The sequence below is a fragment of the Ptychodera flava genome, chromosome 6 (genome assembly GCF_041260155.1).
Source record: "Ptychodera flava strain L36383 chromosome 6, AS_Pfla_20210202, whole genome shotgun sequence".
NCBI classification, from domain to species: Eukaryota; Metazoa; Hemichordata; class Enteropneusta; family Ptychoderidae; genus Ptychodera; species Ptychodera flava.
In genome coordinates, this window is record NC_091933.1 from 6944582 (window position 1) to 7016670 (window position 72089).

A 72089-nucleotide genomic window follows, 5' to 3' on the forward strand; every position below is an offset into this window, starting at 1 on the left:
TCATAGACACTAAAAACATAGGGTCTATGTATTAGCACATTGTATATCTCGAGATGCCGGTCGTCGGATTTAATCCCCAATAAGGTTATAACATCGGCAATTAGGGTAGTATTAGGTCAAATGATAAGAGGTTTCCATTAGCATAGAGAGAGGAGACAATTGACAGAAATACATGGAGGGACTGTGATAGAAAATACATGGCTATATTAGAAATATCGAAGATAATAATCAACATTTCATCAAAAAGATGTGCGGATTTCGTGCTTCTCCCTGTGGCCTTCGTGGGCGATGGGTGATACCGCTCCCACCGCCACGGTCCGTCTCAAGTTATAAGCACCTGTTAATTGACTAATCCGAGAAAATAATAACAGTCATCAGCGGATTAAGCCGATAACAACAAGCATACTAGTGAGAGATACGGATCTCGGTAGCATATCATTATACAGTAGATTAGCAAATGATTGTTGGCAAGGTGTGGAGGTTGACGCAGAATAAATGCTACATCACGGTCCCTCCACGGACTGTGGCTACAGATACAGAAGCAGGGAACATTATTTCTTTTACAGCAATCTATAGTGATGTGTGAGCATTACCCCATGGTCATTCAAGTGGTTGACGATAACCATAGACCCTCGAGAAAAACGGTGGTCTATGCTATTAAACAATGGCGAACGCTTCTCTCAAGACGCTGACAGCGGGCTGTTGAGTATTTTGTATGATTCTTGCGACTTGATAAGTTGAACAAAAACAAAAGCTTTCTCTAGCCGTGCAGACTTGTTTCAAACATGCTATATCTACAGACAGTGAAACAAGGTCAACATTTACATTCATTTTGATTTGAGCAAAACAAATAAAAAAAGGATCTAGTCGCTTGATAAAAGGTATAGATAAATATACAGATAAATGAATTTAAATCACAATTTTTTTGTTTTATTCTGTTGGATTACTGCAGAAAATATCATAGAACTATTGATAACATTTATTCGACTGAAAATTGAAGTCCTAAAGGTCGAAGTTTGGTTCCGGATTCAAGGTTGGAAATGATCGTTTTTCTGATTTCAAATTACGCAGTGCCTTGTGTATAAAAATGTTTCAGTTTTTATTTTATGAAACCAATTCTTGTACATCATAGTTTGAGAGTTCCGAGATTTTAATTTTTTAATGTGAGGTATGTTGAGCTTCTGATCTTCTGGGATCTTAGGTTTGCATCTGAGTCTGAGGATCTGAGTTCAAGAATCTGAAAAGTAAACGCTTTGATCTGCCCGTCCACTCGAGGACACCGCGACATGTCAAACTTCGATACTAGATTGTAAATATCCGATAATTAAAAATTGTGCAAAGTCGCGCCTTCATGGTCCACTCCATCTTTCTAATGAGCAAATTTTACACCATGCCATGCGTTACGGTTCATCGTACCGTCGTACTAAACCTAAACAAACACACGCTCCGCTTCTCCCGCAATGGTACTGCTGATCATTTATCAACACATTTCTGTGTCGTCACGCGTTCCCGACTTTAAACGTTTGCTCTGCCATGTCAGAAATGGGTGAATAAATCTGTACATGATAATCATTTCAAAATCAGGAGAAAGACCGTGATTAAACAGGGCCGAGATGAAATGTTATCTAAATATCTGGATCGATCGTCACTGTCATTAACCGCTCGTGACCACTGCCTGTCATCGATTTTGGTTAGTACAGACTTCAGAGACTTGCATGCTCCAAGTCTGTCTATGGCTTTAGTCAGGTGCAGCCAACAGAGCTATTCATTGAAAAAGCTATTCCAGGAGAAATATTCGAGGGCAGGGGAAATTTTAATTTTGCTTGGGCAGGGGACATATTTTTAGGTGGTAGGGGAGCAAATTTTAGTTTTTTGTCGGGCAGGGCACATATCGGTTGATTGTCCCAGGGACAGGGCTTTGCGAAAAACGAGGAGAGAAGGGAAGCTACAGGGGAAGTTGAGCCATGGTGTTTCCGGTAGAAGGCCCCTGGCAGTATGTGTCTGCATCTCAGGTTAGGGTAGCTCCATGTCTGCAGGGGAAATGGAATGACAAATATTGAGGGGAATTTTTTCGAGGGCAGGGGAAATCGGCAAGTTTTTTTTCGCCACAGGGCAAGGGGAGCTTCAAAAATTGACAGTGGGGAGAAGAAACAGGCAAAAATAAGTGGGGAGTGGGTAAAAATGAAGTTTGGGTGCGGGAGGGTAAGTCGAAAACTTTTCAGTGGGAGGGCAAATTATGAACAGCTAATTGATTACCCTCATTACTTAAAATTAGTCAGTTCACATACTTGTCATGCACAATATATCTTGTCGTAGTAAAGACCCTTTAAAAGTGCATTGTTCATTGGCTGCACCTGTTTAGTGGTAGACTGTTGTGTAGACCATGAACGTGTCGGCCACCCAGTATGCCTAAACTGACGCCGAGACTGAGAAAAGTCAAGTGATGGGGCCAATCTACTTTCATGGCTGAACTGAATGAAAACATGCAATAACTGTCTATGCATTGATCTGAAAAATCAAAACAAAACAAACAAACACAACCAAAAAACTCTCCCAGGGTATGATTTGCAGGATAATCTCCACAAGGTTTAAAAAAAAAACTATCTTATTTTTCGTCGCACAGTGTTTTTCAATGCCATGAACCTTGTGACATGCGCAGTGAAAAGTTTAGTGCAGTACTTTTGCAGTTTTGAATACAGAAATCACACGGCATGACACTAAGTTCTTGTTTTTTCCTGTTGACGCATGGAGCCAGAAGCGAGTTGACGTAACCAAATGTCACCATTGTTTTATTTTACTTCGTATGTCGATCGTCTCTCTTCACTTCCCATCCGTTTAATTTTAGCTCCCCTTCTTTTCCTTCATGTTAACATTTCAAGTTTAATAACAAATGATTTTGTTGTCGCTTCTTCAACCTCTACACCGCGGTACTACCAGGTATGACCGTGGTACTACCATAGCACATGGGACTGTGTCGTTCTCTTTGTTCGTCAAATCCACTGTCATGCTCTCGTCATCGATGTGTCAGAAGTCATGGATAAAATAAAACTCCCACGCATGACAAATGCAAGCCAATACTCCGGAGGAGAGGCACGTGGATGTGTGGATTTTGCAATACCTTTTGCAAATAATACCACAAGTAATGTTTGTTTCTATTTATTTATTTGTTTGTTTGTTGCGTCAGGCTCTAGCCTACTAGAAATATGCAAAATGCAGTACCCAGTAGGCCTAGTGTAGCGAGCGTCCAAAAGTAGGCCTAGGGCCTATATCCGAATACGGGTGCACAGTCGCATGGTGGGCTATTCAGCTCTGGGACTATTCCACCCATAGACGAGTGTACAGAAGTTCTCGCTTAGGGATGGACCATTAGACCTTGGCAGGGGGGGGGCTGGTCACAATGAAATTGTGAAAATTTTTTTTTATTATTGTAAATTTCTGAAATTTTTTTTTCCAATTGAGATTAGCTGTGCAAATTTTTTTTTTTCAGTAAGATTAGCTGTGCAAATTTTTTTTTCAGAGTAAATTTTCAGATTTATAATTTTTTTTTCGTTCGTCGCTGTCTGAAGATAAAGAGGGCAAACATGTGGTGCCAAGCACCACAAGTGGCCACGCAAGCGGTCACGGGAGGGGGAGGTCAGGAGAGGGGTGTCCCCCTGCTGCTGTTGGAGCTTTTGAAAAATAGAGATTAAAATGGTGTTATTTGGTGGCACTTGGGGAGTATTTTTGCAGGGGAGGTCAGGAGGGGGGTGTCCCCCCTCCTGCTGTTAGAGCTTTTGAAAAATAGAGATAAAAATGGTGTTATTTGGTGGCACTTTGGGAGCATTTTTTTCGGATTACACATCTTCCTCTGAAACGTGGTCTTCTTGCTCCTCAGTAGCTTCCTATAGTTTTGAAAATTGACTATTTTGGTTTCCTGGCTTCCCTTTCTACTGCGTGGTGAAATGCCTACATTCACCCCACCAAACATCATGCATATCTCATGATTTACAATTGATTTTGACAAGCTGAGAAGCTAAAATAAGCTAAATAATATAGTGAAATTTGCATATTTGTGTTTTTAGAGCAATTGTTGCCCTTTTTTGATCAAAACATCTATTTCTCTGTAGCAGCATGTCCAAATTGATTGGATGTGTATAGATGTGTTGAAATTTCAATATTTGTCTTTTTGGGCAATTTATGCCATTCATGGTTAAAAAATCTGTATTCTCTGAAAGGGCTTGTCCAATTTCTTTGAAATTTGCTACACAAAAACGATTAACCATGCAGATTTATTCAGTATTTGCTATCGAGAAACTTTCAAAGTTCAACCCTTTTATGTGTTTTTTGTGTGGGATTTGTTGGATAGATGGCATTCTACGTAGTGTATTGTTGAATGTTAAAACATGTGTTGCTGTTGTTATTTGAGGCTGTTTTTTGAGAAAAAAGAATTGAAAATGCCTTTTTAAAAGCAAAATAATACATAATGACTTGATATGTTGTTTTATCATTATTGACGTGTTTCTACTTGTTCACCCATTCTTGCATTCATCATTGTAATAAAATGCTGTGAAAAAAATGAAACTGATGTGGCCTGCATCTGTTTACCTTGATCTTAAAAGGCAAATACAACTTTCTGTCTTGACAACCATACCATAGTTTCAATGTTTTACCTAGTGTGCCTGCTTGGTTTGTACGCAGGAAACAAGTAGAAAACAGGCTCTATAATTTCATAATTTTCAAGTGATCAGAATACAAAAGTCCTGAAAAGATAAGATAATCACAACTTCCAGTATAAGGGATACAGTCACTCTAAATGTATAAATTAAAATTAAAAATGTGCCAGGAGGATGTATTAAAAATACAGAAAGTTGCTTACTGTCGGTAAAATCTAAAAAAAATTCAAAATTTTAAAGACTTTTGCAGATTTTTTTTTACGCCTTTGTCTTCTTATTTATTTTTTTTTTATTTTGCAAACTAGTTTGAAGATTTTTTTTTTCCTAACTTTCTGCTCTGAAATTTTTTTTTTTCTGTTTTTGACCACCCCCTCCCAAGATCTAATGGTCCGTCCCTTATGTACGCTCGTCTATGGGGCGAATAGTCCCAGAGCTGAATAGCCCACCAAACGACTGTGACGGGTGATATTAATCAATCACTCTTCACCTTGTGTTTTGAAATATTCTTCGTTCAATATATAAATATCACGTCTGTCTTCAGTTTTGTTTCGGCATAGACGGTAGAAGATTTGGAAGAGTGTTCTCCCCGGGCCGGGGGGGGGGGGGGGGGGTCAAGACTATGCTTTGCGTCACATTTCAAACATTTGCGCGCGTATGTCTCGATAATATCCATATTGTCCTTTGCGCTGATGGGGGCGCAATTTATCCGACCTTTCTTGCTACGTAATTTTATGTCGAGATCTCTTCGGGGATGAAAACATAAACCACCGTCGGAGGGACGGTGCATAAACCCTACAATTGAAGTCATCAACGATCTTACACACAGTCAGCGACATGGACATAATTTGATATTTCTGCATGTTCTTTGTGCGGTGTTCACGAACTTTCGACCATCTTCGGCGCCGTACCATACCCGGGCCACTCATGATGACACTATTTGCGTGTACCGTAACCCAAGATTTGGTCCTCACGTGATGTATAGTAACGAAGTACTACCACCACGGCGAACTAATGCTTGCGGCAGTTTGTCACCTCGGTTGGGCTTCGTTGTGACAATGATATTCAGTTAGTTATGGGACTGGCACTACCGACTGTCAAATCCTGTAAGGTAATGGCTGATAGCTGACAGAGCTGTCATACATCTAGCACTTACATTAAACTGGTATGGTAGGCGTTTCTGATTCCCCATAAAACAGTTATATAGAACAGTAATGGCGTTACTACATGTTCAGTGACAGTGTACCTGCTCCTACCTCCATGTTCATGCGGACCAGTATTCGTTTTCCAAAAACAGATTATGTCTGCTTCAGTATACATATATTCCTGAACCATTCGCACGTGTGCAGACGACAATAGTTGACATTGCACAAGACAAAAGTCAACAGCGCCTTTGTCTTTTGTTTGTGTGTACGGTAAAGGTCACATTTGCATTTTTCGTCCGGTTTATCGTAAAACCATCTATATTCATTCCGTTCCCACTGTTCCATAGACTCAACTGTCGCTCCAACTACCTACGATCCCTCAAAAAATACCGAAAAACGAGTGCTAATTGCGGAAAAAATCACAGTTTTTTGTGTGCTTTCATGCCTCAGACAGGAGTCAAGAAATACTCCTGTTGAAGAATACGATGTTATCAGAGTGATAGCCCAGTCACAACCCGGCCAGTATCCCGCAGCGTGCATGTGCAGAGCAGTAGTTGACACCAATATTCAGAAATTAAATTCGAAGTACCTGAGGTATGTATTCGCAACGGTGCAACATGGAGGTTAGACGGAAGACTCTTCAATACCTTTCTGCCGCTAAGAGTCAAAGACTCACTGAATAAGTGAATTACAAATTTGTTTTGCGACTATACATGTAAAACTACATGTAAAACTGCACTCCTTCCATACAAAGCAGCGAACGTCATATTAACTTTAATAGCATTGAAGACTCCAAAAAAAAAAAGAAATTTTAATAAGTTTCTTGCCTTCCTTTGACCATGGAGGTAAAAAAAATGAGGCCTTCACTTCATTAGAATATGTTTCAACCCCAATGCACTTAATTTCACATTCATTTTTTTTACAAAATTTATTACTTTTATGGTGTGATGTATTACAGCCTTTTAGATGAGATCCCATTTATTTGCTTGTGTTGAATCACTATACATCAATCTTTTGTTGTCACATACTTATATAACTGATACTCTGGTACTACAACAATACTTGCACAACCGGTCCTACCTCTCTTTTTCAAGTCTGAAAACAGTAATAATGATTTTTATCTTATGTATTTGCAGTTGTCATGGATATGAAGCTCAGTTTAATCTCAAAAACACTGTTTATAATGTTGGTGCTATTGTGCTGAAAGTAATTCATTTGCAGCATCTTCAGTCTTGCTATCACAAACAAAGCAATATTTATTACAGCTGGACTCAATGGAGCAGGCAAGATATAATTAATCATAGACCCCTCTAGTGAAGCGTTTTTTCTTTAGGGTCCATGAATAAATCACAGTCTCTCGATACCCATGTGTGGAGGGACTGTGAATAAATTAACATTTTTGCTGATTATCAGTCATGGGGGGGGGGTGTTTATACATTAAAAAGCTGACTGTTGTTATGTTAATTAGTTACTATTTTTGTTAATGGTAATGTGGCTTTTCTGTCAGTATACTTGGTGTAAGCTGTGAAGGACAGCTCGCTATAAATATCAACTCACACAGGAAATTTATCAGAGCCCCAGATCTTGAGCTGAGTCTCTGGTCTCCAGCACTGACACATTGCAGATCCCACTCCAGTAGAGGTTGCTTCCAACGAGCTCACATCATTGAAGAAACAGGCCATTATAAAAGGTTGGTGTTATCTTCTCAAGTTTTAGAAAAAGAATTTTACCTCCATAGTTCTGTTGAAGTTAATGATTGTCTCTATGTAACTACAGATTTTACCCTTGCCATGTATTGTTTGCAAGTTGATATTTACCTTAGGATATCCCCTGACTCTATATTACAGAATTGCACAATATTTTTTTCGTTTATTACTATTTTCGTATCTCTAAAAATTGTGAAGTTGGTTTTCTTACCTCTGCCAAATCACAGTACATGTCTTGTCCAGGAGATTGGTCAAGAAATTGATGAGTATAATACCAGAATTTTCTACCTTAAATGTACTGAGTAATGTGGTGTCCAAACTTTAGAAGAGTCAGTATTACCACAGGCCGCCCAATCACTATTAATAAGCTTATTATTGAGTTTTTCTCAGTTTTCTCTATCAGTTCTTCTCCTTTTCTTCATGCTCTGCCTGATCGTAGTTTAAATAAAAATAAATGACTTTATAGCCTAACCTAGCCTCTTGACTCTTTATTTATTCTACACCCCATTACAAGGACGTTTATCTTTCATATACATTCTTGTAATTAATAGTCAACATGACTAATTATGCTAATCCGTGGACTTATCAGGGATTTTATAGGTTAGTCAACATCGCGAAAGATAGCAAAGGTTAATGAAAACTTTCATTTACAGCTCTATCTTTGCAATGTTGACCAACCCTTGATAAGTCCACGGATTAGCATAATTAGTTGTGTTGACTAATTAATTACTAGATGTGTATATGAGAGATAAGCGTCCTTGTAATGGGGTGTAAAATAAAGAGTCAAGAGGCTATAGGTTAGGCTATATAGTCATTTATTTTATTTACTACGATCAGTCAGAGGATGAAAAAAAGGAGAGGGACTGACAGTGACACAGGAAACTGACAAAAGCTCAATAATAAGCTTATTAATAGTGATTGGGCCGCCTGTGGTATTACCTTTGAGGGGAATCTTGTAGTACAATATATGGACTGTATGTCAACACGATGAAATATGAGCATGATATTATCCAATATTATCAGCCTCAAAACGCACCGCATATCCTGGAGCGTCTGTTATCTTATCTAGCAAAAGATGGGAGTTTTCTAACTGATAATAATGGTTTCACCATCTAAATTTCTTTCTACCTCGAATCCATGAAATTACAATCCTTGAACAATTATATTAACCTAGGGCATAATGTGAGTAATTTGGGTAATAGCAATCATGCACAATCAGATCTGTCAAAAGTTACGGCGGTAGAAAGAAAGAATCTTTCTTTCTGCTTGTTAGTCAAAAGTAAGCTGTGCAACCTGTACTGGTCAGTTATGATGAAAGTGTGAACAAAGTTCACAGACGATGGTTTACATATGCTGGTACAAAAGCTGGTTGTGGCTTATACTCCATTCAAAATGAAACTAAGTTTTCAAGAAAATAGTGCTGAAATTTGCTGACAATAATTGCCTGCGATATCCCTGTTGTTCTAAGTTGTTTGAGTTCACAGCTTTGTTTGGTTACAGACTGGAGCTTTAATGCTTCTATTGTCTGTGGTTTGGTACAATTCTGAAAACTGTGAATGTGGTCTTCCTTATCTCTGCCATTATCTCCTGTCACTCATCAATAACATGTCTTTCCAGGAAATTCCCAAAGAAGAGATTAGTTTCCTGTCTTGTTACCTTTCTAAATAAACCAAGTGATACCTGGCTTTCTGTGCTGAAGTGACCAGTTAATATAGGTTCTATATTTGTAAAGCTTTAAAATTGACCAGGTCTTGTTCACTTTACTGGAAAATACTGGGGCAAATTAGTGGTAGAATATGGTAACATGTACTAGACTTGTGTATATTATCTCAATGTATGCCTATCTAAAGGTCATTGTGGTACATGCCATGCCTAATTGTGGAATTGAAGCCATCAGCGTTGGAGTAATCCTCTTTGCTCACTTGGCAAGTGAGAAGTATACCCTTCTGAAACTAAAGGCCTTGCCTGCTACCAGAAAGGGTCCCCAGAGGCTGCAATGAGAAACACAAAGACAGCAATTGTTGAAATGCAAAATTTATCCTGCCATGTGGTCAAAGCATATGATACTGTATATCAGTGAACACTGCAAATTATTACTAACAAAGCAAGCAAGCATTGCGTGCCAATGTTACAATTTGTCATTTCAGCATATCACAATGTTGTGCCTCTTCATAGTTTGTGCTTGTATACAAGGATATGGGTGTTAGTTCCTTGAAAGTTGAAAGGAGAAACCAGGATAGCCATGTGCATTTGTTTTGATTTTTAAAAATCGTGAATTACATGGAAACCATTCCTTATCTTGAACTGGCGACACATCTCAATTCTGGGTCTTACTTCAAGGCGTATTCTCAGAGAATTTTGAAAATTTGACAGAAAAATGAACGATTTGGTATTTATCTACCTTAATCCAACCTCAATGATATAATGTTCAACATAGACTTTAGTTTTTTTCTCTAGGGTCTAAGTGCTCAGTCAAATAATTAAAATAAAATGATAATTAAAATTATTGTAATTCCCAGCAAAATAGACTAGTAGTATATGTTCCCAGTGTTCCTGTTGATGTCGAGATATGTGTAGCACAAGAAATTTAGAAATTTATTTATTATAACTACTTTGATATCTGTAAACCATTTGAATAGAATGAAACTCATCGTCTCAGGTTAAATTTGTATAAACTCAGTTGTCAATCAGAACAAGGGTATAACCATTTGTAAATTGAATCACTCCTACTACCGCCATGATTGAATCCTACGTGTTACCACAGTCCCTTTACAAGTGGAGGGACTGTGATGGGACAGCGTGTCCTCCGATGGTACCATTGCAAGAGATTGTGGGTATTGATGACCCACAGTGACAGGAAAATAGAAAATATACTAGTATACCAGCAATTTGGTGTCCACTAACAATAGAACTTCCATTGTACATGTACATGTATGTCAATACTATCGTACCAGTGTGACAGACTTGTGTACTGAATGGAATCACCGGCCTCAGTGTATGATTGTTGCATAAATTGGTAAACTTTATCTGTGAAGTCACTTTGTTTTGAATTGGGACCAGTTTCTGTTATTTAAAACTTTGCTCTTTTTTTTTGTACTTCAACTTCTTGTTCAACTTCCCAAAAGCGTGTTAATTATACAGTATTTTGCTTGTAACCTCAGCCTGTACAATCATGTATAGACTGCATCATTATTTTTAACAAGTCAAGTTTTGACCATTCAAATGTCGACAAGGACAGTGCTTGTACATGGATATATGCTGTATAGCAGGTGTTTAAGCATTATGACTTTAGGTTGTAGAACAAGAATTTGCTGTTTACAGGTAAAACGAAAATAGTGAAAAAAATGAATCATTGAAAGTTGCATTGACTGGCCAGTAGTTTGAGCATTGTAAGTAATAGATAGGTTACTTCCACTTAACAATGTGAAACTTGACTTTGGAATCCAAATTTCATGTTGGTTGAATTACTGTAAAACAGTTTGAATCAGCTGCATGCCTTTCAAATTTCCATTGCAATCAGGAGGTTTTCAAATAAAACTGAGAAGACATCCAAACAATGGTAAAATGTAGGGAAAAGTTTAAATGAGACATCTTAAATTAGCAAATTGACAGACTTAGCTTAATTAGCTAAAAAAGCACGCTAGCTAAAGGGACATGTTTTACAGTAGATTATAGCCATGGTGAACACTGTAATCATGAAAAAAGTTTCTGCCTGATCTAACATATTTCTTTAGGATGTGTTTCAGGAAGACATGCCTTGTCTACCGGTAATTCAAGTTATAATTCCTCTTTGCAGAACAGAGAGATAGAAAGATATGGAGAGCAAAAGTGGCTATTTGGATTCTGGGGATGAAGTCCGCCAGCGACTCAACTACCATGTGTCCAGACCTGTGTACACAGAAATGGAATTCCAAGAAGGCTATTACACACCTCCCGTGGACCAACCCACACCACTGCAGCGGGCACAGAAATATTTCAGAAAGCAGTGCTCGTGTTCAGCGCAGTGTCTGAAGAATTTTGTGTTTTCCAAAATACCGATTCTTGATTGGCTGCCCAAGTATCAAATCCGAGATGATTTACTTGGAGATGTCCTGGGAGGTTTCACAGTAGCTGTTATGAACATACCACAGAGTAAGTGTTAACTGCCGGTATATTTATTTATTGCTTGTTTATAGTCATTAGTTTATTTTTAGTGTTCATTTTATGCCGGTACAAATAAAGTGATGACCTTGCAGTAGGCTCACAAGAGAAAGCATTGACCATCTGTGAAGCAATAGGAAGTTTATAGCAGGTCACACAATGGACATGATAGGAAGCTCAAATTGAAAACGTTGCATTGATGGGTGTACATGCATTGCCTTTTGTCCTTCAGTGAGAATTATATATTTATCGCATTAAATATGAACATTTCTGTGTCACACAGAGCCCTTTTATCCATGTTCAAATAAAGTTTTCACATAATTCCCCCTTGACAGGCTACTTATATTATGGTATTAAACTTTCTGTTGAATTACTGTACATCTGATGATGGCATTTACGCATTTACTACAATCACACAGGTATGGCATTTGCCCTGTTGGCCAACATGCCTCCAGTCTACGGCCTCTATGGGTCCTTCTTCCCAATCCTGGTGTATTCATTCTTTGGCACATCAAAGCACATGGCCTTTGGTAAGTAATGTCACTCCATTTATGACTTAGTGAATATAATAATGGCAAATGCAATTTGTTTTATCAGTGATTGCTAATTGTGGTCCCTATGATGAGATGGCAACACAGAAAATCACCTTGTGTCTACATGAGAAGTGTTATTTAACAAGGGAAATTACAGATAAATAAGGAGTTAATGCAAGTCTGCAATGAAAATTCCTATTAATCATAAAAACTGATGTGTAAATAATCATTTTCAGCTTGTGTATTCAGACCTATCCTTCCTTGTCTAAACAAAGTTATTGGTAGTGTAATTTATGAAATTCATACATTATATTGCTCTATATTTATTCTAATTTTAATTTCTCATCTTTTAACCCTTTCACCCCCAGTTCCCTGTATACAGGTCCAACTTTACCATAGAAAACAATGGATTTGGGACAAACCATGGTGGTGAAAGGGTTAAGTCATGACAATGATTACTTGTCTGTACAGTTTTTTCCCTGAAGACCCAATACAAGTCAATGACATAACGTTCTAGTTGTTGGCAGAATTTGTCACAATTCATATCATTGCTGTCACCAATGTTTGCAGGTACTTTTGGTGTGGTCAGCTTGATGGCTGGTACTGCTGTTGCCAAGGTAATCGGACCGCCACCAGAGACAGCAGTGATAGGTGGAAATGATTCCGCCATATTTTACAACCACAGTAATACCACAGATGATCCTGAATATGACTACGAACAAGAAAAGTTGTTAGCCATAACGTCCCTGACATTGTTAGTGGGACTTATACAGGTTGGTCTTCTCTAACTGATTGAAATTGTTGTAAATTCAACGTTAATGTAATAATGCCATAAAACACTGATTAGGAATTTTAGTGTTCCCTTTCAGAAGAAGCCAGCAGCTGAAGATGCATTGTATTTGTCTATGAAAAAAAATTGGGATTTTGTTGTCAAAACTGGGTACATGTACTTACCGTTGCAAAAAACATTTAGGGCTAATTATGAATTAGTATTTGCTTCTTTTGCAGCAATCAGCCAAATTCACCCAATATCAGTCAGTCATTGAATATGAGTGAAGAAATATGCAGGATTTTGAATCAGCATAATGATTTCCATTAATGAAAAAAATTGCATGAGCCAGCATGTAGTCTACATTAATTGACTATACTTGCTATTGCTATTGAAATGTGGATTCTGCACAGAACTTTATTGGAATAATGTCTTATTTTTTTTCCAGATTATTCTTTGTATAATCCACTTTGGTTTTGTAACAGTCTACCTGTCAACCCCCGTGGTCAGAGGTTTTACCACTGGTGCAGCATGTCACATCTTTACCAGTCAAATCAAGTTCCTGTTTGGACTTTCAGACTACATTCCACTCTATTCAGGACCCCTGGCATTGGTTTATGTAAGTAGATAAAAAACAACAACAACACCAAAAATAGCACAATAACAATTGAAGACAAATTTTCTTCTGTGAAAGAACTGGTTCAGCTCTGCAGCCTGACTGACTGACAACTACATGTACCGTATACTTGGTGCTCAACACACCCTTGATAATGATGATTGATCAGAACCTGTTCCAGGTCAAGAACGCATACCTTGCATGGCAACCAAATGAACCACGGTCTATTTTTGCTGGTCTGCTTGACAAAGTGAAAATTTCTCAGCCTTTTAGATTCTATTGCAGATTTCGAAATCAATGTTTTCCTGTGCTGTGCATAGAGAGTAAGGCTCAGAGCATACTTACAAACTTTGATTTTTGAGAGGCAGTTTAGAAATTATTGCTTTAGAATATATTTTCATGGCTCTTATGTTTTTTACTGAGAATCTGTAAAAAAGAAGAGGAAAAGGACTTAACATGACTTAAAGTCTGACAAGCCCAGTGAAACTCACACAATACAGTAAGCTGACAAGTATGTTACTTAGTTTACCCTGATAATAGATTTTTTAAGTTGCACAAAAATGAAGAAAAAAGTTCTTACTCATCTCATATTCAAAGAAAGCAACTGTAGCAGTTTTCACTATTACAATAAAATTTATTTTTTCCTCAAACAAGCAAAGACTTGGTTGACAAATTTACTTTTGTTTAATTTTCAGACTTACATAGACATTTTGAAGAATCTGCCAAATGCCAACTATGTTGAAGTGATCCTGTCAGCATGTTTTATCATAGCGATTGCCGTCAGTAAATACTTTGCAGACAAATACCGACCCAAGCTCAGATTTACAATACCAGTTGAGCTCTTAGCGGTCATTTTGGGAACTCTCATCTCATACTACATGAAACTTGAAGAGAAACATGACGTAGATGTAGCTGGATATATTCCAACTGGGTAAGTACATGTATAGTCACTAATGACAAGTAACGTTTGTAGAATGGCTTTTCTGGTTCAGGGGAGATTTTGCATATCAATTTATCAATCAGTGTAGGTTATGCTGTTCTATTTCCTGAGGTAATTTTAATAATTCATGAAGGGGTTTGACTGAGAGAAAAAGAGTGACATGCCCTGAAGGCAACAATTTGACCTTCCGTACAAGATGTGGCATCCACATTACAAGCAATAGGTCTATTATGTTTGTCTGTAGATTATTGAAGTTTATGCCAAAATCAAGCATGGTGGTCAAGCTGTGATTATATTTAATTTGTAATTTCCTTGAGCCATAATGTTTTCATAAGTTGGGGAATAAAGAAAATTGACATCTACCCGAGCATTTCTCCTTGCATTCGTATGACACAGTCAGATTTAGTTAGCTATTAATGTATGTATTAACAAGACAAACCTATGTCATGTTCTTTCTTTATATATTCTTTATACCTCAGTGTCTTAGGCAATTCAACAACAACGTAACCTATTGTCTTCTCTCTTCTGCAGAATTCCTGCTCCATTTGTTCCTCCAGGTAGATACATGACGTCTTTCATAGGGGATGCCTTTGCCATTGCCATGGTGGGATTTTGTGTCTCCGTATCCATGGCGACCATCTTTGCCAAGAATCACAGCTATGAAATTGATGCAAATCAGGTGAGTGGATCATTGGCTTGAGCACATGACTTCCATCCTTTAAAATCTGATTTGTCAAGTTGCTGTAGGCCAGGATTGTTTGTAGGGAAAACAGGGAAGGTCCTCCCAGAAGTGAAAGCTAACCTGGGATGTACATTGTTGCCATCGTCTATCGACCTTTTTGCTAACCCTTTCCCTGCGAAGTTTATATTTCACCATAATGTCAAGTTCATTAAAACAAGTGAAGCACAATATGTCCCATTTGGTGCATTTTAATAAAAAATTGAACATTTGAAGGCCCCTGAAATCAAGATGCCGTAAACATGATTTTTTAGAATAAATCTGTTGGAACAGACCAAGCCAAATGGTTGGAAATACATATGGTATTGGCTCAATACCACTTTTTACTGAGTTGGGTGATAGAGAAGTGATACTGCCTTGCAGGGAAAGGGTTAAAGAAAGGCGTTGGAGTAACATGTTGCAAAATACAAAATATCGGAAGAGATAGTGTTTTTTTCCCAAGTATTAATGACAATCTATGAGTCCATATGAAATAATCATATGCTGTGAAAGTAATCACCACACCGCTTCAAACTGACAAATATCTTCTTTATTGTTTTGCTTTCAGGAGCTGCTTGCTTATGGCCTGTCCAACGTAGTTGGTTCCTTTTTCTCGTGCTTTGTGTCTGCCTGTTCGTTGGCTCGTATGCTTATCCAAGCAAACAGTGGTGGAAAAACTCAGGTGAGAAACAGCTGCTGCCTGCATTATCATCCATCCGTCTAGTTCCGCACAGGATGAACATTATTGGCAAACATTATGTCTGCATCCATGATGGTCTGCCAATATATCAGTCGTACCATTATTTAGGAAATCTGGAGTATAAAAAATGAAACAAGTCATAGGTGATAATTTGTCTAATTGCCAGTTCTCCTCTTTATTGTAGCATCAACATTTTTACAGTTATATAAATACTGGATAGCGATTATAGATTTTGACAAATCACCTTCCTTGGCAAACACAAATTTGTTATTGATGTGTTGTGGTATTTACTTAATATCATGAACACATGGCTTGTCATGTCTATTCCTAGGTGTTTAACCCCCTTTCCTACAGACAAACATCTTAATTATCTTTGTTTATTTTTACAACTAGACAGTATGACATAAATGCCCCTCTCAGTATTTGTTCAGGTGTATACCCATCAATTTTATGCTGAAACTCTGACACAACAATGGGTAATAACTTCAAAATGAAATGCATTCGGCGTGCAAACACGCTGCACTTTTTGTTTGTTCAGCGCAGTATGTTAAAGTTCAGAGCTGTAAAATTATCATGGTATCTGCATCCAGTCAACAGCTGGTCCTCAAAGATGTTTCTTCCAGACTATAGCCATCAAAATTTTTGTGGCGTCTCAAAGTTGTGGATGCCACTGTTAAGTGTTATTTGAATGTGCTACTGTGAATATCCTTTGGATTCATCGTGAAGTAAAGCATTAGAAAAAGTTTTTAATAAAAATGATAAGATACATGATAATTTATGATAAAATGATAAAAAATGATAATAATGATTAGTTATTTTAGATGTCATTTATGATATAAAATATTATCTTTTCTTTTGCAACAGATAGTATCACTTATATGGTTCACAGTTATATAAAAGATAACATACCACCATATTACTAATTTCTCTCTCTCTCTCTCTCTCTCTCTCTCTCTCTCTCTCTCTGACAGTTGGCAGAAATAGTGAATTGTATTGTCATATTGATTGTCTTGCTAGCATTGGCACCATTGTTTGAAGCTCTACCAAAGGCAAGTTCAAGTACTTTTTTGTCTTTTTAATATTTTTCAGTTTCTCAATGTTTCTGTGTGATATGGTAATGAACATTCAGGAAATACATCAGTGTTCTCCACTAAGGCTGTTTGACGGATGGGGCGCCCGGCTTCTTTTTGTCGCCGCCCACCTTTAATCTCGCCCGCCCATCATTGTTTTCTGTCGCCTAAACTGTTTTCACAGTCAGTTGTCCGAACAATATCTTAAAGCCGATTGAATAAAAATGACAGCAACTGACAACGTCGTGTTAAGGTAGCTTTCTGCCTTTGTTTTGGTATTTTGAGTCAAAAACACGATTTTTCTTTTATCCCTGAAAAGTATTCCTATAATATTGATCTTCCTTGTGTGTAGAATATCTTGGTCGTGAAGTTCCTGTTTTGGGGTGAAATTTTGGAATAAAAATGTACGAGAGGCACAGGTGTACATTTTGGCGTTTGAGACTACCGTTAAGTCTTGATTGACAAGGGATTACGCTAAGCAAGCAGCGTCACAGTATTCACATGCACTTAGACAACATACGCTGTGAAAATCCCATTAGCACCTACCGTTCACTGCGTGGGTCAAGACCATAGTGTGTACCTGGCAATTAGGCGTCGAAAGGTGGGTCTTACCGTTTTTCTCATAGGGGTGGCCGCTCCCAAAAGATCACAATTTATCGACACAATCGGACAAGGTCACACTTATGACATTGTGACGGTACAATTTCAGATTACACAAATGGCCCACGCACTAAATGTTTTATCTGGGACATTTTTGTGCTTTTGTAAAAGCACAAGGAGTGGTGGATAAGTTTCGTAATGTTAAACATCTTTGAAGAGGCTGTCCCGTATACATAAAAACTGTAAATGGTACGTTCCACTGGCGGCCTCAGTGACAGCGGGAACACTTGAATACCGCAACAGACACCCTTCACATCTTCAACATTCAAGCAACATTCGGCCTCTTTCGGCCGAAGTTTCGGCTTCTTTTGCCCCCAAGACATTTCGACACCCCCGTTACGATTTATTTTTTTCCCTTCAAACTTATTAGTAACTGACAGACCAGTCATATCATAAGCGTGACCTTTGCGTTTTGACCAGTATGACTTTTACAGTGCCGTTTAGGCGCCGCTTTTCAAACTTTGACAGTGTCGGCGGCTATTGCTATTGAAAATGATATGAAACTCTTTTCGACGGTTTTCACCATGTTCTCACAAACTTTAAAGCATGTGAATGCTGACACTATACTTCTCAGTGTTTTGATTTGTAACATTTGGCACGGGTCCCCCAACCAGATAGTGCCGAAACGTCTTTGGTCGCGTTGCCTGAACGTCTTGGGGTCGGAAATTGTGCGGCCGAAACGACTTTGCGCCAAAAGGTCTAGAAACCCGACATTGTCCGTTCGATGAGAATACTAAGTGAGTTGAACAATTTATGAATAAAAATGAAATATCAGAAGCCGCGGCACTGGAACTACTTGGGATTAGAAAATACAAGGTGGAAACAAATTGCATGGGCTGCAAGAGAGCGACAGCAAATTTTCCCAAGGCAAAATACGTAGCGATGCAGAAATCCCACGCCACAAACAATAGCTGCTTTGGTTTGCAGACGTTTTGGCACAATGGCAGTGAACTGATAATGTCGAAGTCGTTTCAATCCCGCGGTCCCGTTTTTTCTTGTCCCATTTCGTTTCCGGACCGCGCTATTACCCAATAATCGTACAATGCAACCACCCTACCACTAAATGAGAAACCGACCTTGACAAGGTAAAAACATACGTCGACTAACAAATGTTCATCGTACACCGGACGAATGTGAATCAAATGATTTTATGGGAATGGACACGACAACATTGTTATCAGTTATCATGGCAGTAGCCAAAATGCTGCAGGACCGAAGACAAATTTCAATATGAATTTGACCGTCACAACGTAATAACGTAATCGCCCTGAGTTTTCATCAACATGTCATCATTGGTCGGTAAACCATTGAATGAGACGCTTACGGGCTAACTACTTGAATACAGTGCAAAACACCATCCCAATCCTGAGATTTACATGTAATGAAGACGGGTCTGATATCATATTCGCCTGGAATCGATGGTACTCATGTTGGATACGAACAACAGCAGAGAGTTATCTATCTGTGACCATGGAGGTAGGAAGACTACTACCTCCACACGGCGAGTCACAAAACCCGGACCGAGACGAGTCGAGACGAGACCAAAATACCTCCTATCTTACTGATAGAAAAGTTACGTTTTTTTGCACATAGGCAGCATCTGTACCAATGCCACGGGGAAAATAGGACGTTGTTCCACTTCTGTCTCAGTCAAAGAAGTGATATCCCACTCCTACCATTGACTTATGCTTGTTCATTTTCGTACATTCTAGTCAGTGGTTACATAGCTCTCCGAATCTGATTCTTAATCTGAGGCCGCCTCAGATTCCACACACATAACATACATGTACTATAGTATCGGTAATGTAGAAAAATGGTGCAGAGCCACTGTAATAACGTGGCTATTGACAGGCGCCTGTAATTAGACCGTCACAGAATCCGGCTATTGACAGGCGCCTGTCAATAGACAAAAAATGGCTATTGACACGCGGGAAGTTTTTCGCCAAAATTCACCACATTTTAACGAAAGAAACTGCCCCATGCTTGTTAGAATGCTTTACAAAGCCTTTTCGCTGAAATATGGACAAAGTCGCCGCATTTTTTGAGTATTGCACAAGTTAACCTTGCACGATGTTGCCTCAACACCGTGCCTGTCAATATGCAAGAGTTGGCTATTGACACGCGGGACTCGTTCGTCAAATTTTAATGGTTTTTAAAGTAATAAACTGGCCCATGCTTCTCAGAATGTTTTACATAGCCTTTTTTATGCATGAAAATATGGACAAGGCGCCGTAGACTTCAACTTTAGGCCGCAATTTAGCGTACACACGTAAACCGGCGTGTACGATGTTGCGGCACCACCGCGCCTATCAATAGCCAAGAGTTGGCTATTGACACGCGGGACTCGTTAGTCAAATTTTACCCGATTTTAGCGAAACTAAGTGCCCCATGCTTCTCAAAATGTTTCATATAGCCTTCTTACGCATGAAATTATGGACAAGGCACCGTAGACTTTACCGTATACGATGTTGCACCAACGCCTGTCAGTAGACAGAATCCGGCTATTGACTTGACAGGCGTAAGACAAAAGTTGGCTATTGACACGCGGGACTTTTTTAGCCAAATTTTACCGGATTTTAGCGAAATAAACTTCCTCATGCTTCTCAGAATGTTTTCCTCTGCCATTTTGTTCGTAAGAATGAACAAAGTCGTCATCTACCTTACCATCCACGGTTCTTTTAATTGCAAAGGAAAAGCCGAAATATGAGGATAAGAGGTAATGCTATTGCAATTGGAGAGTCAGGAATTTCTCCTGAATGGCATTATCTTTTAAGAATAGTTCTGAGAATAATGTTATAAAGTAAACAAAACGTTTATTAGGTAAAAAAATCAATTTTGTGGGGGCAAGGCGACTTTGCTTCCCCAGCAAACCTATTTGTCAAGTACAGATCCATATTGAAGAACTTTTTTGCACATTGAGAAGGAAAGACATGATATTAAAAGTGATAGCAATGTTTACTACGATGTTTGAAGCGAGAAAAATTTTTTACCAAAATGTTTTAATTTCCGGGTACAGTTTTGTAGTATCCAAGGTCATTGGCCTTGCTATACCATGGAGGCAGCACAGAAGTGCTGACCCAAACTGGGGGTCAAGGTTAAAATGTCGGCTCACCGTGTTGAGACTCCTTGTATCTTTCTCTCTGGCTCTTGCCTCGCGCCGTTCTAGGCCGTGAAGTTACGCTTCGGGTGTATTTTGCTTGCTATTTTGGATTAGCTGACGAAGCTTCAGAATGTTGTCACCATTGTAATAGTCGTTTCTCAATGCAGGCTTGCGGAGCTATGTTGAAAGCACAGAGGAACATAAACAGAGTGTATTATTGTTTAAGGCGTGAAGCGGTTACGTAACCCATCCATGTTCGCCTCGCCTCAGGTTGCTCTCGCCTCTCTTTTCCGAAGAGTGCCGACCATGCATCCTTCGGTAATTTTCGGATTTTCACTAATTGTTAAGCGTAAGTATGTTCAGTTTGTGTTGTTGTTGTCGTGTGGTGCTGAGCGGAATTGACGTGCTGGCGAAAACGGGAGTGTTTGAGCTTCAGGAAAATGAGTTTTATCCTTTTAAAAATTCCTCTTATATTTTATGAATATATAATGAGTGTGTTTTAACCAAATTTGAAAGTCTTTTATCGATACTGTCTGGTTTTACTCAATGTTTACGGTCAGTCATACCGTCATTTACACGTGCGTCAAGGAAGGACATGTTTATGAAACTGCTGGCGTGTTATGTTTTGATTGGCGTGAAGCAGTGTTTCTGGCCTGAGAGCTCACAAAGTAACTATGGTTGCTACGCGACTGGCAGTACGATGCCATCTCGTCGTATTTTTCGCATAATCTCGTGTAATTATCAACCACAAACAAAGCCTCTGAAAAGTTTAACACCTTTGAAGCTCATTTTAATATGAAAAGCCAATAGTCTACCGAGACGACCATGGAACAAAAGGCATGCAAGCGTTGCCACTCTGTCATGTTTCTCTGTGGTTGAAAGTGATCAAGCTGTCAATGTCGCGGCCATCGGAAATCACGATGCCTGTCATGACAGCTCTCTGACGTGAACTACTAAGATTTTCCGACTTTTACAATGCAAAACGGACTTCATCATCACTAAAGGGTGGCATTGTACCAAATAAGTATCACCAATCGGCAAAAATACGCGTATGCAGGACTCGACCGTGGTTATGCTAGAGTGACACGGTGAACGCGTACGACGTACCGTGCGTGACGGCTTTCGCTAGCATTGCAAAATATTGATTTTCCGACGTATTAGAACTTATTTTGTAATTACTACATGGCAGAACAATGTGTTCTTCATTTACGTGGAAGAAGAGCAGTTTATTTCACTAAAATGTGGTGAATTATGGCGAAAAACGTCCCGCGTGTCAATAGCCAACTTTTGTCTATTGACAGGCGCCTGTCAATAGCCGGATTCTGTCTATTGACAGGCGCCTGTCAATAGACACTCCGTAAATGGCCTAAAATTAAACATATGAGCTCTCAGTTTACTTTCCTATAAATGTGTTTATAAATGGTGAATCTAATTTCTAAAAAATGATCACTTAAATCTCCTGTATGTATGTTTCTAATACAAGGTTACCTATTTTGAATTCACAGTAGATATCATAGTAGAATCTGAATCTGGCGCTTATCGCTTAGGCCAAAATGCCGACGTCGCATCGCAGTTCGCATGTTTCGAGCTCGCCTTGAACTCAAGTTGAAAAACCTCAACAAATCTTTTTTCAGTTGTTCCAATCGTTGGTTGTGCTATCTCTTGCTTTGTGCATCGATCTTTGACACTCTCAACAAACTGCAAGCTTTCTGTAATGTTGTATATATGATGTATTTACAACGCCTGGCCTGAGGGGTCATTATGGTCTCGTCTCGACTCGTCTCGGTCCGGGTTTGAGACTCGCCACCTCCATGCTGTGACGTATGACGCTTGACGAGAAGTCTATCGCATGCAACTTGCGCTTGATGAAATGACGTACTTTTCTCTATGTTCATGTTTTCTCAACTTCTCTCCTTTGACTTTTATGCCACCGACAGGCGATTGGTTCATGACTCCAGAAACGGTCTTCACCCACAGAAATGCTGTACAGAGTGAGGACGAACTATTGTCTCAGAAATGCTAGTAGTTTGATTAGTGTTAATCGGTTTTCAAGGCGGGTGAAGATCTAAAAAATGGCTGCTCACTGAATCCTCGGTTACTCTAACCGTAACGAATCACAGCATGGAGCTGTTCTTTTTTATCTCCATGATCACAGACACCGCAAATGTACATCCACATACAAACGCAGATATTTTTGTTGTCAGCCAATATTGTTTTCCCTACATCACTCATCGGGCTCGCTTTCATTCCGCAGCAGTGAGTCGTTTCCGAGGTCGAATCGAATGCTGCCATAAACTTACACTGTAGTGTACGCTTGTCATGGAGGTAATTAGTCCAAGCGCTCGTGTTGACGGCATCGAGATGCCGTAGCAGTTCCGACAGTTAGGTCGAACAGTTAATACTCTATTTAAACCTTACAACTAATCAGTCAACAGATTTTGCATAATCCCTTCCCTGGCACTCCCCAAGTTTATTTACTCATCAGCTACTGTGTAGGTTGCGCTCTAAAAGAGTACAACGTTCCCAAAATTCACCCTTTTTAGCCTCATTTCGACCGTTGACACTGATTTCAATGAGTGAATATACTGTTGAAGTTGAACACTTTGATTTCACTATCTGGTTTTAGTGTTTTGTCGGTTGAGTACATTGTTTATTGCCATTCAAAAGGAAAAAACCGAACCAATTTACTAAATCGCCTTTTTCTCAGTTGGCATTTTGTCACATTGCAGCACGTTCAAAGAGTTTAACTCGAGAACGCGTGAACGGAAGTTCACCAGATTTTCACAGACGTTTGTCAAGTAGGTTGTCTCCAAAACCGTGTCTCAGTTTCTTTATGAAGATTTTTAAAGTCGAGTTATTGCTGCTTAATTAGGCGGCGTTGTAAGACTAATCGGTGGATAAACTTTGACTCAACGATGTGAAAAAACTAAGGCCTTTTTCAAAAATCTGAGACACGGTTTTGTAGCCAGTATTCTGAAGACCAATTGCCCGTTATCAACTAAACAATAGCCCCTCTCCGCTCAGACTTAAACTTTTTTACGTGAGACCACCCATTTTCTTTACACTTTCACTAAGATCTTCAAAAAAAATCATCGCACACTAATTTTCTTGATAAAACAAAAAAATTCATAGCAATAGCTTTCAGGTGATATATAATACTTGGGTAAAAGTACACATCTTGATGGCAAAATTCACGTTTGAAAATAGGTCGACGCAAAGGTGGAAAGAGGGGCCGTTCACACATCTGTCGGTTTGTTTTGCGACTGCATGCAATCGTCAGTGTTCTCCCCAGGTTGTTTAACAGGATTGGCCCTGATCCTTTATTTTTTTCGCCCGATCCTTGAAAATAGCCCTGGTGATATGTAAATTATATGCAAATATTATGCTAATTAGCCGCCCACCTTTAATTTTCATTTGTGGAGAACACTGTAACATGTCAGAAACATCACACAAGTAGGACCTAGCAAACTCCTCCTGGGGATTACCATGCAGATTATGGGTTCATAGTGCTTTTTTTACAGTGTACAGTATTAGCATGTATGTACATATGTATGTTTCTGCCTGTCTGTCTGTCTATCTGTCTGTCTGTCCATCAATCACAAGTTGTTAGAACTGCCGGTGTTACATTTACATATGATGTTCATTATGAGTCTTGGTCATGTGACTTTCATTCAAAAGGGAATTAGAGACAAAATATAGGAAAATATGCTAAATGACTTGAGAATGACCATAAAGCAAATATTTTGAAAGTATTGGTCAGATGGCCTTGTATATTTGGGAGGAATATATTTCAAAAAAGTCGTTGAATGTTTGTTCATTTCTGAGAAATATTCAAAACTTTTTATGAAAGCACAGTTTATTCTTTTCCAGAAACCTTGCTTCCATCTTGAAAGTTTGTTCTCAAGGTCTTAGGGGTAATTTCATTCAGATTTTATAGATTCAATTTTGAGAACGTTCTTTTGAGTCTTCCCAGAGATCACTTTGCAATTTTTTCTCATGACATTTTGTATGTAGGTTAGTACAGGGAATACCTCATTCAGATTTGTTGAAATTGTTACTGAATTATCAATATTGCACTATTAGGATATTTTTTCCTATCTTGGTTTGCAAAATGTTCTCAGAAATGGCTTGTGTGATTGCATGAAGCGTTTATATAGGCTCCCCAAGCAGTTTCCTTATAGACATGTTGAATTTCATAATGATGGACCATGGCAATGCGATACTTATATGAGGCCAAGAAAAATAAAATTTTGTTTCTCATCCTCACGCGCATCAATTCAGACCCTCCATGTCAACCTTTTTTTCTGCTCATGAAGAAATAAATAAAAAACCCACAAAAATATGTGACGATAGTGCATAACACAGTGCTTTATAAAACAGAACTGTAAACAAAATAACTGACACAAAACATTCCTTTCAGAACTGTACACATATGTCACTGTTATATTAAGCTGTCAAAATTGTGCATTGCTGCACTAAAAGTCAAACGACAGGACTGTTGCTATACAAAAGTATAACAGCAACACTGCTGTGCATTTATCTCTGCGTGCATTCCTATGTTGTTTTCATGTTTTTTTAGCATGTTCTTGTTGGTTGAAGAAAAAAAAACATTGAGAAGGAAAAACCCTGCGTCACCGCATCATTTTTGCAATATGTCTATGAGAAAGAAACTTTTTATTTTTCTTGGCCTAAGGATGTTTTCATCATTTTTCCATAAAAAAAGATTGTGTTCACTCATTGTAGCATGGTCAGGTTTCAAGCTTTAATGTCTGCAGGCTCCATAATAGGCTGTTTAATTTTAATTTGCTCAAATTACACTGATACTTCGATTTCACCCCACTATACCAGTAAATATTTTTGTATCTAATTCTAGTCTCTGTGATAAAGTTCACAGTTGTATGAAATTTAGAATTTAGAACAAGGTCACACAAGCAAGCATCCACTCTCATCAACCGCACGCAGTGTTAGTGTTGCTGTATTTTCAGTTTGTTTGTAGTTTTAGCAGATGAAATTGCACACTTTACTTGGCTTTCCATTCTGTCTGTGTCATGGTTCAAATTAGGCAATTTTAAGCAAGCATGACAACAGCCATGCACTGTACAAACGTGACCATACGCAACTGTGACCTGTATAAAACAATGTGCTGTCACTCATTTATCTGTTTAGAACAAGATACAACATTGCATGACATGACACAACATTGATATATGTTTGAAATGTGGTTTCTTTCTGTGTGAAAACAAACAAAGTAAAGCATATGTGGTTGGTTTTCATTATCATTGAAGCAAGTTTTCATCAAAAGTACTAAAAAAGGAGAATTTGAAACATAATGTGAATGTGACATTTCCTAGTAAATTTCAACTTTGAATATATCCCAATGAATTGATGTGAAAATATTTGCTCTCCCAAAATTTGTAGGAGACCCCTGTTTCTGATAAATACGTGTTGGGTTGAAGCTGTGCCATAACAACCATACAAGCCATTATACATAGGTAACAATTCTGTAATCATGGTAGACAGCTAGTGTGCCATTATTCTCTTGACCTGTGAATGACCAGGCGATGATGATGATCATATTTCTGTAATTTATAACTTTCTTGTTTTATTTAGGCTGTTCTTGGTTCAATTGTAGTGGTGGCTTTAAAAGGAATGTTTAAACAGTGTGCTGATCTGCCTGAGCTGTGGAGAACTTCCAAAGTGGACTTTGTAAGTCAATTGAAATTCATCTTTCCTCTGCCCTGTTTTCATTTCTGCATATTGCTCATAATCTATTTAAAATTCCTGTGTATGATCATATTTGCATATCAAAGAACAGCCTTATTGTGTGCTGGAAGCTTGCTATGTTTGGACATGAACATTTGAGTGAGGGTATCAGAAATTATGCAGTCCTAAATTTCATTGTTGTGTACAAATGTAAAGCAGGTCCTGTCTGTCTGTGCATTGTTCTGATACTCAAATTATTTTTGTAAGGTTATCAACACATTTTGCAATCCTTTTGTAAAACCAAAATGGCAAAAAATGCTCATGAACTATGACCCCTCACGTTCATGACTGCATTACACTGTCATTTGTTTGGAAAAAATACTGGTAGATTTTTTTATGTGGAATATAAGAGAGCTTAGAGGAGATAAAAAGAAATTTCAAAGGTACTGTGATTTTCCATACAATTTCACATGATATTGGCAATGGCAAGTAGTCAAAATATTATGCAAAAATTTAGTATTTGTAGAATTTGGAAACATGGCATCTTACCCTTACATAGCTTTTATATAATATACACAATTTCATGACAAATTACGGCCTGCAAATAAAAATAAGCAAAAAGTTGACCAAGAGTCAAACAATGTAATTTTCTGGTAAAGCTACTTCAAACTTTCAAGTACTTGTGACCTTCAAAGATATGAAGACAAAAATAGGTCACCTGTGTCTTATCAAGTACTGGAGATAAATAATTGTATCTTTTCACGAAATTTGAAGTTTGCAGTCATCAATCTTTCAAAGGTTTTCAAGAAAGGCTTATTTCATCTTCAAATCAAGCTTTGTGACACAATAATTAAATGGTCCCTCCTTCTCAGTCCTTGGTGAATGCTTTCAAGAAAAGTTCAATGTTGTATGTATTTCTACATGCAGTACTCTGCTCTGTGTATATTGCAGGTAATGTAAGAGTAAGTTACAGCAGTTGCAGTCTGTGTTGTAAATACATTGCATTTTCAGAAAACAACTTCAACGCAATCGTAGAAAAGCCAGGAATTTCTCAGTGAAAATATTGCTGAGCCCCTTGAAAATAACATTTAATTTGATAGTGCTATAGACTACATGATATGTTTCATTTCATTTCAGTTGGTATGGATTGTAACTATCTCTGGAACTGTTCTGCTGGGTGTTGACATTGGTCTTGGAGTTGGTGTGTTCTTTGCCATTTTCATGGTTATCCTGCGAACCCAAAGACCCAACATTGCCGTGGCCGGGAACATTCCAAACACCGACATCTACAGAGATGTGAATGGCTACAAGGTACGGTAGACTTTGTGGGACAAGGTGACCTTTGGTGACCTGCTGGAAATATCTATGATTTTCATAAACATGTATCTCAGTCAATAGATTAATTGAACACCTGAGGGGGTTCCAAGGTTATTGTGTTATCAGGGATAGAGGGAACTGGAGCAGAACAGTGAAGCCGACATGGTTTCTGTACAAAGTTTGATTGGTGATACATGTGTGTTCAACCATTGTCGTCGTACTTGTGAATCAAAGAAAGACTTTAGTGGCAGCCAGGTATAAGCTTACTTTCTGTGATGAGTACACTCTGATATGCACAGAATTTGAGAAAGAAACTGTCTCTGAATTTTATAGGTGTACATGAGAAGACGACAAGTTTTTTGAGATGTATTCGTATTTCATATTTTCTGAATCATTACAGGAAAGACTTCTTCTTTTAGATTAAAAAGAAATATAAAAACGGAGTACAATCTGAATTTTTAATTTTCATGTAAAGAAAAACGAAAGAGTGCATGTTATGCTTGTCTTGTTATTTTGTGAGAAAAAATGTACTCAAGACTAGAAAGTGAAAAAAGTATGTGTGGTGCTCAACTCTGAATCAAAATTGTAATATATTGTTGAATGTTGGATCTTGCAGAAAACATTCAACTTCCTGTACTAAAGGCATTACGTACAGTTGTCTGTAGTTTATGTAACAAATTAACCTTGATAAAGATAGGTATAGGTCACCAAAACTTTGCATAGTTAATGATCACATATATCATCAATGGCTTCATGGTCATAGAATAACTGTACTCAGTCATTTCTGAGTATCTATGAATTAAGAACTACAGTAATCTGTGTGTGAAACTTTATAATTTACACCAAGTACTCTCAAAATTAACCATTGCACAAATTTCCAACACAAATGTGCGCATAGACTTACAGACACTGAAAATATAATTCATTGATAACCTAGTACCCAGGGTCTAAGAATGTCACGTTTACAAGATGATTGACCCCATAACTTAACTCAATCTGTTGAAACTGGATAAAATACACAAAACTCTTTTAACCAAGTCAGGTTCTTGCTGCAAAAGTGGAAGCTTTCTGAAATTCATGAAAGACATATTTTGTTACAAATCCAACTCAAGCGACAGCAAGAAAAGATTTTAGGTAGCCAGCTAATTACACAACACCTGACATTGTCCATGATTTGCCTTGATAGCTGAATGTAAAATATCTCATGTTGTCTGTGAGTGGATTACTTTGATCACCTGATGCCTAACACTGTCCTTGATTGGCCATCATCTGATCATATGATATTGTCCTCTCCACAGAGCAAGGAAATCAGCGGTATCAAAATCATATCCAGCGATTCTACTCTCTACTACGTCAACTCAGAGTTCTTCAAGTACAGGGTCAACAAACTTACAGGAATCAATCCAGTCACTATATATGCAAACCAACAAAAACTTCAAGATGGTATAAGGAGAAGGGAAGACAAGAGAAAGAAGGAGGAAGAGAAAGCCAGAAAACAACAACCCAACCTGAATGGAGTAAGCTCTATAAAATCATCAGCTAGATCTCTTTGTTTTGTCTGAATCACTAGGATATTTCGTAATTGTGATTGCTACAGTAGGGTGTACATGCATGAATACTGCTATCGTTGATTAATCTTTAACATCAGCGAACCTCTCTACTGTTAACCCTTCCACCTCTTCTTACCCATTAATGGGTCCAGCTAAAAATATGAAAACAATTGATCTGTATGGGAGTTCAGTGGTGGAAGAGTTATGATTTCAAACTTTTGACCCTTGCACCTCCAACCTGTTTATGATACCAACAACAAAAATTGCAAACAGTGGGATAATTATAACATATGCATGGTAGACGCAACTAAGTGCACTAGGCCTCAACCCAACCCCCAACCCCCCCTCCTCTAAACGAAAGTTTGGAAGTGCGAAAATCCAACCACGCCTCATTCTGATCAGCGTACCTACAATTGTAATTATGTTGCTATGAAATTACACATATGCTACCCCCCCCCCCCCCCCCCCCCCCCCCCCCCCCCCCCCCCCCCCCCCCCCCCCCTGATGCCCTCCTCTAAAATCAATCTTTGTTCAGCGCCAGCTCGACAGTGACACAACCAACAGAATGAAATAAATTGAAACTGTGTATCCAAAATTATTGTTACGTTATTTTACTCGTACGCTGAACCATATGTATGTCAAAGGAATGCTGGTGCAGTGCCGATGCTGCATAGGCCTTGTACACGCCAAACAAGATATAGCGATATTTTACAATAGCGATATTTTATGATACATAAAAACGTGTAGCAGAATGTTGCAATATAAAAACATATACTGTTGCAATTTTTGTGCATGGTAATCAAACTACAGCCAAAACCTCTCCCCCTAAACACAGAAATGCGTTAAAGGTATGGAAATCGATCCCAGGGCCTAGGAGTGGTACATGTAAAACAGTTTGTATCTTTGCGTCAGAGGCGGAATAAATGATGAGTGTATCTATTTATCCAGGAAATTTTAATCCCGACTGCTATGTTTGTACGCACATAGAGCAAGTCGACGTTAGGGACACAAAAAACAACACGAGGAACAAACAGACAGGGGTTTTGAACAAAATGTAGCCGGTACTTCACCGATGTCTGTAACTCCATACATGAAAATATTCGTAGCTTGACGCACTTTGAACATAGCTGGTAACAAGGGACAGTGGAAAGCCCATGGAACTACGTGTACAACTATAACAGCCACTCATGTAGTTTGTGAACAGTGAAGATTTTTCCGATCAACAACTTTGACAGATGGTGGACTGACCTTTCCTACCGCAATTGTTATCTCCCTCGATTCAGCACAAAATTTTCGTATGGACTGTTGATGCGGTGTTTACAGTTGTTATGTGGTGGTAAATCCTAGTCGTATTTACGACTGCTGCGTAAACAGTCACTGAATAAATTTTGCACGCATTTACGAGCACTGGATATTTTTACCGTTTTTAATCGAAAACCGTCCGTATACACGTATGACAGTGACAAAAACAACACAAGGAATCTGGCGTATATTGTTACTGAATTACTTTGACCAAAAAAATCACCCAAATGCCGAACGATGATCATACAGAACTCTGCAGGTTTCTGGACTAAACGACCCCAAACCGACCGGATCTCAGTCAACTGTGCCGGGCTCGACGTCTACTCTATCAGCGTCAACTCAAACTTTCACTCCAGACAACTTTACCCCACAAACTGGGAATATACTAAATTTACCTTGAAAAAAATTCAAACTGTGTATCGTATTGAAAAAATCTTACCGGGGCCACGGAACAAATTAAAAAACCAACAAATCCCAACAGAAACAGTGGAATGATCATTAGTGTGCAAGGTCACTGTATTATATGTCAGGGTAAAAAAATTTTAGCTTTTTCAGGATGGTACAAAAGGCGGGGCAGAATTAGACAAGATTACGACCAATGTGTTACCGCCGATGGTACATAACGTATTGTTGATAGCAGGTAGTTCGGTGTCTAGTGAGAACACTATTCGCAATATACAATAGCTGTTGATTTGAGCTGCCTCCGATCGAAAATTTGTTTTACAAAGACATGATATCGCCAAATAGCTGTGATCAAGATCATTATGATAGAAGCAATTGGACCGCCGAACACCTGCTTGCTCATGCCAGAAAATGCCAAGACATTTGACCGGTTGACCTCGCTGTTAATTTTATGCAGGAAATTACAATAACAATGCTTGGTCGAATGACGCAGTGCCTTGAGGGTGGGATGGCCAGTGGTATATGGGGAGGAGTACCTTCCCGATTAAGTGGTGCAGATTACCATCGCCTAGGTGACTGGCGTATACGCGTGCCAAAAGACACCTATGGTTGATTTCCTGTTGACCAGTCGGATGGCAGAGTTGCAAATACCTGGACTGAACCATTTGGTTTTTTGTGGGTGTCGGTGGTACTTTGACAATATAAGTAAAGATGCACATATATTGAGTTTATTGTCTTGTTTATGAGTGGCCAGTATTTCCAACAGCATAAATTATGTGCATTTGCCCCTGAAGAAATAAATAATTTTCGAATAAAACATCCCGAATGTAACTACATTCCTTAAGCTCGACGTACACTTAAAGGGATATCGTCGTCGGAACTGCGCCTGTGCGAGTTTCTTGTTTACAAACAATGTATTTCGTGCAAGATATCAAGATGCACCTCATCATCATAGCTGCAACATTTAAATTATACGATGTACATTATGACAGACATGTTTTAACTTTCATCAATCACCATTGTACCTTGGATACACTGTTGCCATGGGTCGTATGGGTCCCATACGACCTTTGAGCGCAGTTCCGATGACTATATCCCTTTAAGTGCCCCAAAGAACCATCAAATCGCCAGACTTTCGATTGAAGAGATGAGTTTTGCCAAACCGCGTATACAGAAAAAGTGGCAGATGACTTTATTTTTAGAATCATAGACAGTATAGCGAGATGTAAAAAATGTGAAACAGGCTCCCCACCTAACTATCCTAAATGTTTTTGTGTCGAGTTTGTGTTTGATTCGTTTCAAAAATGTGTTCCTACATTCTTATCCGATTGTTTGTGTTAATGAAATGTTTGTTTCGCTTTGGATATTTGTAGAGAAGTTTGGATTAGTGTGTACGGTAATGTTTTGTTTGTGTGGGGAAAGCTTATGGCGAGACGCAGCCGGACCTATGTTGTTACAAAAGTTGATTGAGTCGCCCTTTGACGCTTGCGTTTCGAAACCCGAGTGTGGTTTCTCATCAGTCGCAGTGTAGATTCTTTCCTTAGTTTGTGTTTGTGAAAATTTATTTTAATGCATTTTAGTGGTCTTGCTTTCCGATTAGCGAGGCAAGTATATTAATTTTGGTCACGTTGTGAGTCCGTTTGGTGGTTCGGTTTGTTTGTTCTATATTTCTTTACTTCGGTAAATTTTGTTTTGACTGATGTGTCTTTTAATTTTTGCGGAGGTTTGTGAATTTTTAGGCAATAAGTACCACTGCGGGGTACGGATTTTATGTTTATTGGATCAAGATACTTACAAGTATCCTGGTTGATGTGCTTGTTCTCGTACATTTTAATTAATAGTTCATTTACTTTGTTTACTGTTTGTTCTGGCTTGTTGTGTATAATACTGAGTGTTACGTAATTGCCTTTCGCATTCGAGTACGTAATCGTTTGTGTTGACAATAACGAAAAACCGACCCTTGTCGAAGGGTTATTTTCCCAAAATTTGTCCATTGTTTGCAAGCTGGTTTATCGCGATTCTTTTGGCACGCGACATGTTTTGTTTCCTTGTTTGAAAGGGTATCTCTAGAAGTGCGAGTTTAGAAGCTTCAGATAGCTTTCAAGTTTTTGTTTTTTTGTTGTTCGTGGAGTCCAATTTGACTTTTCTTTGAATTGGTGTTGCGATTGTTTGTGTCTCACGATGTAGCGTAGTCACATTATACGACTTTATTTGTTGAAATCCTGAGGTGGTTTTATTCTTTTTGGTTTTGTTGGTGTCCGAATGAATTTTAAGGCTTTTGCCTAGTACTATTTTTCGGAGTTTCATAGTTTGAGCGATGATAGGTTGTTGTTGAATTTCATGTTGTTGTCGGCTTTTCTTTAGAAATAGCTGATTTATTTCCACGGCCATATTTTCTGTTACGTTACTGTGATTGTTTATTTTGTATTTAATGTTGTGTTTCAGTTGTTTGTTATGTGTACGATTTTTGTTATTTCTTTTAAGTGTTTGTGTGTTCTATGTCATTTTATCGTATTTTTTGGTAGTTCTCTTTTTGGAGTATTTGGTGGCCCTGAAAAGGGCCGCTTGGTATGGGTTTTTGTTAGCGCTTGGCGCGTTTGTTTTGGCGATGAGCCTAGCTTTTTTATGCTTCTTTTCGCCGATTCGATGTGCTTGGTGAGTAGGTGTTTGCCGCCTTCTTGTCACTGTGTGTGCGTACATGGACAGTCTGCATAGCCCTTGAATGTGGTCTCGATTTTGATCAAACTTACAATTTAGGAGTATATATCAAAACTGATAAATGATTTATGTGATTACTGTAGCTATAGATAGGCTACATTCAGGACGGGCAGCGACGGGCAGTAATTAGTTGGCAAAACAGGTGTTTTTCACCGTGGGCAGAACTCGGTGCAATGATACTGAACATTAATAGTAAGCCTGTCACCTTGAAGGTAATGCTGTAGGTGAAACAAGGACTTCAAACGCACGATGGTACAAACAACACCACAAGTGAAACGTACACATAGAAATACACGCGTTCCTACGTTGTGCCTACCCGGGCCACACGATTAAAATATGACTGATACTGCTGGATAGTGTTAATTGGGTCGGTAAACAGTCAATTAATAGTTTAATTGACTACCTGGGTGATTGGCAGGTCGTGTCCAATGATGCATATGCAAAGCAGGCCAAAAGACAAAAGCCCCCAAAGTTATTGACAGCTTGCCAGGGGTCACCATGAATACGTAATGAAGCTTCACTACGCAGAAACTGGGTAGTCAAGCCCTTCTTAACCGGTCAAACCCTCTTGGCATTTTCCCTCATGCTGTTCTTATACACAACGTGTAAAAATTGATTATTCCTGCTGAGAAATACGACAGCAAATATTGCAACGTGAATTTCTTACTATTTTCCTCGCAATGGTTTTACATCTGTGTCTATTTTAACACGGTCACTGGACCATTTCTGACGATTTTTACAAACAAAGAATCAGCTCACACTCATCGTGGGAACACATTGCAAAGACGTTCAAAAAATGTTCATCACATGAAAGATTACCGTAATCCCCGTTTCAAAGATGTAGGAAATGTATAATGTGTTGTTCATCTTGAAAAATCCCTAACTGCAACCTCTAAATACAACTTCCCGACAACTTGCCGACAACTTTACAAGCACACTCCGGTCATCACATGACGGTTGTAACCGTACATGTACTGCCGCCAATGGAGAATCAAAAGACTTCAAATCAAATTTAAAGTAAAAAAGTATAGAAAAATATCAATATCCAAGCACTGTAAAACAGAGTAATTTTGATACGGTCAATTTATTGTATATTATAAAAAATCTCCAGGCCACTCGGAACAGCGTAAGATTATGATCTCACCCGTTCGAATACTACACTCACACGGTAGGGTAAAAATGGGAACTCAGATCGTTATATACTGCTTCCGCCAAGCGAGTCCGCTTAGCTAAAGACGGTAAAATGACCATAATTATTATTGCTAGTCTCTGTAAATTTTACCGAACATTCTTTAGTAGTTGTCGAATTTCTTGAGTTTGTCCGAAAACTATTTCAGTGAATGACGTAAGTTTCAAGACACCTGAGTGCGAACGCAATATCGATATCGGGATAGCAAAATCAGTCACAGACAATCGAGGAAGAACATAAGAGTCTATTAATCTGCGAATTAAATGAATCCTAAGTTACTATGAAAGTAAAAAGGTAATGTTGTGTCCTGGTTGGGAAAGAAAAGTTGATTAAGATTTCAAAAAAACGTCAGATAATATTAGAGCAATTTAGTAAAAAAAACAAGCTCAGAAAAACGTATAGAGAAGAACGACATCACGGCGATCTTCAAACCTTTTATCATGTTTCAGTCTGAACGGTCAACATTTGATGCTATAATCTATGTCAAGTATCTCTTTTTGGTCAAATCTGACAGAGATGAAGCAATCGCGATTTAGTTTCATCGCCCCGACCCCCCACAGAAAATAATGCAGCTCGTGGGCACCTGTATAATCGTGGCGAGAACGTATCCAATGGCTGTCCATGGGGCATTGACCGTGCAGCAAACAACGGTTTTGGACGTCACGAGAGCATTTTTTCGCAGTCTGTGTGCGGTTGAGTGATTTGGGTTGGCTGACTCAGAATCGAGTTGATTTCGGCCGAAAACAGTTCGAAAAGTAGTTTTTCGTGTTCTGTCCGAATTGGATCCGCATATTGCCGGTTTTGTCCATGCATATCAGCAGAGCTGTGGTGGGAGGCCGTATAAACGCTGGGAAACACGGCATCTACACACGGCATCGTACGCAGGGCTAGGCGACAACATACTTCCAAAAGAGACCTATCGTAAAATATCGTACCGCAGGTCAACATACACATCACCCATTCATAGGCCTAGAGGTACACAGATCAACAAACAAACAGGGAGAGGCAATCTGTTTGAAACCATGAAATAGTCCGTTTGTGTCTGAACTCATCTGAGACTCGTGTTCAGTAACCGTTGGTCAAGTATTTTGCTCAGTTGTACGAATCGTTTATTCATTGTTGACATCGTAATTGATCAAATGTACACAAACAAATGTTTGATCGTTTTGCACCTTTGCGCGTCCCCTCGTGATTGGCAGCTTGAATTCTTTCATCTATTGTTTGTTGGACGCTTCAAACACACCATCGAAGCAGTTTTGGCATCAAAAATCAACTTAAAATGGAAAAATGAGAGAATTTCGCCAACAAGGTGATGCCACAAGTATTCACAAAACGTAATATGTTGGAAAAATGCTTTAATTTACACCATGGTTGTTGAAAGCTCCAGATTTTCGGGAGCATTCGTTGACGCTGTTATCATGTGCCACTCATGTTGGATTATGAATACCCAGGGAGATAGGGGGTATTTATAGGCTCCCCCTGCCTTTAACAGTGTGCGTGTTTTAAAGGGGCAAGTCCTTTATCAGTTTTATCAGTGAGCAAACTGACTAACTGTACACAACTTTCAAAGGAGAACAAAGGACTCAAATCACACAAACAGTCAATGTCAATGACCACTGATGCGAGAACCAGGGATTGAAATTGCCTCTATAATTATCTACCGCCCCTAACCAAGTCTTGTGGTGGAATGGTTGGAATTTTAAACTCTTTTGAGTCCATATGTTAGGAACTTCTTGAAATTTCCACACCCCAAATGCAATGGAATGATATGAATTTCCATGAGTTCAAGGGCACAACTCTGTGGTTGAGTGCCATGTTGATTTGACCACAATACAGGGCATGCTGTGTATCATGTGGCAAGATTTTACAATGGCTGCTTTTATATTTACTTCTGTTCTGCTAGGAGAGTGAAGATATCGTCAAGGGTGTACAGAGCAATGATACCGTAGCAGCAGTCTTGAACTACCCAGAAATTGGTGATCTGCACACCATCATCATCGACTGTGGAAATTTCAATTTCATTGACGTGAATGGAGTGAATACACTGACTGCTTTGGCCACAGACTATCAGAGAGTTGGTGTCAGAGTCTTGCTTGCTGGCTGCCAAGGTGAGTTCTATTTGTCGGTGGCATAGCTTGAAATCTCCATTTCTGGAGATTCAACAACCTTGAACTGTAAGAACATAGGAACAAAGTTGAACTCACAGATAATAGCACTATACTCAATATAATGGTTGTTTTCTGGAGTTCTTTCTGTTCAGTAGCTCTCTGTAATGCTTCTACTTCCTAAAATTTGGTGCATTTGTTAAAACACATAAAACAAGCAGCACACTTGTACAATTAAATGCTTTTAGAAATGGACGTTGAATGTTTCACTTTTATCACTCACTGACAGATTGCCAAGAATTGGCATCCAACATTCATAATACCGCCGGAATATGTTAGGTCAGATTTTTTGACCCCATCAAGCCAGTTTTTCAAAATCTAATGACAATGTACTGCCTGGCAACAATAGATATTGCTTGACAATATGTTGAAAAGAGGAATGAGGTCAGTTCAAAATACTAAGCAATTGGCAACACGTGTGAAAAGGTACATTTTGTGAATTGTGGCAATGGCTGTCACTGTGTTTGGTCTAGTGCTCGTTCAATTAGCTTCAAGTGGGATGTATGTCACTGTTTTCTCTATCAGATAGCAGTGTTCCACAGTATCATTGCATTTCGTTGGTACATGATTTATGTATCAGATATTGTCGCCCTCCGTATATTGCCCTACTCTTATATGAATACACCAACAATCTCACAACCTTGAAAAGCAACACAATATCACAGGACAGTGTGCTCTTGTCACTCCATTGAGTTCATATTGTTTTGAAATTTCGAAAAAAAGGTGGCATGTTGTCATTTATATCCAGGTAAGGGGGGATTTCATCAGTGTAATTCCCTCACTGGATGGAGCAGCCCGAATTAGAACTAGCCGAAAAGAAAAGAATTGAGTTGCTTATTACTTTGATTCAACCGGCATTATTGTTACAAAATTCAACTTTCCCATTCTATCAATTCATTAGAAAATATACTTAAAACACTTCGAGCCAGCTCTTACAGATACACTTAAACTAGTAAAAAGATTTTTTCCTGAAATTTGCTGAATTTTTAATGGCAAAAATGTCAATTTGTGTATTAATGCTCATGTTTTGGTACAATTTTATTCTGCAGATAATGTGAAGCTAACCCTGCAGAAGTGTGGTTATTTTGACAAAGTGAAAACTGAAGGTGGAGAAGCAGAATTGTCATTTGTGACAGTGCATGACGCCATCTTGTTCGCACAGCTTAAAGCTGAGGAAACGGTAAGTTGGCCATATGCAGTCAGGCTGTGATGGATTAATCAGCACATTTGATTCCGTATCTCCACTGACCACAAACAGTACCCATACACTTCATGATTTTATTCAGAGTTGGAAAAAAGAAACAAAACATATTTATGCCTTCCAGTGTCCCTAAAGGTGGTTTTAAAATGGTGAACTTTGAAATTCAGTGAATTTGGTAAATTTAAAGTGAATTGTTCTTATTGACCACTATTAAAGTTTCTGTATGATGTAAGACATCACAGTTTGATATCTGTAAGTGACAGTTCTGATTTCATTGGAGAAGAAGGAACTGAACTGTATACGTGTGACAAAGGAGTGAAAAAATTGCAAGTAATGCTGGAAACATAGCATGGTGATCACATGTTCATATCGGCATCTTGAATCTCAGCAGTAATGGCAAGAAATTAAAATCAATAGAAATTTATCAAGATCATGTTTCAACGCTAGCCAGCCATTTGATAACAAATAAGGAAATGCAAAGCTGTGGTGATTTTTTTATATCATCATTGTCAGAAAAAAATGAGACCATGTCATGTAAGAAATTGGTGTAGACAGTGAAGTGTAAACGTCACTCCACTGTCTATGAAATTGGCAATGAACTATACCATGTCAAATTGTATATCTTGTTTATTTACTTCAAGCAATGAAAAATATAGAGTATGGAGGCAAATGACAACCAGGTAGTTGATATTACAGTCCACTTGTAATGTTGTAAAGAGAAACTTAAAAAATAATTTTATAAAGCAGTAATTCTCACCTATCATTTCTTAAGAATATGCCACAATGCAGATTTTTATGTTAGAAAAATTTCCCAAGTAATGACAAGTTGGTGGGCAAAGTTAGATGTGGAATGCACATACAAGAGGTAGACAAATATTGTAGCAAAACTTTCTTGTTAAACTTTCAGCCTATGTTTGTGTTTTTGAGTAATTCTAAATTTTTACGTAATCCTATGTAATCATCAAAAAATAATAGAGACATGCTTTCCTATTTACTATTAAGGGTAAATGATTTTAGATATTGAAACTTGAACGTACATAAATTAAATTTGCAATAAAGAGTGTGATTTGAGTATGAAAGTTTGTTTATAAATTCTTTTTTATCAAAATGAAAGAAATGAAGTTTTTTCAGTATTTTTTTATTTTGACTAGTTTCTTCTTTTTTTTCATGACAATTTGCAAAGGATTCATTGTAAATATGGTAAGTGTGACCCTGGAAGATACCATGATGCAACAAAATAGAATGCATAATGGTGATGTTGCTAGATCTGTAGTGTATTGTGCTTTTGACCCCAAAAAATAACAATGACGTAACCCATGAGAAACCTGCGAATGATGCTTGGAAAATGCAGTGTATTAAAAGCTAAAGTTGCTGTGTTTGAATTTACTGTATTTAGATTTGTCAGAGCACTATTTCATGATGAGTATATGCCAGAATAAAATGAATTTATTTCAATTTTCAAGGGAACAAAACCCACTGTGTTGACTAGAATAGTAGAATCTTGACTCTGAAATCTACACTGGCCAATCAATAATTGGACTAACACAATCATTATTTCTCTCTCTCTCTCTCTTTGCGGTTTGCAGGCAAAAAGTCCAGTTAATGAGAAGACTGAAACAACTAAAGTGTGAAGGCAGGCAGCGGCTCCAGTTAGGATGATGTGTGAAACTGTGCATTCCCTCTAAGATATCATCCAGAGTTTTCACACATTTGACATGTTATGGGAGGAGACACGTTTGGATCAATTCTCAGTATCTTAAATACGATTTTCCCCCACTTATAAGTGGATTATAGAAAGTCTCAGGCAGTCAACCATATTTTGAACATGGTGGATTTTTACAGGTAAAACGCATAAGATCAAAGAAACCAAAGTAAAGTTTTAGGTTATGCAGGAATTCTATAGAAGAAATGTATGAAAGGGTGAAAAGATGCCATGAGTTTAGCTACTTTCATTATAATTGTAGTGGTGAATATCAAGTGGGTCAACTATTTTTCACACTCATGTACTTTCATTGACAAACAGAACTTTTTCCGTGGAAATGATCACATTTGCGGTAAACGTATTTATTAGACCTCTGTCTCTAACTCTTGCTGTGGGCAGAACTTGACTTTTAAGTGCCACCATTGTATTTCATTATCATGGAGTTTGCTCCCCTAGTACAAGACAAAAGCTATTTAAGGTAGTGAGAATTATATTTTGGAGAAAACAGAAGTGTATAGGATGTTTGATACTCTTCTGCCATAAAAACTTTTCAAGTGCCTATGCCAAACCCTCCTCAGATGAACTAACATTCTCTATGGCCATATATCGATGTTGTCTACTGTTTGTAGAGAATGATTGATGAAATGAAGGAGTTTGTGTGTCCCCAAAGCTTACACAGCACACTTTTAAAAACCCTTTATTGCAAAGGTTTGCACTTAAACCTGAAGTGCTTGAAGTCTTTGGTATTTTTGAAAACTTCCCCAATAGCACTGTCTACACCAGTGTGCAACAGTTGTATTGTCAGAAGTAAGAAGCTGCCCAAGAATGTACACGTGTAAGTTGGAACACTGTGATATCTCAATGTGGCAACTTTTACACTGATATCACAAGTGTTCCTAATTCTGCCATCTGTACTACACAGTGCAAAGGTTAATATCCAATCAAAGTAGGTAGCCTATGAAAGTGCAAATAGGATCTGTGTCAGTACAAAGTTTGACATCCATGCGATAAACAGGTGTAACTGCAATGCCAACTGAAGGTACTTTGTGTGTATGAGAACAGGTTTTGCATAGGCACTTTGAAGGATCTATGGCCCTTTACCATGGGTTTATGTGTCTATGGTTCTTCTAATTGTTTCATTCTCACAGTACATAAAACATTCATTTGATATATTACTACAATTGGACTTTGCCAGTTTGCATAATGAAGAAATTACTCCATGAGCATTTATTGATTCTGTAAAAAGCGTGATATCCTGCATTTTCTTCATTCATTCAACTTGAAACCCTAGAGCTTCTTATAATAGATCTAGCAGCATCTTTATCAAGATATCATTTATGATAGAGTGAAGTTTCAAAAAACAAAATCAAAATGTGTATTTAGTTATATTAGCCGAAAAAATTATAGCTCCAAACACCCAAGATCTGTATCTGGTGTTCAATCTAATCAACCCAAATTCCAAGTAAACAGGCCCACAATCACCATTTATAACTGAGTTTGGGCAAAACCATGTCTGTGAAAGAGTGAAATTGGAACAAAAGATTTGATCAGCTGCAATTGGTCATACCACTTCATTTAGGAACATCAGTACTCATAGACTGCCAGATCTAAGGACGCCACAACACTAACTTCAAAGCTAGTGTCAGAGTGTCGTAACTCCGTAGATCTTTCAGTATGTACAGTACTAAATACAGCCAGCTGTTTTTTTTCATATTTTTTTCTGGGTGAAAGACTTTAATGAACTGAACTGACCCAAAATTTTCTTGTATGTTAATTGTCCTCCGTCTGCCTAAACAGATGATTGAGTAGACTAACAGTGTAACCATTTTGCCTTTCCTGTAAGTTTTATTCCTTGTTAATCTTTAAATGTGTAGAATTTTTAAGCAGAAAGTGTCTTTCTTAGTGCCTTGTTGCCCATGCAAACTTAGTACTTTGCAGTGATAATCAGCTGGCATGAGAAATATGGCATTTTATATTCTGATGTACTATTTTTCTTGTTTCTATTGTTCCAGTTTAGTTAGTTGTAACGTCTTTGTTGTTTGTGTCTTAGTTTTCATATTTGTAGCATGTAATTCAGGCAAATCTAATGAAACGTTACTTTTAAGGTAGTATGCACCCCAGCCAAAATGATATGAATTCATGAATATTTTTTAATACTTTCGTGGCAATATTACCATTGCTATAAAATGTTCTCCCTTTCTACAGATGGACACAAAGTTGCTCTAACTTTCCTCAAGGGATCTTTCAATCATTCTCTTTCAAAATCAAGAATAAAAATAGGGGGTCACCGCGCAAATTTTGGTTACTAGAAAACAAATTACCCAAGATTTACCGATATTAGAAATTCAAAATGGCCGCCATCCCTGTGTTAACTCTATGGAGAAAAATAAAAATTTTCGAATTTCGAAAAACTAAGCCGTTGAAAAGTTTTCTTTCACCAAAAGCTTTAAAATGAACCCCCACATGTGGTATATCAGAAGAGAACTGTAAAAGTTTGAGAGTCCGAATATCTGTCCCCGAGGTGCGTTCTACCTTAAGACTGCTCCTAAGATTTGAATAGGATGAAAGTTACGGCTTTTTCAACTGTGTTATTTCAGTATGTTCAGTATTGATAAGACTTTCCATCAAGGTCATGCTTAACTGTTGGCAGCCAGGCATGTCGTTTTTGACCTATTTTTTTGGCAGGACGTTAAAGTTAAAGTTATCATGAACAAATATTTGAGGTAGTGATAGTGAAATTGGTTTATAGTATTAGGGTCAAAAATGACACAAGCAAACACAAGCTGTGTAGTAAGTCATTTTACTGTTAGTACTGAGTAAACAAACAGACTCATGAAAGTTGTGCTGCTATTTTAGTATCTTTTTTTGAATAGTATTAGCAGTCCACTTTGGTACAGCACGAGCCATTATGTGGATGAATTTAAATTTGTTTCCCAAATGACACAATCGCCTACGAAGGAGGCTGGTATTTTCACTGAAATTTAGCATTTCCAAGATTGATGCTAAAAGAGTCTGATCCTTGTTCAACCGAACAATATCAATGTTATGTCTTCTGAATTTTAATCAGAACACAATGTTTCTCTTTATGGACAGCATTATTTTATGAATAAAATCATAAAGCATAGACCATGTGTGATGATGATTTTATGGTTGCCTGTGTTAATGTTGTAATCAAGAAGGCACTTCACAACTCATTCAATGTGAGAATAATAGGCTTTTCCAATATTCGTATCCTCCAACCAACATTTGACATAATCTGCTAATATTAGTGTTGTGTCTAAAATTGTAGGTAAAATAGGATAGTTTAATAATTTTGAGAGCAGCCAAAATGATATGAATTCATGAATATTTTTTTTAATACTTTCGTGGCAATATTACCATTGCTATAAAATGTTCTCCCTTTCTACAGATGGACACAAAATGGAAAATTGAGACACCCTGTGCATATAACCTTGCAGAACCAGCAACTTAATTTTCGTGTGATTCCAAATATTGTGTTTCAACATACACAGTAGAAACAAGAAGAACATGTTACTGCGGTGGACATCAAAGGACCGCTTGATGCAGCGCAATAAATAAAAACATGCAAGCGTGTGCAGGATATGTCACATCCCCTGCCATATTTGTTTTCCCATATTTGTTTAGTGTGCCACAGCTCTCTTGTACACGCAAGACTTGGTTTCCAGAAAATGTTATACTTTTTTTGTTAATACAGATGTTTTGTAGTTAAAACCCTAAGTTATTCAGACAAGTTATTTTCTATCAACCTTGGCAATATGACCTCGAAATCCTCGCTCCTTTGTGTGCGTCCCTATGCTACGGGTGTATCTTCAAAGTATCAATAAATGAGGACACAGTGTGTCTACTTTATAACAAATCCTTGCCGTAAAATATCAATCAAGCTGTAGGTACGACCAAATCATCACTTGATTATCCAGGAATTTCAAAATCTAAATGACTTTGACTGCATATGGAGAATATAGGGACTTTCTGGGCAATGAGGTTTTGTTTATGCTCTTTATATTCCACAGGCATATGTCCAAATAATCTCCAGTCCACCCACAAGGGAAATGCAAAGACGCAAGTCGCCCACATCTAGCTTTAAGCCTGTTAACGCGTTAGAAACCTGTGAATGGGAAACCCAACTTGTAAGGATTACAACCTGGTTTGGGTCCAAGAAAATGTCCAGGTACATGTCCCCGCTCACTTCTACTGTCTGTGGTTTCAATAACTAGTATTTTATTCATCTGCTCGTAAACAGCAGAAGTTGATATGGTAAAGATGTTCATGCATGTCAAATCCTTGGTATGAAAACCTCTGTTGATGATATGTTGTAGGTCTTCCCTATTCAAAACCAAATGACATCTCAGGACTGCATGGTGAATGTTGTTGTGTGTCCAAATCCACATAACTTTTATTTATGAAAATAAAGCATAATTACAACTCTGTTGTAAAGAGCAAAACATGGTTATGGCACATGTGGTAAAATGAAGGTATCTAAATGATGTATGATGCCCGTTGATCAGCTGACAGATCTGATTGTAGCTTGCATAGGTTGTGCACCCAAGAACCACACCAAAAATTTCAAATAAAATTTGAAAAGATACTTTGTGAAATATTCTAGCAGTAGCAGTTACTGCAAATAGTTACTCCTTTTACACCATAATAAATGCAACTCTCACCATAAAGTGCCTTGTAACAGTTGTTTTCAAAATTGTTCTCATATTTTTTCCAAAATGATCAATTGTCTTCTCAAAGACTTTCCACGTAACATCTGAAGAGTGTAACATGGGAGAAGTACCAGTATAGCTTAACTTGTTAAAGTAGCAAAGCTGTGATAAGATGGTTCTTTCTGATCTTTGTCTCTCTCTATATCATCTCTCTCTAAAATAAGTCTGTGTAAGTGAAAAATACTTCTGTAGGCATCGGTGACAATGAAGATTCAGCCTAAAGATAAAAGTATCTGTCCTTTCATGAATACAAATGATTAACCTCCATTATAAAATTACGTTTTACAATTGAAAACTGTAGAGACTATGAAATTCATTTGCACCTTATTGACAAAATACTACAAAAACATTTACTAGATATCACAATTATTTGGCACTAATTTTGAAGACCACCTAAAAAATTCAAGTGGGGATGTCGAATACTGAAAGATTTCATTGGTTTCCAGGCAAAATCTGAAGATTTAATTTCACTTTTAAGACATCAAACATATTGGAAAGATCAGATACTCTTGAAAAGTCATATCCTTGCAATATACAGTATAGTCTATAAATTTACATTTCATAATGAAATTATTTTATAGCATTAAAAATATAGATAAACTTTATTTATTTTGAAGAGGTCTGGCCTGACAAATTTCACAAAGTTGAAATGTCCGTCCTAATGTTAGTCTGTACATTCTGAAATCGAAAAGAAAAGTTTTTGGTTAAAATTGCTCATTTTATCCTGAATTCGCATTTATAACATTGCTTTTAAATCACCATTTTTATAACATTCTATAACATTCTACTTTTCAGTATGCAAGGTGTAATCTGGACTGGCCTTAGTTGCTTTGCTTTTATCGGGCGTACACAGCAGTTACTGGCTGGCTAAGCCATGATCTACAGTCTGCCAGAGTATATAGACATGGTGCATCTCGAGGTGTACATGTAATTGACTTTATACACATATTATGTTTTGACGGTAGTGGTAACACTGGCCATTCAGAGCAGTTGTCATGTGGAACAAAGTCTTTGGAAGCAGAGACAGCACACTTCCACTCTCCACGTTTGAATGAACAGTGGAAGAGTTAAGGATGTATTTTTAACTTACTGTTTCCTGCACATTGGCTTGGGCATACAGGATGGCGTCATGCACTGTCAAAAACGACAACTCAATCTTTCCAGTCTCTTTTTTCACATCTTCAAAATAACCACATCTCTCTAAGGTCATCTTAACATTGCCTGAAAATAAAAGAAATTTGTAATTTTAAACATTGTCATTTGGAAAAAAGCTTCACATTATTGAAGGGTAGTTATTTCACATTTACAAAGTATCCCACTTCTGTAGTGCAATGAATGGTGAGAGCACATCACTAACGAAGCTAACCTTACCTTGGCAGGCAGCTAACAGGACTCTAACTCCAATCTTGTGATAATCTACGGCCAAAGCAGTCAGTGTATTCACTCCATTTGTGTCGATAAAATTGAAATTTCCGCAGTCGATGATGACAGTGTGCAGATCACCGACGCCTTGATGTGGCAACTCGACGTAGGATGACTTGTCAGTCATAATGTCCATCACAATCTCTTCACCTGCCTGAAAGTATGATACAAGAACCACTGTTTGTGGGAAATGCTTGTCATCCAATAAAGCATGAAGTGCACTGTCAGGGAAAACGCCCACAACAGATAATACATAGCAAATTCAAGTCACTGACATTTCTTGAATCAACTATTTAAATCTTGTTGGATTTTGTTTTCTCTTTCTACTGAGCTCATGACAATCTTCAACATTTCTCTGGAACTGATGACATACTGTAAACTTAGGAGAAGTTCAAGTTGAAAAGTCTTGCCAATAGTAAATGTAATTTTGATATTTCAAAAGTAAAGCATTCATAGACTATTTATGGCCATTACACAGATGACATATCACACTAAACAAAACCCATGGAAGATAGTTTGATGTGCAAATTTATCAAAAATCGAGCATGATTTCATCTCTATGGCTTCCCCCTGGTATTACAAGGGCTGAAAATTCTGAGAACTGTTTCCTCTTCTAACACTCTGATAAAGGAGGAGTACAAAATTACTCACTTCATCACTTTTGCTTTTTTTCTCTCTCCTGTCTTTTTTCCGTCTCTTTTCTTCCCTTTTCCTTAGGCTGTCCTGGAGTTTTTGTTGGTTTGCATATATAGTGACTGGATTGATTCCTGTAAGTTTGTTGACCCTGTTCTTGAAGAACTCTGAGTTGACGTAATAGAGAGTAGAATCACTGGATATGATTTTGATACCACTGATTTCCTTGCTCTGTGGAGAGGACAATATCATATGATCAGATGATGGCCAATCAATGGCAGTGTTAGGTGTCAGGTGATCAGCAGTAAGCCACTGCATGGACGATATCACATGGTCAGCTATAAGCCAGTCCTTGACAATACAGGTGTCATGCGACCACAGCAGCCAATAACGCAATGGACATCGTGAAATATTATAGTTGATGTCTGTAGCTGAGCCACAATTTCAAACAGATATTGGCACTAAGTTCATGTGGCATTTATATGCTCTCTTCACTTGCTAAGAAATCATTATAAGTAACTGCTCTGATGGAACGAACATTTTAAAACTGTAATTGAAGATGGCACAATGATCACTGACTTGAAGCTGTAATTTGTAATAGTATGTGACAAATGGTCTAATTGACAGCATAGGCATTTTCCATTATGCCATATGAAATGAATGCAGGCACCATTCTAGCAAATCAGGGGTAATTCATCATATTACAACTGTCTCCTAAACCTGTGTCTTACCTTATAACCTTTCACATCTCTGTAGATGTCGGTGCTTTCAATGTTCCCAGCCAGGGAAACATTTGGTCTTTGACTTTGCAGAATGACCATGAAAATGGCACTGGCTACGCCTACAGCCAAGCCTATGTCAACGCCCAGAAGAACTGTTCCGGTGACAGTGAGAATCCATACCCACTGTACAGGGAAAAAAAGAAATATTCCATAGTACAAATAATCTGTTTTCAATTTTATTTCTAATGATGAAACAGAAGTTATTGAGGATTTTGGTCCATTGCTTACAACTCAAAGCATTTCTTGGGATTGACAATGGAATTTGCACTTTCTGATTCACTCTGATGATTTGCTTTTCTGTACTAGTAATTGTTCCACAAGCCTGTTTGTTTGTTGCACAGCAACCAAGCAAAACTCTTGCCTGATTATCATTGAAAGAGTAGCAAATAACTGAAGGAACCATGTCAACGTTGAAAAACAGAATATGTTGTGGGTTATATAGAAACTTTGAATCGCTTTCCATTGTCAAAATATTTGATCAAACTCAGTGTTCTCACTGACAGGATCCCTAATATAGAAACCTACAGTGATAACAGAAATGGTAAAACACTGCAAAGCTTTCATCTCACTGATGAAGAACTCAGAATACTAATGAAATAGCTTTAGGGGGTTGACTTACAAAGTCCATCCGTGATGATCTCCAAAGTACAGGTAAGTCTTTGCACTGCATGAATAACCCCTTGAGAGCCATCATAATGATAGATGCCAACACCGCCTAGTAATTGAAAGGCATAGAAAGCTTTACACCATGTCATGGATGGGATGTTCCATTCTTGGGAAAAATGAAAAATGTTTGTTTCTAGTACTATGGCCTACTGTACCCTAGATCAAACCCACCGAGCTGTGGAAAACATCCAAGGTATTTTTTGTTTTGTCTAAGATCATGAAAATCTACCAGGAGTTCTTTGTCTCTGTATCTCTGTGAGATGACGTGTTTACAACAGTTTGTCAGCTACCGTACATTCAAACAAAATCTTGCCCATCTGAATGATTGCCTAAGTTCAAAAAGTTGTAATGTATTAATCAAACACAACAAAAACATCAAAACACATCATGTTGATACGGAAACTTTCTTGTCGTAACAATGATTTTCTCACTGAAAATAGCTGAAGTGCAAGCCCTCTTTTTGAAAAAATTTTCACAACATGTAAGATTATATTGAGGCTGATTATACGGTTACCTTTGGCAATGATTCAAACAACGGTCCTAACGCCAGTATGACAATCAGGATTCCAATACAGTTCACAATTTCTGTCATCTGTTGAAGTAAATACAAGAAGGATTGAATATAATGTGTGCTGGAAACAATTGATTACTGACAATACTATACAATGTACAGTCTGACCATTTCACAGAAAATGAAGTAATGAAATAGAAATCCTATGCAGGTCACACGAGTCTAGAATCTAACAACTGTTTTCAGGCTCTGCAAATGCAACAGCAAGGCATAAGTACATTAGGTAGATTCTAGACCAAGAATATGATAGTCTTGTCAACATTGCATGAATGAACACAAAAAAATGAGGAACACAGCTTGTTCTGTGATGTAAATAACATCACCAATGTAATTGGTGCCTTTCACCACCCATGGTTCAGCCCAGATCCATGGTGAGGGTGGATTCAGCAGTGAATAGGTTAAGCATTGCAATCAGATAGCAGATATGGTATGTAAACTTTTTCATCGAGATGGTTGACTGACCTGTGTTTTGCCTCCACTGCTCTCTTTGATCAGAGTACGTGACAGCGAACATGACGAGGCAAAGCAGGAGAAAAAGGAACTGATAGAATTTGCCAAACCATAGGCCAGTAGTTCCTGTAGAACAAAATATAGATTACGTAATAAGTACTTTCAGAGACATTCCCATAACAAGGACAATAAATTCCTACATTAACCCTATGCACCCTGACCCCCTGGTGACCTATGACATCATGCAGACATTTTTGTCTGAGCTGGGTTCAAAGGGTTAAAATGATTTTAGTCTTTTTTGTCAATTATTTATGCTTAAACTATAAATAGTCCACCTAAAATTTTACATAATTCAATATTAATGGTGACCTTCACCATGGCAATACCTAGCATACCATGTCAGACTCCTAATGACAGCACTCACCTGGTTTGAGTCAACCTCATAGTTGTATTTCTTGGCCCAAATGTCTGCCATGGAGACAGACACAGAAAATATCACTATGGCGATGGCAAAAGCATCTCCAATCATGGCTGTCATGTATTTTCCAGGAGGAATCACCGGTGCTGGGATACTGTAACATGTATGACAAAGAATGTAGGTTGATATTTGTCTGACATGGCCTAGTTGAAATTTCGTATGAAATATTGGCTCTGTGCTGAGCTTGCTATCAAAAAGTGGAGTGTTACAAGCCAATTTGTACTTAGATCACACAATGCTGAGTGCCTGGTAATGTATGACCATGATTTCTGATCTTGATCTAACTTCGGATTAAACAGGCTACAGATTGCCTCATCAATCTTCTGCATCACTGTTACCAGCAGTTGTGAAAAAGACGATTTTGGCCTCTAGGGGGCAGTGTAACAGAACTTCTATTCCTTGTGCACTGGTCAGTAATTTGTGGTTCCTTGAAATCATTCTCATTTGGAAATTTGCAGTCTTGAGTTGAGTTATGCCTGTCATCAATCACACATGCTTGACTGTCAAAAAATTTGTTCATGATTGAAATAATATCTAAAAGATTTGGAGTGAAGATTTCGGCATTTTTTACTAGGTTGAATTTTACTGAACATTCCTTATGATATCTCCAAATATATGAAGAATCAAAAGTTCCACATAAGTAACAACAGAAAGTGTAATATATTCAAAAATAAAATATTCATATTCAGATTGAACATGTAACATAAAATGAGATGAACTTGTGGAAGATACTTTGATCTTTAAATTTATCAAAATTGAGCACATCTTCAACTAAATTCAGTCTCGGTAAATGTGAACTGTAGCTCCTGGGCAGAGAAATGAGGAATATAACATTTGTGCTCAAGACATAGATCTGCACTCATATAAATATTGCTATTGATCAATTGAATCTTGGAGCTAAGACTTGCCAACACTCACCCAGTTGGAATGTCACCTGCAATCCCCACCCCATGGTTTTCCGCAAGATTCATACTGTAGGATATCCCGGTAGCCACAATTACAACCAATAGATCAGTGGGTATCTGGAACCGGATCTTTTTCCTGTACCTTTCCGCAAAGTAGTTACTGAAGATGAGTACGGCAATGCAACTCAGAGACAAGAGGACTTCAACATAGTTACAGTTGGGAAGGTTCTTGAAAACGGCCACACAAGTCTGTGGAGACAAAGGTCATATATATATGAACAAAGTAATGGTCAGCTTTAGACTTGGTCAGTGCCTGAGGTTCAGATGTAAGTTAGAAAGCTATGTTTGCACTTGAAGATGTTAGAGTGTGGGACAAGGAAGTACTGATTTAACAAAATTGATGAGATCATTTTAGGAATTTTCTTCAATGACAAAGCCTGCACATAAGCTACTCTAGTTTTTGGCAAATTTTATGTCAAAATAAATGTACTGCATCATAACTTAATATACTTGTTATATGATTGTGAAACCTCTCACTTCACAACCAAGGATATATTTGGGTTTTGTTTCAGATGATATATCCTTGCATCAAGTAACCACATTAAATAAGATGTTAAGCATAACTATCATATGTATCCAATAGAAGCTGCTATCTACCTGAAGACAGTTTCATCAAATTGCACCTGTGATGAAAATAGAGTGAAATTGAAAGCTTCTCGTGATAAATGTTACTGAAATAACTTCTTTTCGATAGGGAAGAGAATTTACTAACTGATATTCAGAGTACTTTTGCCATATAGAAGGATAACTGAGCGAAAAGTATGAAAATATCTTTGAACTTCCTGCAGCAATAATGATCCTACTTCAACAATTTGTATCATCACCTTTCACATACCTGCACTTACATCCTTGGCAAACTTCTGAAACATGACCTACTGGTATGTGCAACACAAGGCTGTGTGATTTAACTAATAAATTCAACGGTCACCACTGATCACACTGAATTCATTTTCATATGTGGTAGATATATCTGCTATCATTTGTGACTGTCACAAAGTTTCTGTCACAATGTCACTGGATGTAGAACCAACGAAATTTTGTCATCAGACAGCATGGTTTCAATTCAGCAGTTTTTTTATCTACTTACATAAACCAATGCCAGGGGTCCTGAATAGAGCGGAATGTAGTCTGAAAGTCCAAACAGGAACTTGATTTGACTGGTAAAGATGTGACATGCTGCACCAGTGGTAAAGCCTCTCACCAGTGGCGTTGATAAATAGACCGTCACAAAACCCATGTGCAGCAAGTACAAAATAATCTGGATCGAGAAAAGATGAAGAATAACCATGATTCAGTGACAGGAGACACCTTGAACATGCAGGTGACTTGCTGGTACCACCCAAGACTTTGATATTATATGCATATTGTTTTCAACAAAGAGAATGGACACAAAAAAAGGGGGTAAAAAGGTGTAACCCCCTTCAGCACCAACTTGGATACACTCCCAAATTGATTTCTGTTGCAAAGTTGGACCTCTGCAAGTTGAAATGGGGGTGTATGGCTTAAATGTGCAACTCGATCGTTCATTGTTTGTTTGTTGTTAGCATGTTCACTGGTTTTAGGAGAAAGCAAACAAGGTTTTCCTTAGGCGAAAAGTATAGAAAAACAAAATATTTGAAATCAAAGAATACTAACATGACTCTACTAACCTGTATTAATCCTACCATCAATGTCAATGCTGACGTTGCTAATAGTTTCTCCTGTTCATAATCATATCTGTCATCCATGCCATCCTCTCCCGTTGAGTTTGTGATGTTGGGAAATTCAGCAGGAGGTCTGACCACTCTGATGATGGCTGTTCCTGACATCAAACTTGCTACTCCAAATGTTCCTGCAAAATATAATGGTTACAAGGAATGTAACGACAGACCAATCATTCTCCATATTTTCTACTACTTGCAATGAAAATGTGTTAGTCTGGTTTACTCCGGTACCATGGTCTGTTACAAACACAACCTATAACAAAGGACTATTTTCACTGAGGAAATGTGTCAGGCATGCTAGATTTCAAATAATCACAGTGTCTGTAATTTTGTGATGATTCGCTTGACAATCACTGCACTACTTCTGCTGATATTATGAAGCAAAAGAATAATTCTTCCTACTCTTTGGAACAGGCGATACTTTAGTTGATTAAATATTTGTAACCTTAGTCTTGTTGATAGTGCAGTGGTAGACAAGATAGTAGAAAACCCTAAAAATGATAAACCTAAATAAAAAAATCCTTGTTGCTCACTAAATTTATGTAATTGCTAGGATAGGTAACTTGTGACAGGAGTACCTACATACAGGTCATTCTCTGATATCTGTTTCAACATGCTTTGTAGCTTGCTTGGCACATTTTTCCTATCTATCGCTCAATCTTCTCATAGATTACTAACAAACAAGCTAAAGCCTAAAAAATCATCACATGTGATTTCTGATTTTGAACTACAAAAATATCAATATGAATGCGATCAGAATATAAAAAGTGTTTTGGTAATACTTTCTAATTTACATTCCAAAAAGTTATACTTTGAGGAATGACTCTGCCTGGTATGAACACAATTCCAGGAAAAAATCCATGATGTCAAAGATATTCTTTGAAATTAGCAACTTTGAAATTGTGTAACAACATGGTGTTTGTTATAATGCAATTATAATGCAACCATTTTGACTCTTGCCACATTAGGATTGATCATGATTGTTGGTTTTTACAAAATACAGCAATGTGTATAAGAAATTTGCAGCTGCCAACAGAAATTAGGAAAACTTTTGTCTTTGTGCATAAATTAAATACATATATTATCTTGTAGCTTGTGGTAAGCTCCTTTGACATGTGCTTTTTACAGTTTCAATCAGAATATATCAGTGATATAGAATTACCAAATTCACCATTCCAATGTGAATAATTTTTTGAGAGTCTTCAAAATTTTCAGACAAATTATGAACCCTGATGATATAATGAAGTAGCCCAATGATTAGTAACCACGTACAGATACGGGAACTCTTGAACATGAGATTTTGCCACAAATGTTGAAATATGTTTGTTACCAACATTTACACAACCTCTTCTGTGAATGATTTGCTGTGATCTTTGGGAGTAGCGTTGTTGTATCACCACACTTTCATCAAAGAATTATTGCTGGAGAATACATTACCTATCATGCATTTATACTTTCTATATAACTCAAGCACTTATTAAGTATTTAAATTAATACACAGTGTTCTCCCCTAAGCAATTTAAGCATTGTGGCCACTATTTTTAATTTTGGTATAATTAAAGAAATTCATTGACATAACAATCAATTATATTGTTATGGACATTATCCATTATGCTATCAGAAATTCCTGGGGAGAACACAATTCTGTTTTGCATTGCAACATTTTGTCAATCATATGTCCCTATCATGTTCATTCCAATGCACATATTCAAATGTATCATGTTTCTCATCAAAACCTGAACTTGTACTCATCAAAATAAATGGTCTCATATGAAATGAAATGGCACACACAGATTTGTTGAAAACATTCACATAACCACCTTGAACCAAATCTAATCTTACAAATCTGTTACACTACACCCAAGGGTTACATCACTGTAAGTTACTGCAACTTACCAAAGTCCATGTGTCTGCATGTACCAAAGAATGCATAGACCAGCACTGGGAAGAATGAAACACAAAGCCCAGAGATAGGAGACACATTGGCCAGCATTGAGAAGGCCATACCTGTGATAAAACACATCAGTGGACATAAACTAGCAGGCTTCAAATTGCTATACAATATACTGATATGGTTATATTAGCAAAACTTTCAGGGTTCAAACCATGCAAATCATAGTACATAGACACTATTTTGAGAGTCTATACCATGGCCAACCACTCTATACAATTAATCCTACCGTACTTTATTAGACTGAAAGATTGGTAGCTCGAGGACGCTATCTGCTTCCCTCTGGTTCATGATAAAATCAGTAATGATGTACATGTTATCTTATAAAATTTCCCATATAGACTTTAATGCTAGGTCAGTTATGATACATTATGACTCGCTCTGAAATATAGCCACAAGTCTACCATCATTGACGTTTGAAGAATTTACCAAGACGTCATCACAAAGTAGAAGTTTCCTTTTGAAAGAATGCCTGTTCATGACCAGAATTTTCAAAAGAATAGATGGATGGTGATGTGCATATGTGTTTTGGATGCATTTGATAGTAACTTTTATTCACAATCCCTCCATTACCATGGAGGGACTCTGGTCTTGGCAAAAAGCAATTGCTGGTAAAGCAAATCTCTCCACCAATAATATTTGCTCATCCCTGTTTAAAACTTCAAAGGTCATGAATCAAGTATATACCTCGGTACCTGTTGGATTTCCTTGTTCTTCATTACATAGCAACAAGTTGGCAAAAACAATGTGAAATTAAAGTTTGTTAAACACTAAATGCTGGCCCGTGCATACTTACTTTGTGGTATGTTCATAACAGCCACTGTAAAGCCTGCCAACACATCGCCAAGTAAATCCTCTCGGATTTGATACTTTGGTAGCCAATCAAGAATTGGTATTTTGGACAATGCAAAGTTTTTCAGACACTGCGCCGAACACAAGCACTGCTTCCTGAAATATTTCTGCGCATGCTGAAGTAGTGTGAGCTGATCTCTGGCAGGCCTGTGGTAGCCTTCATGAAATCTGTTTTCTGAGTACACTGGTCTGGACACATGGTAAACGAGTCTCTTGCGAACTCCCTCAATGGAATCACTGTCTTTATTCTTCATCATCAAGGTTCTTCAATCTCTGTGACCAAAGCAGACTAAAGTTGAAAATTCACTCCTTACACAGCGTTGCAGCCAGGGTGCGCCCTTGCGACAATGTCCCCAAAACAGAACCTGTTGTACGTCCTGCATTCTCGCGCACTGCTGGTCACCTCAGGCGCATATGAGTTGACTGTGTTCGATGGGTGTAGTCTGCAAGTAATATCTGTTACTGACAATGGCTTTTGTTTTGCATGATTATTTTAAGGCTTATATTTACATACTTTAGAAGCTGTGATTAAACAGAAACTTCCCAAATTAATAGCAGGATTATTGATCGTAAATCTATGCATATGTAAAACATAGGGCCAATGTCCCTGAAGCTACTACAGACATGGAAGGTGTAGAGGACATACAATAATACCAGATATAGTGAGTGCCGGGGTCCTTTGGCAGTACAGTGTATTCTTATTGCAGAAGAATTGTTTCAGTATGGCTCATACTTACAGATCCCCTACATACACAGATATTCATCAATAGCAAGCATAGAAAACTGCCTACAGTGTCTTTGCAATGTGTCTCTCATACTAGGTGGACACTTATATAGGCAGTTTGACAAAAAAATCTTGAAATGTTCGACCTATTAGACAAGTGCATTCTGTGAGTAATTTGACATTGCTCAATACCGTTCAGTGTCAGTACTTGTCTGTATAAACAACAGTGTAGTATCATCAAATTTGACAGAGTCCTACTGGATGCATTACTTTTTATAGGGCTTGAACTTGCGACATTTACAGTACTAATTCACCTGGCCTAACAATCGGTTAGCTGAAACCCCTCAAAATAGACATTTCAACGAGTGGCCTAAAAAAAGTGCTATTGTGTTTGCAAAGAGTTTGGAACTTTCAATTTTAGGCCTATTCAATGACCAGTTTTCAATTTTACTGGTAGTGGTCAACAGTAAAAATTTGGTGGTCCAACCAGTTACGTAATACACAGACAAACCAGGCATAAAACATGCAATATTAACTATACATGTAAACAAAATAAACTGATGAGAATGAAACTAACAACAGCTTCACTACCTTTCCGATGTTGAATATCAAGTGAAAAATAAAAAGATTAAAAATTTAAGATTTCATGACATTTCAATATATCACAATAAAAAAGCCCCTAGGAATCTGTATACCAAGCTATCAGACAAGTATTATTTGAAAGAAATTTTTTGACCAAAAATGGCAGAAATGCTTCCAAAATATGAAAATGAAAAATTTCATCATAGTTTCTGTATATCATATTTTGATCATCCCTACGCACCTGTATACCAAATATCAAAGTTATAAGACAAGTGATTTTTGTAAAAAAAATTGTGATCAAAAATGATAAATTGCAGATTTCATCACAATTTGAAGAAATCTGAATGAGATCATCCTTAGGGACCTACATCCCAAATATCAGTCTGACTAGCATTACTGAAAAAGATGTTTAATGACTTTTTGACCAAAAATGACAAAAATGACCTTAAAAATACAAATTTGCATATTTCTACACAATTTGAAAAAATGTGAAATAGATCATCTCTTGGGACCTGTATATCAAATATCAAAGCTGTCTGGCCAGCATTTATGAAGATTTTTTACCAAAAATGCCATTTTTAGCTTAGTTATATGCATGTTTTCAACGATATCAAAAAACCCCAAATAAACAGTTTGTCATAATCATATTTTGCATCTACACAACAAATATCAAGTCTGTAAGTACTGTGGTTCTAAAAATAATTGAATGGACATCCTCACAAACAGACATACATACATACAAACTGAAAACAAACGTCGGTCGGATACCCATCCAAATCAGAGGCACGCGGCACGTCACTTCGCGATCGGTACTGATTAAATAGGGGAGAAAATCTTTTCTCCCTCTATTTAATCAGTACTGATCACAAAGCGTGTTTGGTCTCAGAACACCATAATTTTGCTATGTTTCAGGTCTTCTTTGACTTTGAATCTTGTATGTGATGTCTTTGAATATATAGCGACTAAACTTAAATCGAAAATGAACTCAAAAATGTTCTGTTTTTTGTTGAAGAAAGGATATGTTTCAAAATGTGTTCCCTGTACGACCAGTTGACCCCTCTTTGCATAATCACGAAAGTGCCCATCATGATTATTCAAATTTATCATACGGTCAAACTGATGCTATGAGAATTCAAAAACTCCCGCCCAGTGTATGCACATGGCTGCATCATAGTATTGCCCCTATTGTGTGTCCGCGGTCCTGTAACTTCCCGTTTAAAAGCAACTAAACCATGCTGCACTTGGTTGCAGTCCAACTGAGCTCTGATTTGAGGCAGATATGGTATATGGTAGCATGAATTTTGTTTTGTGAAACTAATTTATGTTAAAATAATACAAAAATTTGATTGATAATGGACACAGGTTGTTCCCAAAATGTGCAAAATGACCACAAAAATAAAATTTCTGGCTGTAACAATGCCTTACAGGATTCCTTGCAAACGTTGGTTTTCAAAGATTTTTATAAACAAATGCGCATTTTAGATTAAAGAAATTATGACTCCAAAAACTTGCGCAAGAAAACACTTTACCTCCTGAAGATAAAAGCCAATTTGGCAATTTCATCTCGCAATTTCATACTGTTTGGTTGAAATAGTATTGAATTCCTTGTGCTTCTCAGCTACGGCCAACTCATTCAAGTTTATCTCTGGTGACATTGGAAAGATAAATAGCAATTACAATGTTAGAATGGTCCATATGGGACTGCTCTAGAGTTTGTGTAGGCCCAGTCATATCATGGACGTACCACAGTGGTACGTCCATGAAAAAGCCCTTGCAGCCTAGCCATTAGGTAGTACCCAGCAATAAAGTCCTAAATTATCCTTAAGCTTAGTTCAAGTTACCTTTTTTCGCTTCGATGTGTTAACTAAATATCCGTACATATCAGCACGACATAAAACACAGGATTACTTGTAACAATCATTATATCGACATCACATGCCACATCCTTCACTCGTGACAAAGTTGACTCGAGCCGTGGACGCACCAACTTTCTTCACAAACAATACGTAGTCTCTAGACTCCGGGACTCGGAAGGTCGTCCACTGTGGCACAGACTTTGCATATCAACTTATTTGCCTTCCATTGACACAAGATCTGTAACTTAATATGTTGATAGCTGGACGAAATGACCGATGTACGATGAATAACTGGCTGCTCAAGGATACAAAATAAGGACAACAAGTCAAGGGTCATTACAAGGTTAAAGTTCATTTCCCGAGCGCGCCCTCAAGCAGCCACCCGGGAGTACCAGACGTTGTAAGGTATAATGTGCATTGCCGCGGATTTACATCTCCAAGTAAACTCCATGACACATCAATTATTTCATATGGTTCAGAAAACGCATGGCCCAAGAAAACTTATTCCTTAGGTTTGATGAAAAACGGGGAACATCCGGAAGATTTCAAATAAGAATGCTACTTACAATCACAGGGTGAAAAAAAAAAAAAAAATAATAATAACAAGGCAGTATTGCTGAAGGCAATGAGTACTTGGGCCGTGATAGAGTAATTTTGAGGACAATATATACTACTATTCAAATATGGTCTTGAATTTCCTCCTGTCAATGAGGCATTTGATTAACTGGTTATTAAACGAAGCAATGGCATGACAACGGCAAAATATGTCTAGCAACTTTTGTGGAGTTTGAGGCAGGGGTTCTTTATTTATAGCGGGAATTGCTTAAACTCCTTAAATATTCAAATTACAGCAAATTTCTTTTGTTCTCGATGGTAGATGTCTAATATTTAGATGGGCATATTTAGATTTCTACCCTATAGTTATCCCTATATACCAAAACTCGGACATCCAGCTCTATTGGCTTGCTCAGAATTAGATATGCGCATAATTAATGAGGTACAATATGTGGTGTCATAAGGTGTCCCATCATACCATTTATGAAGGGTGTAGCACTTGTGGTTACTGAGTTGTGGACAAATATATATATTTGAGGTCAAAGGTCATTGAGGTCACGTCACATTTTGTCATAATAATTGTATTGCTAAGTTATTCCTATATACCAAAAATCAGACTTCTAGCTCTATTGGCTCGCTCAAAATAAGATATGCACATAATTAATGAGGTACAATATATGGCGTCATAAGGTGTCCCATCATACCAAATATGAAAGGTTTAGCACTTGTGGTTACTGAGTTATGGACAACAATGTATATTTGAGGTCAAAGGTCACCAAGGTCACATGATATTTTGTCAAAATGTCTGAGATATCTGCGTGAACCGATGGACTCACTGATGGACTCACGGACGGATATGAGCCAATCTATAAGCCCCCTGGACTTTATCCGTGGGGACAAAAAAACTGTGTCACTGCATCCTTTAGGCAATATGAATACGATGAGAAACTAAATTTTTATTTTTCTTGGCATCATACATGCGAATCTATGGAGAACTGCCTTATACATGGAGTCTATGGAGGTGTAAACTAAAAAGTCCTCTAACACGGCCAAATTTGAAAGCATTGTGAAACAAATCGACGTGCATCTGTATGGGTTGGGTACTAGGCGTGAACGGACGCACGGACATGACCAAACCTATAAGTCCCCTCGGACTTCGTCCGTGGTGATTAAAAACAACGCAACAGTTATTACAGCTACACCGGCGGTAGGTTCATATCCAGAGCCCCGTACGGTCTGCCGCCGTCGCTTGAAAACAATCTCATGCACCCGGCCATATGGGCAGCTGGCCGGATGCATGACTTCCCGGAGAAGGCGAGCTGTCACGTTCAAGCTCAGGATTATTTGTCGATCAAATTTCAGTAAATTTACCTTACCTAGATGAAATTTTGTCTATAGGCTGAAATTTCGCCGAAGTTTGACAAAATTACATCGATTTTTCAGGTTCATATGCGACATTTTTGAGTTTTGAGTGCAGACAGAAATAAGTTTTGAGGCAACATGGCTGCGATCCCATGTTGACCCCTAGCCCTGCGTACGATGCTATGTGCTACAGCTAACACACAGCATCGTACGCAGGGCCAGCGAGAGAGTTGCCGACATCGACGGTTATTTACGAGAAGTGAATAAAAGACTGTCATTTTTGAAAGCGATCGAGTAGCTGAGGTAGGCTGGGATACGCTGAATTTCGCTGAATTTCGGCAGTAATTTGGCTTTTTACGTCAAGTCCCAAAATGGATTTGAAGTCACTGACCCAACGTACGGGTCTTTGCAGGGCTGTGGTGAGCGGGGCGGTTAGCTGTAGCGGAACACACAGCATCGTACGCAGGGCTAGTTGACCCCCAAGTGAAAATGTGTTCGCGATCAAATCTTCCTATATTTTTTTCAGAATTTTCAACAAAATCATTGCTTCTTACATCTTTTGTAAAATATAAAATACTAAAATAAAACTGCGATGTGCAATGTCTCCAGATTTCTAAAATATCGTTCGTTGACCGTTCGACGCAAACTTGTGACGCAGTTGAAATTCAATACTGACCGCCAAATAATCTTAATGAGACGAGATCAGTCTAGACATCCTCCAAATTATCCAACCATTCGCATTGGAGTTAGCTCGCTTAGAGTATCATAACATTTTTCGGCTTCTTTTAGATCGACCCTAATATCTCCCATTTAGGAAATAAATACACAAGCTACCTCGACAAAACTTCGTGCACCATCCAAGACCAAACGCACTACAAATCTGTCTTGACGTCATCATCTCCTTACATGGTAATCGGCATACCGTATTTTTTAGCAAAGGGGACACAGAATACGTCGGAGTATTCAGTTTCAAAACGTATTACATTGTGTGATGTTGTCAAAAAAAAGTCATGTTACTGCAGTGGTATAAATACAAAACACAAAAGTTCAAATCAGTTTATTTTGGACTGGCTTTACCCAACATTTCATATTGTTTCTTATGCCAGATTTGACCACGTGCTTACTGGCGACCCCTTTTCATGCAAATTTTGTGTCAAAATGATGTGTTCCCCTGGAAAAACAAACGTACGATTTCTAAATGAGGAGGCGAAATTTGCCCTCAAGACGCGAAACCACCCCTTACGGGGTGTACCTAGCTATTTTTAACGAGCTTCTCGAATCTGCAGCTCTATTTCGAAATGATGGTCTGGTTTTCTCAGCTCAAGGATAAGTGTTCTCCATCGCTGTGGGCATTACTATTCTCAACCGGGGGTACAGTTTCCAGTCGTAATGTTTTTCATTGTGTCCGGGATATAAAACCTTTCCTTTTCAAACTTTCTCTTTGATTAACACTAATCCACATCTTGTCATGATTAAACATGTTTCAAGTTTAAATGTTAAATTCTGGTCTCGAGCCCTCCTGTTCGACCAAACCGAAATTACCCCTCCCACTTTGGCTCGTCCAGTGGGTGTAGCAAGGGTCGTGCCATCGCCTAGGAAACGGAGGGTGCATTAATTGTTGCATTTCGATGCACATTTTGATTATATTCAGAAGATTTTGTGGCCAGAACTCAGATAGAGAAGCATTTATATTCACATCTCACTTATTCAAGACTGGCTGAGAGCAGCACTTCCATTCAGTTAACATCATTACGCCATTTATTATGCCAAGAAAGATGAAGCCAATACATTTTGCCCTCCCTGGTCTCAGCCAGAAATGGTTATACCTTACAGTTTTTTCCCACGGAATGAAAACAAATGTACTTGGGCTGAGGCCCAAGTACAATAATATGGGTAGGCCTAAGTTATGCAAGTATAAATGTGCGTAAATTGGACACAAATAAATGATTTGTCTCACATTTATGACGCCTACACGCAAACTTACGGTATGTATATATGGCTCAAATATGGAGAAGCTTATTTGCGGATTGATACAATTTATGGATTCTTCTGAAAGGTGCTGAAAGACGTAAATGGTCCATATAGGCCTAATGTTGTATAAAGACGACTTGGATAGGCCTAAGTGAATAAATAATAAATTTACAACCACTTTCTTCATATTTCAACTGCATTCGCTCGTAAATGTATACCCTAATTCAACGTTAAACGTCTGACATTTGTTCTTTATGCACGTGTTCATATGCAGAAAAGCAGCGTTTACTAACTTCTTTGAAGTCGTTTCTGTTCACTTTCTTAAATACATCATTACAGGCATAAAATGACAATTACGTCATATTTCAGCCATCCTATTCGTCGTAAGAGGGTACCATATCTCTTCGACATTTCTTATACGTATGCTAAAGTTTCCATCAATTTACACTTTTAATCAGCATTGGACAGTAACAATACTTATAACTATCAGAATACAATACGCTTAGCAATAGTTACAGAAATTGTCTCCAATATGCTCGGGTTTCTATCTCTCGTCAATATTCATGAAAAAGGCCCTCGGTTTGCAGCAATCCGTACTATCTGGCATGCTATGTATATTACAAAATTATTTAAATGTCTCAGCACGAAGCAACCTGCGCTAACTTTAAAATCCCGCTCTTGTTAAGAAACTACAAATCCCTCTCAGTTCGTAGCATTCTGCAAGATGCTCAGGGCTATCTGTTGTCCAAATCTTTCACTTTACTGCAATCTGCAATATCCACACATTAGGCCTATGTATATTACAAAATTATTAAAATGTACTAGCTCGGAGCAATCTGCACTTACATTACAACTCCGTCCATGTTAAGAAATTACCAATCTATCTCAGTCCGTATAGCATCCTCCAATATGCTCAGGACTCAGTCAGCATTCATGAAAAAGCACTAAAGTCTCCAGCAAACTGCAATATCCAATGCGTTAAGTATATTACGAAACTGCTAAAGCCATGTCGAGAAATTACACAACTATCTCAGTTCTTAGCATCCTCCAATATGCTCGGGACTCTATCTCCCAGGCTCTATCTACAGTCAACATTCATGAAAAAGAGATCATTTTGCAGGAATCTGCAATCTCCGACATGCTATGTATGTTACAAAACCATTAAAATGTATTAGCTCGGAGCAAACTGCACTATCTCATTTTTTATCACCCTCCAGTATTCCGGACTCTATCTAATGTCAACAGGTAAGAAAAGTCGCTCGGTTTTCAGCAATCTGCAATATCCGACATGTATGTATATTACAAAATTATGATGTTGTCAGTTACAAAAGAGTCCTTGTGTTGACTTTTATTAGATCACCAGCGTAGGCTTTTAAAAAAATACCTTCTGACGTCACTTTTGGGCGATCCGGTGGGGACCAGACGTATCTATAGACTGGAAGGTCCGTCGCTCGAGGGCGCTCTCTACGCTCCTTCTAGGAGGTGGGCGTAGGGAGCGTCCTCGAGCGACAGATCTTTCAGTCTACTGTAACTACTTCCGGTTATAGTGAAAATATAATTCGTATTTTAACATGTTAAAATACGAGTTCATATCCGTACCCTTCAAACAATTGGAGAATGGCAATACAGGTATAGCATGTATGATAATTTGCATGACCAAACGATAATAATACATTTTTAAAAATCAGTTCTCAGTTTGCCAGAGGTTGCAGGCCAAAGAATATACAGGGATTGCAAAGCTGCGACCTTCTTGTGTCATTGCGAAATCTTACATTCTTGTAAACGATATAAGATGACCGTCAGTTGTAGTCAGTATTTTTTAATCCATTCATTATTTGTTCGCAACCTTGCCAGCCGTTCAATTTCTCCTGCTGCCAGCTTCAAATGAATCTGAATACGGTAAGGTTAAATGTCAACATTTTAATTGAATTGAAGTCAATGCTGTGATACATGTAATAGGTTAGACTTGGTTCAAGTCGGTGAATTTTTAAAAATTAAAATCGTTTATAATAGTTTCTCTTGTGTCTCTCCTATTTCGTACAAACCTATTCGGAATTTAGTAGCCCAGGCCAGGTTTTCCCAGCGACTGATCGAATGCGTTACCTTTGAGTCTGCGCAGTACAGTGAATTAGTTTCTTCCGGATTCATAAGGTAGTCAACTACCTTATGAGCTGCTAACGAGTTATTTGGTCAGGGCGATAAGCCCTCGCATTGATGATCGGCAGAACAAATTAATGAACGGGATTAGGGAGGGTAATGAACTGATAATAGACTGTTTTCTTTGAAATAGTATACATAGATAGCTAGAGTAAAGTAACAGGCAAACACTAGACACAGGTAAGGCTTGTATAATGAAAAATAAAGTTTAATACAAGACATTTATTGATCATATTCATAACTTCTAGACCAATATTGCTCGCGAGACCCTGTGATCTTAGGGACGACAGTGCAGGTAGCGAAATCGGATGATATTTCTCAGGGTTTCATATTAATCAGTGTTGACTTAACACATTACCGATGATTTCTACGTTTTTGAAAGATTCGAAAGTGAACTGAATATAAATTAGATCGAGTGTGATCATGCGACAGATAAGCTAAGCCTAGCCGTCACCCGTCGCCCAGCTTCAAGTATACGGCCATTTCATGGCGAAAATTGAAGGCACAATGTTTCTTTCAATCGAGCTTTTTACTGATTATCGAATCTCCCTGCCGATGCGATGAAATTTGCGATAAGTTGCACCTTGACGTTGTTCTTACACCTCGGTTTGGCCTCATTATTTGTTGGTATACGTACATTATATTGCTCTAAAAGTTCTACAGGTAAACAAATGACGTCATTATGTATCAATAAGCGATGGGGATCGGGATACGGCCATCGCTGTCTGAAAAACTTACAAAACAGTGATAAATGTTTGACATTGCATGAATTTCTATCTTCAAACCTTTGCACAATATTTTAACCACATATTTATCATTCCATAAGGTATATGATAAAACCTTTACGGCCCTGATACGGTTTTTGCGAACCTCGGTCGTACGGCGTACGCGAACGGATCCTCGCACTCTTGGGCCCTTCCAATGTACAACTTCAGTCCGCGAAAACCGTGTCAGGGCCGTAAAGATTATCACCAAACTTCGTGAAAATCGTTCACAGTTAATTCTGTTTAGTAGTGAGTACAAATTCGTCTTGGAACGGAAAATTTTATCATTCCGCCCTTTGACAGCGTAATTTGGAGAAATTAAAAAAAAAGTTGTTGGACACAAAATGGTGTATGCCAGAAAATTAAACGCTCATTTGGTATGGGAGTCCGCCTGCTGGTGAGCGTCTGGCATATTTTGTGAAGTTGTCGCCCGAGGGCGCTCTCCCACTGCACTTTGCAAGCTGGTGAAACGCGAGTAACTTCGAAAATAATATGCCATGCCCCCATTTCAGGAACTCAGCGATTCATACCAGCACACTTCAGCAAATGGTTTACTCCGTTAAAGACAATATTCTCTGTATTCAATTTTTAATAACTCGCATCACGCAAATGCAAGACATGATACAGAGATCAGTGTACCTGCAAAAACGTACAAGGCTCTGAGTTATTAAATGTAAGGCCGTGCCGTAAACGCTTTACGAAAGGATATCATCATTCGGTGAAAGGTATTACGAAAGAGGTGTAATAATAAGATATAAGTCGAGATCTTGACCCAAATTCCTACCGTAATAAGCATACAATATTCGGATCCATGTGTTTATTTTGCAGAATTTGACGAAAAAGTGATTATCATTACAAAACGTAAGACAATTTTATACCATGAGATCCTTATGGGTTTTAGGATGCGTTGTTGTTCTATTACCTTTCTTTTATAAGAACCAATTCAACGGGAAACTTCAAAAACTTTAAAATGTAGGGGTCTAATGGTGTTCAGGGTGAACGGACATGAGTGTCGTTTGGTTGTGATTTGACACGCACTTCCGTCTTGTCGCAGGAAACAGATTTACATGTATCAACACTCTGGGGCATAAAAGCGGAATCTGGTGGAATACAAGTCGGCCAATTTTGTCGGTTTGCTCTACTTTTGTCATGTTAACCATGCAAAAGACCGAAATTCTTTAAATCTATAATTTATTGATTATTCTTAAAGCTACTAGAGTTTTCAGTCTGTACCTGGCACGTTGGTTTTCAGTGGCAAACAGTTCGCATCCGCCTCATCAACTTACGGTTTAGCGTCTACTTTTTGTGAAGTGGCCATCCGGTAGCTGCAAAACAATTTTCCTTTTCGTTTTGTTCAGGAAATCTGTCATTCGTACTCTCATACTTCAAGCTCTCGAATTTTTAAAGACCATGCTCTGTGTTTGTGAATTGTAATAACTTTAATAAACACCGTATTAGACGCATTTATAACTTCTTACAATAGCAACACAAGACACATATGACAATAATTTAGACTCAAACGGGTTACATGCATTTACATAAAATGAAAAAGATTGTAAGCTCCTAAACAGTGTCATAAATTTTGTATATAAGATTTACAGTTTTCAGTGGCAATATTCATGAAAAATGAAGGACAGAAGAATATAAAATGGATGTCGCGATTTTTACTCCGGCTCCGAGCGCACAACGTAGATACAAACTTCAGATTTAACCGGACGGGTCAATTTGTTTCTTGTTCACACCGTATGAATATGAGCCTCGGAATTCTTATTATTATTTCGAGTATTTCATGAAATACGAACCACAACATTATCTGACCGCAAGATCCCTTATGATTTTCAGGTTGTGTTTCTATTTTGTACTATCTTCCTTTTATAGAAGCAGCTTCAACGGAAAACTTACGGACGGCTGAACTGTAGGTTCAGTGTGAACGGACATGGGTCTCGGTTGGCTGTGAATTGACACGTATACTTCCACCTTGTCACAGGAAACAGATAAACGCGTATCAACACTTTGGGGAATGAAAGCGGAATCTGGCGAAACACTACTCTGTCAATTTTGCCAGCTTGCTCTGCTTTTGCTATCTTAGCCATGCAAAGACCGAATTCTTTAAAGCTATGGTCACTGTATAATTTTCAGTCTGCACAAGCTGAGTTTGGAGACGGCAATATAAGCACTTCACGTCTGAATCAGTGCGTATGTCCGTCGTCCATGTAAATGTAATAGGTAATTTTGCAGATTTTTGGCAAGCCATTGAATACAACTACTCTTTTCTCGTGTTACTCGTCGTCCGCTGATTCTTTGATAGCTCGCATCGCGCATTTAGCACAATATGGATCTTCACCTTCCTTGTAGCAAGAATCACCCTGAAGAGGCACTTTACAGTCCTAGGATAAAATTCATATGAGACATATTCTGTGAGAGTGCTATAGGTTTCCACAATTATCTCTGTACTCTATTGCAATAATATTTACATTTACATTACTCCTATCGGAGATACACTGAAGTGTCAGTGAAAGTGCGTGCAGCAAAAGTGATACGATACTTTAGAAATCATGGTAAACAATACTTTCGACTCCTCCTCGAGATTATGCCAGAGATCCTGAAACTCTAGACAACGTGTGTCAGTGATGGTGAAGCTTGTCATTTCATATTTATTACTTTCGAAATGAGACATTTTGGCAAATTAGCGACAAATGTCGATGGAAAAATACAATTCTTTTAAAGTGACATAGACCAATTCATTTTTGACAGATAATATCGGTTGAACAACTGTTCATTTGACCCTTTTCCTGGATTAATATTGTCGACAATATAGGCTGTGAACTCAAAACTACTAGAATCGCAGGAGTTTAAAACACAGGGTGAAACTCTACATCAGGACATACGTATCATATGCAAATATCGTCGTCTAACTTACCTTACAAACAAAACACTGTGGATGCCATGCATATCCGACTGCGTCAACCCACTGTGTTACAATTCGCTCTTTACATCCGTGGCATCGTTCGGGTCTTCTCCTTCCTCCGAGAAAAAGTTTCTCGAAATCTGGACGAGGAAAATGAAAAAGAAAGGAGGAGAAAGATGAAATTACACGAAAGATATTAAAGACAGAAACGGGTGCCCTGATAGCTTCCTGTGCCGGGAGAAACTTTGCACTTTACTCTGCTTACATAAGTGATCTGCTCCAGCTTTATACACCCACCTGTTCACACAGGTCTTCAGTAACTGCCGACAGCTACAACCTAGAAGTGCATCACCCATAAGGAGAACGCACCTTAACTTATTCTGTACCAACACTTTGGAACTCACTCCCACTTGACATCAGAGATTCAACCAACTTGGAAATTTTCAAACGAAAACTTAACACCCATAATTGTTCAACATAGCATACACAGTGGTCTAACCATAAAGCGTCACAGAGCAAAACACTGTTTTGGATTTAGGCGCTATATTGATGGATTGATTGATTCAACTTCGCACTTGGTTCGAATTAAATCAAATGAGGCACAAACGCCGTCATTTATTAAAATTATTCAGACAAGAATTTAACGTTATATAACACTAAAATGATTACACTTTTTTCATGTCTGTAACATGGATATTCAACATTTTCAACGCCCCTTTTAGTCGTACCACGGTCTACGTCTGCTATCAGTTTGTTTTTAAATTTCTGTGTGTGACAATTAACAGACCCTTGCTATTTGTGGACACCTATCTTTGCCTCATTCGAATTCATGAGACTAAATCCCTCTTATGAATAAGAAAAATCAGGTAAATGCTAGCATTTAGTGGGACTCAATCTCTCAGATAAAATTTAAAAAATATCAGAAATAAAAATAATGCAAGGTGCATTCAAAAATTGGAAAAGTTGACCGTTCTGTACATGTCAGTATAAAATAGGATTCTCTGAAACAATACAAAGACAATTTTAAAACCACAAAAATTAATAATTACAAAACTGCTATTCGCTGGAATTTCTTTTCACGTTTGAATGTGATCTTCAAACATTAATTTGAAGGTGGAGGGGAAGAGGTAGAACCGTTTGCAGTCATCCTAGTACCAATCAGAAATATAGTGCAGCCATCTTGCATAATGCAGTTGTGAGAGCCGAATAATGTCTGTCCGTTGGTATCTATGATCAGGGATCACCTCCCCTTCCTCAACAACTGAACAAAAACGATACACTGGACAGTTACCGTGCACCCTAAACCCCTCCCCGAAGTGATGGAGCCTAGATGTGGCTGTCTTCGAAGTTTCGGAGATTTTATGGCAATCGCCGCATCCCAGACGACTGCCCTTACGTTCATAAGTGCGGTTTGTTTATCGCCCGTCACTAAAACGATTGTTTTTCCGTTTTCAAGAAACAAAACAAAAACAAAAAAGAATAAAAGTGTCTTTGCATCAAAATCGAAGATGGACACTTTTTTGTACGGAAAACTTGGTTTAACTTTGCGACTGGTACATATTAAGCTATAATAGGAGTGAAATTTAATATAGAGACATTTTTTTATATAAATCAAAATTTCTAACGGTGCTTGTCGGTGGTTTGGACTTACATTTTACAAACTAATATGTGTACTATTACTCCAAATGTTCACCGAGGGCGCGACGTGAAAACCTCAAACAACTCAAGTGTCAAAACCTATTGCTCCCTGTGTAAACATTACAGCCGGAAAGCGTTCCACAGCAGGTTTTGTGATAAAATACTTACCTTCCTGGCAGTAAGGCTTTCCTCCGTTCATGTAAATTTGTTTCTGTTTAAAGGGTCTGTTACATCCTGCACACACAAAGCAATTCATATGCCACTTGGAATTAAGTGCAGTGACCACATCCTGCGAAAAACACCATTAAAACATTCAGTTAGCACGATCCCATTGTATTTTCACAATGGTGTAAAACAGTGAACTCCGATTTTGAGTCGCAAAAGTTGTTCTTGATTCCGGAGAAAATTGTACGGGTACCCGTCTCCACGTGTATGATATGTTTCGCACCATTAATGTAAGTATGTTATAAAAGGCGAGTAGCTGTAAACGTTTGATGAGTTTTTGACAGCAGGTTTTTCAGAGCAGGTTTTTTGTGACAAACACAGAGTCTTTACGCGTAAAATGCACTATTATTTTTTCAATTTGAATTCTGCAACCTAGACCTGAATTCAGTCATCAACAATAACAGTGCAGTCTACGCATGTAGCTGAATACTCTGTATATCCAAGGTCATTGAGTGACCATAGTATATGTCAACATGCCTTGAGGATTAGAACAAGAAACTGTAGCTGACATTTACGAACAAAAAGTCGAAACAAATCATCAAAGATACTTAATGTGGGCTACATGGACATACACCAGTGCACACACATATATGCATAGACACACATCAAATTTACATTTAAAAGGCTTACAAGGTCGACAGTTAAATCTAAGAAGCCGAAGTATAGTTACAACAAACAGTCCAGTAATGAGTGAACTCAATGACAATCGTTCACTGTGATCGAACTTTGAAAAAGCGGTGAAGCGACGTCGGAGAATATTTTATTGCCTTACCCCGATCACAGGTCTTTTGCAACCGGCACACAACGGTGCGTTTGCCTTCTTATAGTCTTTCTCGCATATCGGTCTATCGTCCTTGCCTCGGTAGAATACCTGGCCGCTGACGTCTTCCCCACACTGACTGCAGGTGAAACACTCCGCGTGCCACTTGTGACCCAATGCCGTGATGACCATTCCACTAGAATAGATCAGTATATGATAAATAACTATACGTGAGGAGAGAGAGAGAGAGAGAGAGAGAGAGAGAGAGGAGAGAGAGAGAGAGAGAGAGAGAGAGAGAGAGAGAGAGAGAGAGAGAGAGAGAGAGAGAGAGAATACTGATACTTCGATAGGCAGTGGTGATTCACCGATACTAGGTCAATGACCGAGCGCATGGTGGAAATGGTGACTTTCAGTAAAATGAAGCAGTCGTGCTGTCATATCTCCTCGAATATGCATAAAGATTGGAGAAGTTAGCATTACAAAAAGACAAAAACCTGAACTATGGTATAGTTGTCACGACCGATCCAAATGGACCCAAAAAACCCCATAAATTTAGAAAATCAAAATAGACCAGAACCAGACGTTTACACTTACTAGGCATCTTGATTACAGTTGAAACACACCGAAGCCATTGTTTTCCGCCCGTGAACTGTGAAGTAAATTCAAACGAGATAGATTAATAACACACATGGGATGTATGCGCCTTTGCGAGACAATCGTGACGGGGTTTTCTGTCCCACTTTGAAGTGGTGACGTTCAGTTCTGCGCATGAGCAGGTGTGAGTCACCTATTCAACACGAACCTCGGATCTGTCGGATCGCCATGACCTCCTAGGGAAGGTAATTATACGCCGAATGGGAATTCAAAAAATCCACCTGCTCATGTCTGATTGTGATAATGTATACAAATCTAAAGCTAGTGACAACCCAAGGGGTTCCTTCCTTGTTTTGATCTATAAATAATCTGTTATACACACTTTACATCCTGTGATAATAGGTAAAAAGCGACTTCTGAATTCAAATTCACAGTTCAGTGTCGCTTGTGTTGCAGACTGTCAAAGGCTTTTATCTAGGAATTCGACATTTCAATTACGATCTTTCAAATGAGGAATTACTAAAGCAGGTGGCATATGCAATTGGCGAGTTATAAGAAAACCTTAATAGAAAATACATCGGATGTCTATACTCGTGGCACGTCAAAAAACCGCCTAACAACAATGCATTAAATGAGAAACATTCCTACTGCTATCAGGGGAATTCGTACTAGACACGGTTTGATTGAATCATTGGCAGAGTTATTCATTAGCCGGATTTCCATCGCGGAACGGCGTCAACGGGACCCTTTAACCTGTTTGAAACAACCTCCGTCGGGAGACTGTGTATTGAGAAT

The 72089-nt window shown here is 38.1% G+C and overlaps 3 protein-coding genes across 9 annotated transcripts in view; 1 reads left to right on the forward strand and 2 right to left on the reverse strand.

The window, feature by feature from the left end:
* The first annotated feature begins 5367 nt into the window (after window positions 1–5367).
* LOC139134701 (prestin-like) lies at window positions 5368–43119 on the forward strand. 6 transcript variants are annotated; one of them, XR_011552843.1, is made up of 18 exons: window positions 5438–5760; window positions 6245–6388; window positions 7302–7484; window positions 11297–11631; window positions 12060–12170; window positions 12744–12946; window positions 13391–13561; window positions 14254–14489; window positions 15030–15177; window positions 15785–15898; window positions 16888–16965; window positions 26357–26452; window positions 27587–27760; window positions 29065–29283; window positions 36831–37035; window positions 38142–38272; window positions 39880–42100; window positions 42534–43119. XR_011552843.1 is itself a non-coding variant. In XM_070701672.1 (18 exons), the coding sequence occupies exons 4-17, from the start codon at window positions 11316–11318 to the stop codon at window positions 39486–39488; spliced, it is 2214 nt and encodes a 737-aa protein (XP_070557773.1). In that variant the 5' UTR covers window positions 5438–5760; window positions 6245–6388; window positions 7302–7484; window positions 11297–11315; the 3' UTR covers window positions 39489–39493; window positions 39880–40040. The 6 variants fall into 6 exon arrangements, 3 of the variants coding, with proteins under 3 accessions (XP_070557771.1, XP_070557772.1, XP_070557773.1); XM_070701672.1 differs by lacking the exon at window positions 42534–43119 and adding an exon at window positions 39477–39493 and having other exon boundaries at window positions 39880–40040; XR_011552844.1 differs by having other exon boundaries at window positions 5674–5883; window positions 6274–6388.
* A 1256-nt stretch (window positions 43120–44375) lies between these two features.
* On the reverse strand, window positions 44376–58688 carry LOC139134702 (prestin-like). Of its 2 annotated transcripts, none has more exons than XM_070701673.1 (15): window positions 58346–58688; window positions 55143–55471; window positions 54292–54402; window positions 52342–52523; window positions 51780–51950; window positions 50646–50881; window positions 49674–49821; window positions 49262–49375; window positions 48743–48820; window positions 48182–48277; window positions 47512–47685; window positions 46799–47011; window positions 46097–46301; window positions 45816–45946; window positions 44376–45403 (listed from the first exon to the last, which is right to left on the reverse strand). In XM_070701673.1, the coding sequence occupies exons 2-15, from the start codon at window positions 55453–55455 to the stop codon at window positions 45362–45364; spliced, it is 2214 nt and encodes a 737-aa protein (XP_070557774.1). In that variant the 5' UTR covers window positions 55456–55471; window positions 58346–58688; the 3' UTR covers window positions 44376–45361. The 2 variants fall into 2 exon arrangements, with proteins under 2 accessions (XP_070557774.1, XP_070557775.1); XM_070701674.1 differs by having other exon boundaries at window positions 55143–55641; window positions 58346–58680.
* A 7901-nt stretch (window positions 58689–66589) lies between these two features.
* Window positions 66590–72089, reverse strand: part of LOC139134703 (paxillin homolog 1-like) — a 6145-nt gene continuing 645 nt past the window's right edge. Inside the window, exons 2-6 of the mRNA XM_070701675.1 lie at window positions 71295–71349; window positions 70713–70896; window positions 69884–70004; window positions 68090–68217; window positions 66590–67556 (exon numbers count right to left, since the gene is read on the reverse strand). Coding sequence (XP_070557776.1) covers window positions 67449–67556; window positions 68090–68217; window positions 69884–70004; window positions 70713–70896; window positions 71295–71332 — 579 coding nt within the window. The 5' untranslated portion in view covers window positions 71333–71349 and the 3' untranslated portion in view covers window positions 66590–67448. The remainder of the gene's footprint in view (window positions 67557–68089; window positions 68218–69883; window positions 70005–70712; window positions 70897–71294; window positions 71350–72089) is intronic.

Coding starts and splice junctions, on each gene's coding strand:
- LOC139134702 (XM_070701673.1), bottom strand. CDS start 55,455: ATGATGAAGAATAAAGACAGTGATTCCATTGAGGGAGTTCGCAAGAGA. Junction 50,882..51,779: donor GACCCCTGGCATTGGTTTAT/GTAAGTAGATAA, acceptor TTGTCTCCACAG/ACTTGTGTGGCCGTTTTCAA. Junction 49,376..49,673: donor ATGAGGTTGACTCAAACCAG/GTGAGTGCTGTC, acceptor TTTGTTCTACAG/GAACTACTGGCCTATGGTTT.
- LOC139134701 (XM_070701670.1), top strand. CDS start 11,316: ATGGAGAGCAAAAGTGGCTATTTGGATTCTGGGGATGAAGTCCGCCAG. Junction 14,490..15,029: donor GCTGGATATATTCCAACTGG/GTAAGTACATGT, acceptor TCTCTTCTGCAG/AATTCCTGCTCCATTTGTTC. Junction 29,284..36,830: donor AACAACCCAACCTGAATGGA/GTAAGCTCTATA, acceptor CTGTTCTGCTAG/GAGAGTGAAGATATCGTCAA.